Source organism: Pygocentrus nattereri, chromosome 18, assembly GCF_015220715.1.
Source record: "Pygocentrus nattereri isolate fPygNat1 chromosome 18, fPygNat1.pri, whole genome shotgun sequence".
NCBI lineage: Eukaryota > Metazoa > Chordata > Actinopteri > Characiformes > Serrasalmidae > Pygocentrus > Pygocentrus nattereri.
Genome location: NC_051228.1, coordinates 12,365,460 through 12,436,804, shown reverse-complemented (window position 1 = coordinate 12,436,804; position 71,345 = coordinate 12,365,460). Strand labels below are relative to the sequence as shown.

Here is a 71,345-nt window from a genome sequence, read left to right as displayed (position 1 = left end):
GCAGGGCAGCAGGAGTTGACTCTAGCTCCCTAGAGTCAAGAACCCTTATAAATGTTACAATTACATCCACCTCAGGCACTGTACCTGAAGGCCTGGCCTTTGCTAGGGTTGTCAGGATACCAGTGACCTCTGAACTTCTCCTGAAGAGCCACAGTCAGCCTCTCCACAAACAGATCCACTTTCTCTGCATCCAACTTCTCAGCCTTCTTGATCAACCGCTTTAAGAAAAACACCACAGCTGCAATTTCTTTCTTCATTGTTAGCTGTTGAGCTGAAAATCAGGTCTGAACTCTACAAAAGGCATAATGAGAACAGATAAGCAATGAGATCATGGCAGCATAATAACGCTAACTATATTCCCTATGAATTTTAAACAATACGTCTACATACTAAAAAAACATGGAATATAGCTTTTAACGAATATAAGATTAATAGCGATAAGAAAAACGAGCATACTTTTGATTTCCCTCATAAAATACAAGCAAACCAATTACTTACACAGCGTGTTACCGTAAGGTTGAAGTGCTTATTCTCTCAAACCACAGCCCTCCTCAGACAAAGCCTACAGCCAAGCTGTTTACATCAGGTTCAGCGCGACGTATGACATTTCCAATAGCCTTCCACTGAAATATAGCGCTACCGTTACATGAATGACTCACTCTGGTTCAACTTACATACTGTAATACGCGACGGTAACTCAGGGGCACCTAGTTAGCTACTTAGCAACTTGTGGCAAACCCCACAAAGCCCCAGCGTTCGCTCAGCTATTAAATTCAACCGACGAGTCAATCGGCGGGAGCGTTCAGATAATGGCGCGCTTGACATCATCAGCGCTGTACAAAATTCAAGAGAGAAGCCAACGGTGTCCACAACAAAAAAAAATAAAAAGGGGGTTCTGCCCCAAGCTACATCGACAATAACGTCTTAAAACACAGAAAGTAACGTGGTATATATTGAAGTTACGTGACTGGAGAAACATATTTATGATTAGGCAGTTAAGCTTTAATCTAACAGTGGACCTCGACCTGTATGCTACTTTTGACTGTTGCTAATAAATAGTTAGTCAACAACAAGCAGATAATTTCTGAACTATTACAACTGAAATAATTAACGATGCTTATCTTTTTAACCTAAGCACACAACCAGCTGTTTAGAATTTCAAAGACAAACGGCGTAGCAAGCTACACCATGAAGCGAAGCTAACTACTGACCTAGCTATCTAGCTAACGTTTCGCGCTCAGCCAACAATGTCGCTACCGACGTGGCCTGCCGCATTGTTGTTGCAGTTTGTTGACCAACGTTTCAACACTTACTATGTTTTATGTGCAAGGCACTCAACACAATCCAAAAACCTTTCCCTTTCGAAATATCCAAAAATATATATACTCACCGTCTTTTCCGTTCATCAACATGTGGGTTAACTCCTGCCTTACCAAGACAGTTCTAAAGCCTGCTATGGGCAATTCCTGAATTACGTCACTTTCCTTCTACAAGCAACGTTAACTTAGGGGAGGTGGAGGAGGTGGGACAACGATGCTCGATTCAACAACACAGAGCTTATAAGAGTTTGATGATGCCATAAGGCTTAAACACCTGCTGGGAAAATTCCATTCGTACCAAGCCAGAATGGTCTCCCTCAAACCTAACTTTAGACTGTTCATCATAGATTTAAAATTGTTATGTGACATTTCTTGTTAAAAAAAACTTGTGCGTGCTGTTATTTGACACATTTCTTCCTTTTTCCTTCTCTTTCTGGTGTCCCCAAGTGTTTTGAAATTCTGTAATTTATCACTGAAATTTGGCATTCTGTAATTTATCACTGAAAATTTTGAAAACAAAATTTCAAAAAAGGAAGAAAATAGCTTGTAAGAGTTTTCTGTTGGCCCAGGATGTCTTTTAACTTGCGTGACACTGGAAGTACATGACCACATGTTTTTTGTTGGAAGAGTCAAGCTTGTAAGCCTAACCCACTGGTCCTCAGTACATCTAGTTTTAACATGTAACTTCACAGATTGCATTTTAACGACAAACACAAATCAGACAACACGTATGAGTGAACAAGCATCAGTGAATCTGCATCATTTTCGCCTTGTTTCTCCCCTTGTGCATCACCTGATGCTCCTAGTCAGGTGGTGACTCACTGTCAGGGAAGGGTGAATCCCAAGTCTTTTCAAATGGTCAGATATGGTGCAACCTGAGTGCCAGCCAGGGGCACAGAAAGGGGTGCAGTGGGTTTGGAGGGAGATTAGGACAGGTCCAAGGGCCCTAAAGACACAGGGGCCCACAAAGATTTATTTTGGTCACACACACACACACACACACACACACACACACACACACAGATTTTCGAAGCCGCTTCTCCCTCAGGGTCGCGGGGGCGTGCTGGACCATGGACTCAGATTTGGAGGTGCTGATCCGCATACCAACCGCTTCACACTCAGCTGCAAACCGCTCCAGTGAGCGCTGGAGGCAACCATGTGATTCAGCCAAAAGAACAACATCGTCTGCAAACAGCAGAGACACCACCCTCCGGCCTCCACACATCTCTTGACCTTCGCTATGCCTTGACACCCTGTCCATGAATATCACGAACAGGAGTAGAGACAGGGCACAACACTGGAGCCCAACGCTAATACTGAAAGGGTCCGACTTAATGCTGAGTATACGAACACAGCTCTCACTCTGGGAGTACAGAGATTGAATGGCCCGGAGTAGTAGCCCCGGTACCCCATACTCCCGGAAGACCTCCCACAAGATATCTCGGGGAAGCTGGTCGTAAGCCTTCTCCAAATCCACAAAACACATGTAGACTTGGTTGGCAAACTTCTGTGCCCCCTCAACAATCCGCGAGAGGGTGAAAAGCTGGTCCATTGTTCCACAGCCGGGTCAGAATCCACATTGTTTCTCTTCAATCTGAGGTTCAAATATCGGTTGGAGTCTCCTTTCCAGCACATTGGCATAGACTTTCCCAGGGAGGCTGAGCAGTGTGATACCCTGATAGTTGGCACACAACCTCCAGTCCCCTTTTTTAAAAATGGGGACCACCACCCCGGTCTGCCAGTCCAAGGTTACTGTTCCTGAGGTCCATGCAATATAGCAGAGGTGCGTCAGCCATGACAGCCCCACAATATCCAGAGCCTTAAGCATCTCCAGATGAATCTCATCCACCCCCGGTGCCTTGCCACTGAGGAACTCATCAACTACCTCAGTGACCTCCACCAGGGAAATGGAGCTTGACACACCAGAGGCCTCCGGCCCCAATCCCGGGCAGGGTACACGTTGTTCTGTGATCGTTTTTCATGGTGGGTTTTTTGGATCGTGTTAGTCTGGGTCTTCACTCCAGACCTGCTCATCCTGGAAGACCCTACCAGGAGCATATTGCTCCCGACGACTTAGTTCTGAAGATCCCTAGACCACACAAGCCCTTCCACCACGACAAGGCCCTGATCCAGTAAAGGAGGCATGGAGTTAGGAAGGTTTTAATAAAATAAAAATAGGATTATGATCATTTTGGCATGTTCCAATGTTGTGACAGATTCCCATTCTGGAAGGACATCCTGTGCTACCTGTTGCCTGATCCATTCTAGGATTTGTTTTGCGGTTACTCATTTTGCGTTTTTGACCCAAACAGAACTCATGTGCAATTCACTGTTTTTACGTTTTTTTTACTGGCAGCTACATCACCTAATGTGTGGGTGAACCGCACAGATCATCTGGATGGCCGCTGTGCTTTCTGAATAATTTCAGCATCGTGGTCCATCTCAGCATTTCTTGCTTTATTTTCTTAAATGAGAATTCTATTGATTTTTTTGAAGATTTCTGCACAATTACATCATTAGTGTCTAGACATTCAGTCATTCAGGGTGCTTTGATGCTCCATTCTAAAGAAACTTACTGAGTCCGAATTCTTTACACAGCAGTAGTGAAAGGAACCTGATGACGTGTTTAATGCCTCAAAAAAGACATCACAAGTGATTATGTGAAATGTTTACAAATACGCCCCGGTGACCCAGAAGGAGAAGCGGCTTGGAAGACATATGTGGGTTACAAATACGCTGCCTGATGCATGATACAGTGTTTTCCTCTGGTTTTATGAACAGACATGAAATATATTCTTAAAAATTCATTCATGTTGGAATAGGTACATGCAGGGCAAAATAGAATTATACTGAAATTTGGAAAAAAAAAGAGTAATTCTTGTGTAATTGTTACTAGTTGTTGTGACTAGTATTGTGCCTAGTTGTGCCTAGGTCTTGAGCCATTATATTTACTAATTGTATTTATTAAACATAATGAATGTTTGTCTGCTTTCAGTCTCGAAAACAGCAGCTTACATACATACAGATATTCTACATACAGATATTCTATGCAGACTACTAGTCTATTCAGCCAGTAGGCATCAGCGTCTTTCCTCTTTGTCTTTAGCATATCTGCATTCTGAGGAGTACTGAGAGGAATTTTGCTAGTGGTTAGCCTGCCAGTGACAGCTTGGTCCCTCTATTATACATGGTTCTACAGTATCAACAATAGTGTGGCCTCCCCTCATTGAGTGAGCTCAGCAGAGCTATCTGTTACCACCTCAACTTTATTCACATTACTGCAAGGTAAGTCCCTTAGGGAGGCCATAGTTCTGCAGCGAGAAGTAATCTTTTATCATACGCCAGCTGAAAAGCCTATAATATACCATCAAACTCAGTGGGAGGTCACCAACAGGGCTTCCACTTCACATGGACCCCCATCACACCCACAAATTCAAAATCCAGACACAAAATAACACAAACACATCTTGAACCAAAAAACAATGATAATAACACTTAAAAATATAATAAGTGCCTTTTTGAAGAGGGTGCATGCCTTCCACAAGCCTCCTCGCATGGCCCTTTGCCTGGCTCCCGAGCTTCTCACAGCCACACATGGCCAGTAGCAGGATGCTACAAAGCCTCCTCTTTGAAGGTCGGTAATCCCAATGACTAAAGCTTAAGCCAAGTCCCTGGGCGCATACAGTCTCAGCCAACACAAGTGCTGTGCAACTAGGGGCAACTGCAGCAACAATAGCACTTCACTCAACCATCCCCTTTCTCTGCTGCCCACCACACCATCGACACTGCTGTGAATAGCACCCATGCACACTGGGGCCTCATGTACACTGGGGCCTTTGCCACTGGTGAATGACCTGAGTTGGGCGATGGTCACCTTTCAGCAGTTTGATGTGCCCGTCTCGGTGTGTGTGAGCACATCTGGTTGCACTAGGGAAATCAATGAGTCTGTGACAGTGAACGGGATGAGCCATCTGTTGTCCATGTTGCATTCAATCCAAAGCCTGTGTCCGCTGAAACTCCAGGGCTGCATCTGTCTACCCCCCCAGTCCAGGCTGTGCCACACAGCCCAGTGTTCTCTCTCTCTGCAACAGCGACTCGCCAACCACTCTTTGCTCAATGAGATGCTGAAGCCATCGTTGGTTTTGTTTTCACTTTTGCCCGCCTTGTTCTTGCCTGTGCCACCATTGTGCCTCGTCATGCATCCTCCAGCACTGAGTCTTCTCACGCTGACCTCATCATCGAGCCTTCATGCGCCAGTCCCATCATACTGTGTTGTTTTCTCAGTGGAGCCTTGCAGCACTGTCACTTCAATTGGGGCCTTTCGCAAAGGCTCTGCCTCTCCCACCTTTCGCCTTGAAGTTCTTTGTAGCGCAGTTACACTCTAGATCACTAGTGGGTGCTATCTCACTTTTTAACAATTTTAAACAACAAAATATGTCTCTTTTTCAGAGGGTGCACATCTCCCATAAGTCACCACACATGGCCCTTCGTGTAGCCACACCTCAGAGTTTCTCACTGCAAGAAGAACAAGAATTTTATTCATTTAAATGAACAGAAATGAGTGAGACAATATAGCGTTAGGGTCATGCACTGTGCTTAACACTGGCATTAATGATTATGTAAAAGGATGAAAGATAAATATAAATAGTCACTGAGAATGAGCTGATATAAACTCTTGACCTGTCCTAAATTCACAGTTATGTTTATAATTAGCATTTTACTTTTTTACTTTTACAACACTTTATAGTTTGTAAAATGTTGCATAAGAAAGGATCAGTTACAGTAAACAAGCAGTTCACAGCACAACTGCAAACCAAATGAGCCATGACTGGAATTTTATGAATTTTGGTTTGAAGACATCCACGATGCTGTAGCTATTACCTTTTACTGTTTGTGCTCAAGAACATGAAATGTATCTACTATGACTAGAACAGCCCAAAACATGTAAAATATCTACCCAATAGATGTGTGCTTGGATTTAATTATTTGATATACTGTAATATTAAATGTGCATATTAACTTTTTGTGGACACTTGGAAATGCTGTTCCTGCAATTTAGTTAAACAAGTTGCAGTTTCACCAAAGTTAGACAGGGGTTAAAGTAGTTGAGGCTCTGGTCTCCCAATGTAACCATCTACCCTGCACAATATATAATCTTTTTGTGAGCCCTCTCCATGGATCACCACCTTATTGTAGTGGAGGGGTTTGTGTGCTTGAATGATCCTAGGAACTATGTTGTCTGGAGCAAAAGCTCCTGGTAGGGTCTCCCATGGCAAACTGGTCCTAGGTGACAGGCCAGACAAAGTGTGATCCATAATCACCCCTATGAAAACAAGAAAGCAGGACTTGTGTACCCTGCCCGGATCAGGGTTACCGGGGCCCCACCCTGGAGCCAGGCTTGGGGGAGGGGCTCGCCAGCGAGCATCTGGTGGCCAGGCATTCACTCATGGTGCCCAGCTAGGCCCAGCCCGAAGGAGCTACATGAGTCCCCCCTCCCATCGACCCACCACCGATGGGAGGGGCAGTAGTAGGGGTTCAGTGCATTGTGGATTGGGCAGTGTCTGAAGGTGTGGGCCTTGGCGTTCTGATCCTCGGTTGCTGAAACTGGCTTTTGGAACTTGGAACTTTACCTCACTGGCGGGGAAGGAGCCTGAGTTGGTGCGCGAGGTTGAGGGATACTGGCTAGATATAGTCAGGCTCACCTGAACACACAGCTTGGGCTCTGGGTCCAATCTCCTTGAGTTGCCCATGGTGAGAGGCGGCAAGCAGGTGTGGGCTTTCTCATAGCCCCTCGACTCGGCGCCTGTATGTTGGGGTTTTTCCCCGGTGGACGAGAGGGTAGCTTCGGGTTGGGGAATGGGTCCTGACTGTTGTCTGTGCTTATGCACCGAACAGCAGTTCAGAGTACCCAGCCTTCCTAGAGTCCTTGGGAGGGGTGCTTGAAAGTGCTCCTCCTGGAGACATGATTGTCCTACTTCAACGCTCAAGTGGGCAACGACACTGAGGCCTGGAGGGGTGTGATTGGGAGGAATGGCCTCTCTGATCTGAACCCAAGTAGTGTTCAGTTTTTGGACTTCTGTGCAAACCACAGTTTGTCCATAACGAACACCATGTTTGAACACAAGGATGTCCATAAGTGCACATGGCACCAGGACACCCTAGGCCGCAGTTCAATGATTGACTTTGTAGTCGTGTCATCAGACTTGCGGCCATGTGTTTTGGGCACTCGGGTAAAGAGAGGAGCTGAGCTGTCAACTGATCACCACCTGGTGGTGAGTTGGATCAGGTGGTGGGGGAAGATGCCAGTCAGACCAGGCAAACCCAAACATATAGTGAGGGTTTGCTGGGAACGTCTGCCAGAAGAACCTATCAGATTGATCTTCAACTCACACCTCTGTCAGAACTTTGACCAGATATTGGGGGAGGTGAGGGACATTGACTCAGAATGGGCCATGTTCCGCTCCTCCATTGTTGAAGTGGCTGACTGTAGCTGTGGTCGCAAGGTCGTTGGTGCCTGTCGGGGCGGTAATCCTCGAACCCGGTGGTGGACACCCCCGGTGAGAGATGCCGACAAGCTGAAGAAGGAGTCCTACCGGGCATGGTTGGCCTGTGGGACACCAGAGGCAGCTGGCAGGTATCGACAGGCCAAGCAATCTGCAGCTTCAGTCGTTGCCAAGGCAAAAACCTGGGTGTGGGAAGAGTTCGGTGAGGCCTTGGAAACTGACTTCAAGTCAGCTCCGAAAAGATTCTGGCAAACCGCCAGGCTACTCAGAAGGGGAAAGCAGTGTGCCACTAGCACTGTATATAGTGGAGATGCTGTGCTGCTGACTTCGACTGAAGACATCATTGGGCGGTGGAACCAACACGTTCTCCAGTGAGGAGGCAGAGTCTGGGGACACGGGAATAGGCTTGTCCATTACTGAGGCCGAAGTCGCTAAGGTAGTTAAGAAGCTCCTTGGTGGCAAGGCTCCAGGGGTGGATGAGATCCGCCCTGAGTTCCTCAAGGCTGACACGCCTTTTCAACATTGCGTGGACAACGGAGGTGGTGCCACTGGATTGGCAGACTCGGGTGGTGGTGCCTCTTTTTAAAAAGGGGGACCGGAGGGTGTGTTCCAATTACAGGGGAATCACACTCCTCAGCCCCCCTGGTAAAGTCTATGCAGGGGTACTGGAGAAGAGAGTTCGGCTTATAGTCGAACATCGGATTCAGGAGGAGCAGTGCGGGTCCAGTGGAACACTGGACCAACTCTTCACCCTCTCCAGGATTCTGGAGGGTTCATGGGAGTTTGCCCAACCAGTCCACATGTGCTTTGTGGATTTGGAGAAGGCATTCGACTGTGTTCCCCAGGGTATTCTGTGGGAGGTGCTTTGGGAGTACGGGGTACATGGCTCTTTGCTACGAGCCATTCAGGCCCTGTACAAACAAAGCAGGAGTTTGGTTCGCAGGCCGGCAGTAAGCCAGACTTGTTCCCAGTGAGAGTTGGACTCCGTTAGGGCTGGCCTTTGTCACCGATTCTATTAATAATTTTTATGGATAGAATTTCTAGGCGCAGTCAGGGGATGGAGGGTGTCCAGTTTGGTGACCTCAGGGTCACATCGCTGTGGTTTGCAGATGATGTGGTCCTATTGGTGACATCAGGCCATGAACTTCAGCTTTCGCTGGATCAGTTTGCAGCCGAGTGTGAAGCGGCCAGGATGAGGATCAGTACCTCCAAATCCGAGGCCATGGTTCTCAGGCAGAAAAGGGTGGAGAGCCCTCTCTGGGTTGGGAATGAGCTCTTGCCTCAAGAGTAGGAGTTCAAGTATCTCGGGGTCTTGTTCACAAGTGATGGTACAAGGGAGCGGGAGATTGACAGGCGGATTGGTGCTGGGTCAGCAGTGATGCAGGCTCTTTACCGTCCTGTTGTGGTAAAGAAAGAGCTGAGCCATAAGGCAAGGCTCTCGATTTACTGGTCGATCTATGTTCCCACCCTCACCTATGGTCATGAGCTTTGAGAAGAACGAGATTGCGAATACAAGCGGCCGAAATGAGTTTCCTCCGCAAGGTGTCTGGACTCTCCCTTAGAGATAGGGTGAGAAGTTCGGTCATCCGGGAGGGACTCGGAGTAGAGCCGCTGCTTCTCCACGTCGAGAGGAGCCAGTTGAGGTGATTCGGGCATCTTGTTAGGATGCCTCCTGGACACCTCCCTTGGGAGGTGTCACAGGCAAGTCCACCCGGGAGGAGACCCCGGGGAAGACCCAGGACACGCTGGCATGACTATATCGCCCAGCTGGCCTGGGAGCGCCTCGGAATCCCCCCAGGGACCTAGTGGAAGTGGCTGGGGAAAGGGAGGTCTGGGCCTCATTGCTTAGGATGCTGCCCCCGCGACCCGAACCCCGGAGAAGCGGAAGATGATGGATGGATGGATGGATGGATGGATGGATGGATGGATGGATGGATGGATGTTTAGCAAGCAGCTGTTCAAGGTATAATGCAAGCAAGCAAGCAAAGTTTATTTATATAGCTCTTTTTACAATAGGTGTTGTGTAACAACAAAATGTTTACAGAGGAATCAGTATTACAAAAAAAAAAAGAAAAGAGAAAATCCGGGAGCAAGTCAGTGGCAACAGTGGCAAGGAAAAGAACAAGAGAAGGAAACCTTGAGAGGAACCAAGTCTCAGAAGGGGAACCCATCCTCCTCTGGTTGACACGAGATAGCATACATTGTTAGTATATAGTACTATAGTACAAAGCAGGAAAAACAGGTGGGGCAGTGGTTAATTAGACTGGTGTATGATTATGCAGTGGCAGCAGCAGCATCTGAGGTGAAGACTGCTTAGCGTTGTACAGTCAGAATTCAATTCAAGTTTATTTGCATAGCACTTTTTTACAATGGTGTTGTCACAAAGCAGCTAAACAGAAATTTGAAAACATACAGTTACAACATATATCCTCCAGTGAGCAAGGCAGAGGCAACAGTGGCAAGGAAAAACTCCCTCAGACTGGAGGAAGAAACCTTGGGGAGAACCAAGACTCACAAGGGGAGACCCATCCTCCTCTGGTCACACAGTATTTACAATTTAATAAGCTAAGTATCAAATAAAAGCTAAGAGGATCTCTGTTTGAAGTCTAGATGGCACTGGTAGAGGCAGTCTCTGACTGAGGCAGTCTCTGACTGTGTCTTTATGAAAAGTGGGAGTGACCTGAAACAGTCTCATCCTATCTCAATGCTGGTACATCTGGATGGCACAGTGATGTAATTGAAGGTGTTGTAGTTGGCACAATTGAACAGGAGAGTGGGTTGGTGATGGCGAGGAGGAGACCCTGATGGTCAGTCTTCCAACAGCAGGATGGGAGCATAGTCATTATCTTAGGAAGAGTAAAGAGCTCAGAAATATGACTGTAGGAAAGATTTAATTAAAAATTCATTTTTTTTCTTCAGAGTGTGGCTGGTGACTCCGGCAGATCTAACTATAACAGCATAAACTAAAAGGAGAGAACCAGAAGGTACCATAGATATGAGAGAACCCTGAGTTTACCCTGAAGTTTATTTAGGTTCCTGCTAGAGCATCCTGACAACAATGGATCACAGTAGTCTAGCGTTGAAGTTATAAAGGCATGTATCAATTTTTCAGCGCCATGTAGAGATAACGCATTTCTTAACTCAAAGAAGCTCAATGGTGGTCAAGCCGATCCAGAAGGCTGGCAAGTAGTGGCACCTGATCAACGCAGAGGAGGCAACAGCATCAGAAGCACAGGATGGGCAGCTAATGCTAATGCTTTTATCATACAGTCTTTGATCATGATTTCAGCTTATCCTCATCATAATTAATATTGTATGCACTCACACTGATACACATCCTATCATGATCTTTCATGTATTATTCACTGTCAGAAACCAAGATGCAATAAAGCTCCATTTTGTGATGCTTCTGCCTGAAGATTTAGTTATTCGGGTTTAAACAGAAGAGTTAACACTTTGGCGCAAAAGTTACAAATAATTGATTATTAAGTACATTGACTGTATTATTCTCTGTAACATTACTACCATCTATCAAATGGGTTCAACTCAACACTGGAAATACAGAGACTGATGTCTGTTTCATACATAAATATGCATACAAATGGATGACACATTAAAGTAAAAATGTGAATGAATGAATGAAGACATACAGTATGATGAATACATATATTTCTAGACAGCTATTGCATAATACAACTAGAAATGTGCCAGGATAGTTGCACAGCAGATACAATGGAAGTCGATACAAGGAACGAGATGATAAAACTACATATGGACGAGTGTGGATAGCTGTTGGGTAAAGAAGTAATAGAGTTTGAGTGGTGGCGAAAATGAGTGGGACTCAATAGGAGGAGCAAGGGATGGAAAAACGACAAATAGAAGAGTGCGGGTCAGTATGGTCGTGGCTTAGAGCTTGGGGCCTACCCTGAATGAGTACATGAATTTTGGTGACTGTCGTGCAACGAAGTGATGTATTTTGTGGGTTGGCAAAAATGAATTGGAGTCTATGGGAGAAACAATGGATGGAATAAAACAACAGATGTGTGCGGGTCAGTATGGTTGTGGCTTAGAGCTTGGGGACCTGCCCTGACTGAGTACATGCATTTTAGTGGCTGTCGGGCAAAAAAGTAATAGAGTTTGCGTGGTGGCGAAAATGAATTGGAGTCTATGGGAGAAACGAGGGGTGGAATAAAACGACAAACGGATGAGTGCGGGTCAGAACAACAGTGAAGAACAGGTCTGCCCTGAAGTACTGTATGCGAAATGGTGTCGTTCGGGCAAGCAGAAGTACTGTAGATTATCATGCAATTTTTCACCCAATTCATTGTCAATGTAAACTCAGTGCTACGTTAAAAGAAGTTCCACCTTAAAATTCAATGCTACCTAAGTGCAGTTCCACCTTAAAAACGGTTCCACCTTAAAAAAATACATTATGTGTGGTGGTAATGCAGAGAGATAGGCTGGGGGCCGGGCGTGAGTTTGTATGTGTTGTGTGAGAGAGGGGGCCATTGTGACATCATGTCTGGCAAGCTGCCAACAGCCTCCCCATTCATTTTCAATGGGACTAAAATTCCCACATTTTTGGCTGCTGTTCAGAATCTGTGCATCCGATCAAAAAGCTCTATACAAGCACGCATCGCACAATCGAGCCGGACAATCTGGAGTTGGAACGGTGTCAGTATCTCGAAAACTGTGGGACTAGTTACGGGACAAAAATCTGGCAGAAAAATAAACAAAAGAAGAAGAAGAAGAATATAAATCGGATAACATGATAGCATATACATATGCTTTGCAATGCGCAACTATAATAAAGCGTGTCAAGAAGAAAGAAGTCACTTTGAAATGGTTTATTATTGCATCATAGACAGCAGGAGCTTTGGTCTATGCGATATGTAATGAAAACCAGTGATGGGAATTTCGGCTCTTTCAGCTCCCAAGTGGCTCTTGGGAATTTTAACTTTGCACAGTCTACACTCTGCCTTTGAAGTGTCTATCACATTAAAATGTGTCCAAACTTAACTTGTCACTCATTTTCTTCTCATTTTGTCACTCTTACTTGTCACTCATTTTCCTCACCTGTCCAGCGTGTAGTCTGTCTGACTGCTTACTCGCCTCCCAAGAGAACTTCATGGGTGACTCTCCCTCCTGTCCCTATGTTATAGTGGTGTTGTAGTGCATAAGCCCCATCAGTGCAAACATGAATGCTCATGCAAAAAACATCAGCCTTGGTATACAGGGATGTGAAATGGTCAGATGAATCATCCTTCACCATTTTCTCCACAAGTGGGCAAGTGAATGTGGGCACTCATCAAGAAGCCTGAATGTTTGGCCCCTACAGTTAGGGATCCCCTTGTCCCCTAAAAGGAAATGTCATGTCAGTTCTTCTTTTAGGTCATACAATAGATAAAGATAACCCAATAAAACAAACAAGCAAGTAAATAGTTTTATATTCAGTTTTTGAACAAAATGACCTAACATTTCATATTTTGACTGGCAAAATATTGTGAACATCTAGAACTATCATTTTGGTATAGGGAATAATTAGGGTCAGGAGCTTCTGGCAATTGGATAATGATCAGACTGACCCTACTCTATGTTCAAAAAAAGTCTTCATCATCAAAGTCATGCCACGTCTCAAAAAAAAGACTCCTGGGGACCTCAGAGAACTCAGAGAGATATTCAGAGAGCTCACAAAAAACAGTTAAGGATCTGCAGGCCTCTTACATTGACTCATATGTCCAAGAATGTTATGTATGGAATGATAGCATTGAGAATGCCTCTTCTGTCCAGTAAGAATTCTGCTGCCTGCTTAAAGTTTCATAACAACCACCTGTATGAGCCCGAAGACTTCTGAAATAATGTAATGAGGATGGATAAGGCAAAAACAGATCTTTATGGCTTAAATGATAACTGTTTTGTTGCCAAAAACAAACATTCCAGCATAAGAACAATATCCCAACAGTGAAACACAGTGGTGGCAGTATCATGGTTTAGAGCTGTTTTGCTGCAAATGGACCAGGACAGCTTGCCATCACTGGACAGGGCTATAAATTCTGGATTGTATCACAAAGTTCTACAGGACAGTGTTAATTTTTCCATCCATGAACTGAACCTCAACAGAAGGTGCGTCCTGCAGAAAGACAGTGACCCTAAAAACCAGTTAGTCCACAAAGAATGGCTGAAGCAGAATAATTTTTGCATTTTGGAATGGCTGGGTTGAAGAAATGTTGTGGCAGGACCTTAGATGTGGCAGGATCCACAGTGTTTCATTTTACCATTTTACTTTCTACATATTTAGCTAGGATGATTTTGTTTTCCTTCTTGGGCAACTCCTCTTCATGTTTCATGCAAATGGCTGTTCATCATAAATGTCAAACTTTCATGATCATGTGCATAGAATTAATCACAGCCTGAGTATCTAATCCTGGATTGACAGTAAAGGCTTGGTGGCCATAGAGAGAAGAGTTACTGCAAATCAGTATTATATAGTTATTGTATGTAATGAGTTGCAGTTTGAATTACTGATAACTTTATGCCACTACACATTCTCAATCCAGGGGTCTGTCTCACAGTGATCCTGCCTTCCGCCTGACTGCTGGGACAGGCTCCAGCACCCCCCCGTGACCCTGAGGGAGAAGTGGCTTAGAAAATGTTTGTGTGTGTGTGTGTGTGTGTGTGTGTGTGTGTGTGTGTGTGTGTGTGTGTGTGTGTGTCTCACAGCGCAGTATTTCATGCTTACCTAGTTCATTTTAAGCTTAGATATGACGCTTATACTGAATCATCACTTAAAGAAGGACACTTATTGGATAAATGTAAATCATCCTGTTTTATTGACAAAGCAATCAAAATGGCCCCTAATCATAACGGATACAATATACAATAAAGTATTGTAACAGTGTAGACCAAAACACTCAGATGTAAGGAGTATAGAAGGAAAGATTGAAAGATAAGTTTGAATGTAAATTAGTTGTTCAAAACCGTTCTCACAGAAGATTAACAACTCCCAACAACAGATTGATAATGCTTGTGGGTAGCACTGACCAAAGAGGCACTCATTATTTTGAGGTTTTAAACAAATAACAGCGCAGGCCAAATATTGGAACCATAGAATAATGTGCTCCGTGACATGTATGTGTAATAGTGCTGCATGTGAATAACAATTTTGAAATGTAAAAGATTGTAAAACTTGCTCTGAGAGGCAAATCTTTGGATGCTGACTAAGGTATGAGGAGGAGAGCGGAGGCAGCCTTGGTGATGGTCTGGATGTACTCTTTATAGTCACTGCCCCCATAGGTCAACAGCAGGTAGTTCACCACACCCACAACACACATGAGGAATAGGAAGGACAGTATGCGCTTTCCGAACAGGAAGCCGGGAGTGCTGTAGCAACACCAAAATAAATAAAGGAACAGCAGTAGAGGTTTTGACATCACTGAGCAACAACAACTCTGATATTAAGACGTTACTGACAGCAATCTTACAAGGTTTGCCAAAAAGTCAATGACACAACATTGTTGATATATGAAGAATGAGAGGAGTATACTCAGAGCTAAATATTACTGTAGTATATTTATATATTATTATGATTATCACCTCTGGCATGTCTGTCCCATGTATCCAACAAAGTATTTCTGTCTGGCCACAAGGTACATAGTACCAGCAAATGCTGCTGGTGCTAAAAAGGAATATATTACAATTTGTTAAAGTATTAGAAATATTGTAAAGCATTGTCTTAAAGATTTTTAAACTGTTATGCATTTCTTTCTTTTTTTTTTCCAAAAAGTCATTTCAGCATCTGCAAAAGTGTTATAGGCCACATAAAGGCAGTTATGTGAAACATCAGAATTTGGTAAACAGTACATTTTTAGAAATTAGTGACTGATATGTCAATGTCTTTACCTTGACTGAGACAGATCCCAGCACACCACATGACTGCCAGGAATGTTGGGTAGACATCCATACAGTTTCGACTAGAAGGGAAAGGAAGCATATTCGATATGATGAATATGGCCATATGCAGAAGTTTGGGTGCCCCTAGTCCAATGGCATTTTTTGTGATCTTGTAAGTGACAGGGACACATACTCTATACAGAGAACACACTTATGCACAAAGTAATGCTTTTAAATTACTGTTACTGCAATTACTGTTCATATGCTAAATTGAACACATTTCTGAAAACATTAAACAGGCCACATATACAGCAACAAATCCACAGGTTCTGGCACATTTTACTTTATATGCTCTCAATGTGTTAAACTTGTTAAAAAATAGAAATTGGTGGAAGGCAACACTCTTGTCTTATTCCCCTCTGAATGGGAAAGTACTTGGATTGTATTTCACAATCAACAAAACATAATTTGACTGGGAGTATTAAACATATGCATGTGAATGTATTCAGCATATTGCCTAAAGGAAGTAAACAACAGCTTGATTTGACCCCTATTTCTGCCACATTCATACATGCAGATTAGAGCAAGAGTGCTGACCTATGATCAGATTCCCTGGCTTTTAATCTTGGTCATACTGAGCTGAAAATCAACCACAGAACACTTATAATTACAAGCTTTCAGTGCATATTACTATTATTATTATTATTATTATTATTATTATATTTATTATTTTATATATTTAGCATTTTGGATTTTTCCAGTGTTCTCCCCGTGTCTGCGTGGGTTTCCTCCGGGTTCTCCGGTTTCCTCCCACAGTCCAAAGACATGCAGTCAGGCCAATTGGACATGCTAAATTGCCCCTGGGTGTGAGTGTGTGAGTGACTGTCTGTGTCTGTCTGTCTGCCCTGCGATGGACTGGCGACCTGTCCAGGGTGTATCCTGCCTTCCGCCCGAAGACTGCTGGGATAGGCTCCAGCACCCCCCCCGCGACCCTGACGGGGAAGCGGCTTAGAGAATGGATGGATGGATGGATGGATTTTTCCAGTTAGCTGAGATGAACTGATGAGCTAGCAAGCAAGAAAATGCCATGACTTTATAAGAATTTGAAGGTTGCTTGGCATCCTCTGGCCTCAACTAAAAATAGCAATAAAGGGGATGGTACAGTTACAGAGTATTATAAGCCTCTCTGATGCCCAGAAGCCAATCAAACTTGGACGTGAACAAAACATGTTAAGTTGTGGGTGTTGGGTGCATCGTGTCCTGCATTGGCAAGATTCAAATTTGGGTGAATCTTGGCTAGTTTAGACATATAGACACGATCTTAAACTATTTTAAACCACGTCTATTACATGGAGATGAGACATGCACACAAGAATTGTATTCCATACTTGAGCTCAAGTCTTGCATCCAGTGTGCTTTAATTATATCTGTGGGCTGAGGATTTACCTCGTCAATGGCAAGAGATTACAGCCTTAGAATTTATGCTAAATGATAACAAAACATCAACCAGTGAAATTAGAGATTCAAGTGGAAAATTGTTAAGGAATTATTTCTTAACAAAACTCCTCAGTTGTCAATGTCTAAAAAGTGGTCCTTGGATAGACTGTATTTTTTGCTGTTCAAATAATGTTCTATCTTTAAACAGATCTTATATGAACTGCATTTTATTTTCATGGCAGGCTGAAGGCTAAATCTATCACTGATGGAGTGAAAAGGTGGTTAAACATTACGGGTGCCATAAGTGAGGGGTTTCACAAGCCAAAATATTTCCTGAATGACCAGATTTTGAGCGTGGATCATACAGAGACTTATAAGGAGGAGGGTATTAGCGAATGAACAAGGAAATCATGGGACTCCACAACCCATTCTGGTCAAGCTTCTAAAGTATCTAAAGTATCTGTAAAATGTTGAAATGGACTGACTTCACAACTCAGGATTTGTTAAGACTACAGAGACATTCTAGCCAGTACACCTGCAAAACAGTGCAGGATGTGGAGAAAGCACTCTCGTTTGCTGACAATACTGAATTTCCTCTTTGGGTTAGTACACTGTTTCTGATTCATCATTGCTGATGATGCATGCTGGTAAATGATTGAAGGCTTACAAACTTACTTTTTTAAATGTGTATTTTAAGAGTCTACTTAAGTACTTTGATCAGATGTCCTGTATTTCATCTTCGATATAAATGCCCTGAGTTTTTTCTCTGTATTTCTTTATCTCTCTCACATTTTAGATCACTCTTCTCAATGCTTCGTGCACATTCATACTGATAGTATGCCGTGCACACGTGCAGAGCACATATAATCACTAGTCCAATCAACTCTCTGTAAGAGTCTAGATGAAATCTAGCCTGTCTTTTGCCCTGTATGTACAGTCATAAGTAAACGTTTTAACCCCTGCAGTCAGGTCACGTCACATTTTCTAAGGGAAAATTTACACCCACACACACACACACACACACACACACACACACACACACACACACACACACACACACAAATTCAGCAAATGAACAATTAAAAATTAAAAAAATTTTTTTTTAAAAATTAAAAAAAATAACAAAACATAATTTGACCAGGGCCACACTTCAGCTTGCTAGTATAGTATAAGTGTTCAGTGTATGGTACAATATTTCAGAACATATCTTGTTATAATCCTGGCAAATTGAAGTTCACATCTGGTCTGTCCATATCATGGAAAAACATGGAATTTTCCTCATTGTTTTGAAAAATGTATAAGGCAGTGCATAATTATTTCTGAACTACTCACTCCCCACTCCCTACAGTCCCCATACAGTCCCTATAAGGGAATTTATTGTTTTTATGACTATTTATAACTCAGAATTTATTTATACAAACAACCTCTCTTTATTCTTTAGAACTGTACAGGCTTTTTACTGTTAAACCTGGAAACTTTAGTAGTATTTACATATTACCTCAAACTTAGTTTTCAATAATACGAGCTTATTCAATTCCATGGATTTCCACATAATTCAGTTGTTGAGATGCAAACAAAGTCATTTATAGTGATTAGAAACATTTGCAATGCAACTGTAGACATTTCATTTACTACTGCTTTGTCCTTCATGTACCTCTCCACCATGAATGTGTTTTTGGGACCAAAAGTCCCACTGAATGATAGAAATAGTGCAGAATTTCAAATATTTGTTTGTTCTTTTTGTTATAACTTTTCTTAATTTAAAATTTTTCTTTTTATTTTCAGGTTTGAGTGAAAATAATACCAGATGTGTTCTCAGACTTGTGGACTTTTAGAGCTTTTAGAGGTTTTACAGGCATTAAACTCCTTTCTATGTCGCGTTCCTATCACCACCATTCTGACTTAGTAAGGTACTCTAGAATTTAACATATGGCATCAAACCACTCTTAATGACTTTAATTAATTAAGTTAATTAGTTAATGTGTTAATGATTACATTATTATTTTTCACTTTAAAAACCATTAATATTTCTCTCTTTAAGGACCGTTTTGTACCTTTGAAGGTAAATTTATATTGTTTATACCTGTACAGTGCTCTCTTTTTTGGCTTTGCATATGTAAAAAACAGTGTCTGATGAAAATTACATAGTTATATGTGTTTGACCCTTTCAGCCCCATATTGACCAAAGGGACATCTGCTTGTTGTGTTAAGTTCAGGTTTAATTGGCTGGAGAGGGAGCGAGAAAAGGAATAGCTAAGCTATTGTTAGGAATCAGACAGACTGTTAGTCATATAGGGGAAGTGCATGCTGTCTATTCTCACTAAACATACTTAGGCAAATGGCATGGAAAGTTCACGCTGATACAGAAAAGTGCACTACATTATGCAAAAGTGCTGTTAGACAAATACAAACCATTCCCTACATTACAATTCTATTTCTAAAAAAACACAGTTGATACTTTCTATCACAATTCGAGTCAAACATGCAAAACAAACTAATTCTGCTTTTCTGTTATATGACGTTTGGTGAGATTATTACAACCAGACTCACTTGGCACAGGATAGTCGTTCAAACGCAGGTGTTTTGCCATTATGAGCCTTACACTCCTTTTCAACTTTATGAGCGAAGAATGCTTCAAGAGATAAAATCACATAGAGAAGGGTGTTGAGAGCTTCAAATCTTTGAAACATTTGTTTCAGACACTTCTAAGTATAATAAGAAATTAAAGAACATTTCTAAAGACACTCCTACCATTTTGTAGAACACTCAGCAGCGTGACCAGCACCAATAAGAATATATTCTCCATCACCACCTCATCCATCTTTTCTCAGTGCAAGTGCAGAAGGCTGTCTGTCAGAGCTGATCTGATGTTGGACTGATGATAGTCAACTAGTGGGTGAGATAGGATATCTCTTATCAAATTCTCTCATGCATTTCCTGTTGTGATGAGACAGCCTCTTTCCTCTTTTACTCATTTGTATACCTTCCACTACAACCCCCACCCTTTTTTCAGTAATAAAGAGTGATGGTGACTGTTTAAATTTGTCAGAGTCATTCTGAGATGCACTGGTTGTGGTGTGAAAAGCTGTTATATTTCTTCCCATGTTCCAGTGAAGGGTAATTTAAAAGTTGTTGGGGTTGCAGTGATGATTGAATGGAACATCTTCCTACACTGAATACATTTTACTGAGAAGATTTTATGAAAAACCGTCAAAAAAGTTGTGAAACAGATTTCTCACATATATCTCACAGTGTCTGGTTTGAGAATAATTTCCCTGAAGCAAATAAAAAAATCCATCTATTTTTGAGCAATCATGTTTTAGACTTCTTTAAAGGTGGGCTTTAGAACCAACACATTTAGCTAAATCCCTATTTTAAACATAGGCCCATCTTACACTAGATGATGTGTATGCCATTTGCCCTTAGGCTTGAGTCCAGGGTGATCTACCACCCTGTAGAATGTAGAACCAACCTTCATCTAACACAACTGATCCAGACTATTGAAGACCTTCAGTATCTGAATATTACAACCAGGTGTTGGTTCTCTGCAGTATGGAAGATCAGCAGGAGCTGGGCACCTCTAATGTAGGGAATACAATCTTTAATACTGTGGTTCTCAAACTGTAAACCATGGTGAGAACCTCGAGGACCAGTTTGAGAACCACTGCTGAAAAGAGATGTTACAAAAGTCTGGAGTTGTTTCTTCATGTGACGTTGTACCCTGAGCCACTGTTGTTGTCTCTGAAAACTTGGGTCCAAGAAGTGTCAGTGCCAGTAAAGCAGGCCATCATGAGAGTGAAAAATGAGAAGAAATCAGACAGGTAAACATTAGATGTGTCAAAAATCAACTAGTATATTGGAATAAAAGAAGAATACATTGGTAATTCAACTTACAAGAAATAATTTATGAGACCATGGAAGACCACAGTAATGAACAACAGTAGAATACTTTCAGTCATGAGGAGAAATTGTTGAACAGATTGAGAGCACACCTTCCAGCTTGAAAGCACTGATGTGTCAAAGACTAACATAATTAGAGGAAAACATTATTAAGATGTGGTTTAGCACAAGATGTGAACCACTGTTAAGCCAGCAAGCACAGGAAATGCAGGTTAAAATAAACAAGTCTGCAGAGTTCTGGTACAGATGAGATGAAGCTAAACCTTCATCATAATGATATAAAGAGGGTAAGCATGTACAGCTCATCTGTTTTCACTGATGCAGAAGGATAAATTCTTAGGTGTACAGAAGCATTCGATTTGATCAGGAGTCATCAGTTGATGATTCTTTAACAGGGCAAGATAGCACCCTCTGTGTTATCTTAACCGATAGGGAGGGTGTTTCACTTTCTTGCCCTGTAAAACTCTTGCTGAGAAGTTACTTCAATAGTGAAAAAGAGAAATGCCTTCTTTATCCGTTAAGATACTACAATGCTTTTGGGAAACTGGCCCCTGATGCAACCAAACTAACTGGACAGTGTGTCACTTTTTCACCACTTTAGCAACCCTTAAGCAAGAGTTTTACAGGGCAAAAAAGTGAAATGATCTTGACTGACCAAATCACTTGAGCTATATCACAATGAGCATTCATTTGAACTTACTGAGGACACAACTGAAGGCAAAAAGCTGTTGCAAATGATCTCTGGTTAAATGTATGGTTTACAGACTTAATTTTGGTCCCCTAAAACAGGCCCTTGTATAAAGATATAAAGCTCCAGATTATAAACAGGCCCTTGTATAAAGATATAAAGCTCCAGATTAAAGCTGTCATTTTGAAAAAACATCAAAAAATCAAGGTTTTGTTCAGATAATGAGACAGACATTTCCAGGTACCACCCTGAGCGTTCTGCACAACAGGCAACTACCTAATTTCGGATAACTGTATTTGCATGTGCGGAAAACACCAGCAACATTACCTGCTTTGCGCATTGTGTGTTTCCTGGTTGTTACATGGATTTTCCCTGCTTTATTAAGGTAATCCCCTATGTTTTCCAAATAGGTTTTTAAATGTGACATTTCAGCAAGCCCAAAAATAACAGTGGTGTGGAAAGATGTGAGATACACTTCAGAGTTCCTCAGTGTTCCTCAGTTCTTTTGCTGATGTAAACAATGCTGTAAAAAGTGAAACAGAGTAGAAGTTGATTTGAAGTGTTGCATTGTTTCATTGAAAGTATTCATTTGAGCTGAAAAAAAAAATAGTTAAATTGCTTGTTACCACATGAATTTATTATTTTTTAAAAACTCAAAAATACAATGGTATATCTGTATTGTATGGAAACAAATGAAACACCTAATGTCCTCTCTTGCTAACCCAAAAAAGTACTTTCTTGTTATGTGCTGGGTCCACAGTGGAGAGTCCATTGACAAAAAAAATCTGGATAAGTGACCCCTTTTTTCTAGATGCTCAGAACATGTGCTAGGCAGCTCAAATGGGAATCAATTATGGTCAGTCCATACTTTCAAATGGGAGTCTGATTTTTAAAACTCTGGGCTCTGATTTTTGTCTGAAACAGTATTGAGCAAACCCATATGCAGCATATTTTCATGTTTGGTTCTGGCGTTCAGTGTGACAGCTTTGTAACAGTGTATGCAAGCATTTTGCTACTTTTGGAACAAAACCTTGCATTTCCATTTTGTCATTTTCAGTTTTTGGCATCATTTTTAAATGCCTGTTGCCCTTTACATTATCTTCAAATTACATAAGGAATGGACCAAAAGAAACTGCCTGAAACATCTTGGAGAAAAGAAAATGTTTTCTTCCAACAATGGTGATTTGAAATTGCATTACAGAAATCTACAGTTTAGCAAAAGATTGAGAATGAGTAAGAAGTGAATTAAAGCATTAAAGAATTTTAGACATTTTGGTCACTAAATATATTTTGTATTCAAATAGGGAAACACAGAGTGCAGTTGCACTGAAATGAAGTTCTCAGTAATGAAAATGTGTGTTAGTAATGGTAAAAACTGAATTAGAGTACAACATTGTAGCACTGAAAGAGAGCAAATGATTCAACTGTACAAGGGTCATCTAATACCTGTGAGCAATCTTATATCATCAATATCAATATCATATCCTATTTGTAATGCCATAATAAAGCTGGACATAATGGGCAGAACCTTACAGACTGGACAAATAAAATGGCACAATAAACACATCACATTTAGATATAGCAGACACTATCTTGCAAACATATAGCAAAGACTCCTGTCCAGCCTTGAGTATGAGATCACTGCTTAAGTCTGGACTGGACTGGAATTTGATCAAATTAAATGAAGTGCTTCTAGATTTTTACATTTATCCCCCATAACTTCATTATTACAAACAGGATAAATTGACAATGCCTTTAACCCATTACCAATAGCTTAGGTAGGGCTACCCACCTCTCTCCTTTTGTCTTCGTCATAGAACCTGTTAGAAGGAGCAGCAGCAAACAATTCACGTGTGCACAGAATACACTTGCAAGACTTGGGTGTATGCAAGAGTCTATACTGATGATATCTTCACAAACCCTTCTTCTGGCTCTTAATACCGTCTGAGATGTTTTAGAATACTAGCAGAAACAACTAACAGCAATTAAAAAAGTACTGCTAACCAGGGGCGTAGCCAAGTGGTGGCAGGGAGTTTTCCAAAGTGAGACAGTCAGACATCATCAATAAAGCGGTCACTAGAGAAAAGTTGTCCTCCCATCAGGGCAGTTACTGATCAGCAGTCTGATCACTCTGGACACTAACCAGTACAGCTCGCTGTGATGAAATACTCTTCTGAGCAAACCAGTGAGAAGGATCTGTCATATGAGAAGATACTTCTTACAGTCGCCCAGAGAGTCAAAACACAAAAGACAGGAACATACTAAACATTAAAGCTCTGGTAGGTAACCCATATACAATAACAACAACAAAAATGGCATATTTGTCAAACTGTCACTATGTCTGTCACTACACGAGACAGACAATCTATGAAAAGCAGGCTCTTCTTGCTCCGCCTAGTGCTCCTTATGACATCTGCAAGGATCCACTGCAACCAAATCATTAACAATCTGAGCAAGGAGGAGTGTCTGACGAAGTGTCACTCACTGCGTGTGCACACGCAGTGGGCAGCACCATCTCTGCCCACACATGCTCTCACTCGGTCAAGCTCAATAAACAACCACCAGCAAGTAAAAAACTGACTCTTTTGCCAATAACAGTGCACACACCCATGACAAGCAAACAGAGGAAGACAAATGAAGAAAAGCAAGCCAGTCCATGTTCTTGTGCTTGACAGCCTCTCCTGGGTGGGGCTTTGGAGTCCACTCTCATGTCAATCCTGCTCAGTCCTAGCGGGACTCCAAGACACAGCACAAAAATATTAAAAGGAAAACGTCAACATGAAGGGTCTGTTTGCACCTTGCAGTGACATCTGTTTTGTGTCTGGATTCCATTTCCATTTTTTACTAAAATTGGTTCCCTCTGTTATACGAGTGGATAAGCTTGGCTTAGTCCAGAGTCTAAGAGGCATCTTGGTTTGGGGGGAAATTAAAAACTAGTTAGACGTGGTATGCAGACCAATGTTCTGGGTGACGTACAGTCAGCGAAGTGCCAACCTCATTGAGCCAGTGGTCTGATATATAGTTGCTATCTGGAATGTTGTTCTAATCCTTTGTTTGCTTCCTAAACGCTGTAGTGGTTTGACTCTTTGGGCCACTGTAATTTTCTTCCCATCTTTGTCTTCATTCAGCCTCTAAAGTAGACAGTAATTCATTCAGAATAGTGTAGTGAAACAGCTGTTATTTGCTGCTTGTCAGATGTATGCAAACTCTGCAATAAAAACAGCACATCAGCATGTACAGTATTACTTCTCACTGGTCTACGCTGGTCTATGCTTGTTTATGCTTGCTTATGCTGGCCTGATGCTGGTTTAGCTGGTCATCCAGCATTGTGATGCTAGTTGTCCTGCATACCAGCATCCAAAACAAAATGCATAGTAGTTTCTCTAGCAGGGAACATTCCCATTAAACCTCAAATTAAAGCTAAACACTCATAGTAGTTGTTTTGCTACATTACAGGCAGCAATGTCATGATATTCTGTCTTTCAAAGCCATCAGCTATGATACTTTTTCCCCAAAGGACTCCAACAGTTTTGGAGGGGTTGTGGCTTACAGTTATGAAGCTCAAAACAAATACACTTATTTACCATACTATAATCACTGCCTGATGCATGTCATTACATTATATATTCTCGTCAATTTTATCCTTTATAAAGTTTGTTTTCTTAGAATTTTTATCACAACATGCAGATCAGATTGTATTTCCATGACAAATAATAGAACAAAACTTTCTTTAAACAATGCAGTTAAATAACATGGTTTATTAACGTATAATTTACAGAAAACACACAAATGCTTTGGGAATTTAAAATGGGCCATAACTTTTGCACAGGCCATATTTGTGTTTGCTTTTTCCCTAATATGTTTAATTATTTTAATATGTTTAATTATTAATCAGCAAATAAGCAGAATAGCAGCTGTGCATTAACAGTGCTAATAATAACAATAATAATAATATCAATGATAATACACACCAACCAGCCACTTCAGGAAGTGTGTATCTGCAGCCCTTGTACTTTTATAAAAAGTACAAGTTATAAAAAGTTTTTATAACTAGTAATGCCCACTTCATTAGTTACCTTATTTCTTAATGGTCAGGACCCCCACAGCAAAGGTACTATCAAGGTCCATACTATTAGACACTTCTGCCTTGTTGGTCCACTGTTGCTGCAGCTGTTGCATTTGTCACCCTTGAGTTCTTCATCAGTGGTCACAGGACGCTATTGGCTGGTAGACTAATCTCAGTCCAGCGCTGAGTTATTTAAAAACTGCAGAAGTACTGCTGTTTCTGACCCACCTTTATCAGTGCAACACATACCAACACAACACCAAGAACAGGATGAAATGGTGCCAATAATGTATGCAGAGAAACAGATGGACTACTCTGCAAAAGTAGCATTACAAAGTGCACGTATATGTAAATGGAGCTGATAAAGATGGACAAATAACGTAGAAACAAGTAGGTATACCTAATGAAGTGGCTACACAACTAAGATTTTCACTCCTTCGCACCGGTGATGTGACAATCAACGTGATATGTACTATGTTTATCCCACATGTGCTTTTTGCTTTTGCATTGAGCCAGATCTTTATCAGTGCTTAGATTGGGCTGCTTTATTGCTTTGCAGCCTTCTGCATGTCATTTGTTCCATGGTGCAATGATTAACAGCCTCCCATAAAATGTGAGTTACACACCTTGCGATCTTCTTTCTTGTATCTCAAACACTCTGAACATTCCTAAACAATTTGCTTTGTCCTAGACTTCTTAAGGCATTAACTTTTGTCTTGTATATTTAATGTCTGAAACAACCATACTGAGGTTTACAGTACATACAGAACCTTACAGTACATAATTTGTAACTGGGTTGGCCAGAGGAAGATGAATTACATTTTAAGCCGTGCTCACTTCCTAGGCCTCTTCCTGATGCTGACTCAGGGACTCGCTCGTTTGGCCTGTGAAAGTGTAGTGTGACGACGCCTATTGTAAATTGTGCATGGCTAGAGAGCACACTCTAGAGGCCAGAATAACAGGAGCATTTGAGAATTTTTAGGGAAATTCACCCTTAAAAATATTACGGCTCTTCAAGGTTTTCTTTAGCAAAGGCAATGGTTCTAAATAGAACCATGAACCACTTGCATGCTCAATTGGTCCTCTGCATCATGAAATGGTTCTTCAGATTGATGGAGAACGTGTTGTATACGATCCTTTTTATTCTGTATTGCACTAAAACGGGGCCTTTTATTGTTACAAACTAGCAGAACACTTCAAACTCCACACCTCAATGAAAAGGGCATGATTCACTTCACAATCAATAAATAAATAAATAAACAAACAAACACACCCAAAAAAGTGAAGATAACTTGTATTTCATATTCAGACAATATGACACAAATCTAAAGAAATCCCCTAATTTATTGTTTTACAAAATTGTACAAATCTATACAAATTTTACATGTACTTCATGCATGCATTGGACAGCAAATTAGAATTTTCTACATCAACTCAAATCAATCCAAACCACTAAAGTACTCTTCAAGTATGAAATATAAATGCTCTGAGAACATGGAGCCATGATTGAGGATAGTCTTCCTTTACAAATCCAACTACTTAACGAATGCAAACTCGCCTCAGTTGAATGGCTATACAGCAATGTGTACAAGGCCCTGATGTCAATTACAGAATATCGAAAAAAGACCACTCTCTGCTTTCATATATCTAATAAACAATCTAGTTAAGGGGTATCCGATCCTAGACTGGCACTTTGAAACACAGATTTACAGCCTGTTACTCACTGGGCCAGAACATGAAACCTGAGGACAAATCAGCGATCAAAAGAACATGTCCAGTGCATTAAAATCAGCATTCTCAATCACATTTTGTTGCCCCCCTGATCCTGTGATGAGTTCATCAAGAAAGTCATCACTGGTGGAGGAAGGGTCATTCACAGGAGGCTCTGGAAGCACGAATGCTGAAAAGTCTTCCTTGGCTTGTGCTAGGCTACCCTGAGGCCTGCTGTCTGATGTTTCACCACCCTGACTGTTGGTTAGCATCTCCAGAAGGCCTGTGCTATCAGGTGATAGGTTGCTGCTGGTTGTAGCAGGAGACAGAAGCTCAGCAATGAAATTGTCATACCCTGGGCTGTTGTGGACCGTTGTGCTGGAGGTGACCGAGTATGGAGAGTTGAGATCAGTGCTGTCTGGTCTGGGAGCAACCTCTCCTTCAGATTTTGCCAGCAGCCGATTTAGCTTTGCCAGTTTCTTCTTCTTCGCTTTGAGCTTCTTCATCAGCTTCAGTCTCAGGATGTCAGTGGTTGACAGAGAAGGCCTGGCTGCTGACAGATCCATGGTTTTTTTACCAACTGGCTTCAGGATTTCACATGCCTCAACAGGAGCAGCTGTGCCAACTGAATGACTGAAAGGCTTTTGTGGAAGTAGAACGGTGGGTTGACCACCAGATAGCTTTACCAGTGGCTGCCTCAAAACTCCTGAAACAACAGGGCTTGGAGATGTTTTGGCTCTGAAACCACCAAAAAGGTCAGCAGGCTTAGCTGGAAGGGCCTCATTACCCTCACATCTTAAGTCAGGCTTTGGTTGTGGGGCAGTAATGGGTACTCTTGAAGGGGTGGACTGGAGCGAAGAATGCCTGTGCAATAAGAATGACAGGTTGGAGACACTAGGTTTGGAAGGGAGAGGGGTAGGTAGACGATTGCTCAATTGAAGACGTTCTTCTGGCGCTGGAGCTGAAGTCTTCACTACAGAGGGCAGAATGATCTCTGGCGCTACAGGTTTAGAGGAAGCACACTCAACATCACTTGTGTGTTTCGGAAGGGATGGAGATTGACAAAGAGAGGTGTTCACTTGTAGTGCAGAAGATTCCGTGACACTAGGCTCAACAGGCTGTGTAACTGTTTCCTGGGGCTTTGGAAGAGGCTTTCCCTCAACATCTACTTTCACCTCAACCAAAGTGAGGGTGACTATATCACTATGAGAAAGTCCTTCAAATGTATCAAGCAGTGTCGTACTGCCTATGGAGGAATCCAAGATACTGACAGTCTCATGCTTGTCTTCATTTACAGTCAAGGCCTCTATGATACAGGTGTCATTGGTTACAGAATTGGTCACCTCTTGTAAGCAGACACTCTCGTTGCTGTTCTCCACAATAGGGGTGTGCTTTTCAGGGACCGACTCAGGAAGTTGGCAATCTTTTCTGGACTCTGCCTCCCAGAAGACAAGGTGCAACTGACTGGCTGGGAGTTTAAACCGCTTGTGGGTTATACAGTTGGGGTACTTCAAATCATCAAATTCTAGCCATGATCCTGAAGAAGTGATGGAACATTGAAACAACATAAGTTATCTAAGCTTCAGTATTAAACAAAAGGAGAAAGAAACTTATGTGCCATTAAAAGGTGTCTGGATTATTATTTTAGTGCCATTATATAATAAGATAAAGTGGCGTTCTTCAAAATGCATCATTCATCAAATCAGCTTCATTAGATAAAAAGGGTCATTAACTGAAATGCAAGGTTAACACTCACCATCAGGTTGTTGAATCCATGTGACAAAGTGCTCCAGTTGCTCATTGTACTGTATAATAGTCTTGATGGCATAGTGTGTGCCTTGGAAATCAAATGAGTATCGAGAGATATCTCTCCTTGGCAGACCCTCCACAAAGTGTAGAGCAAGCACTGGAGATATCCTAGGAAGGGAAGGGAAAAAACAAAAAAGAGATTAAAAAAAATAAATAAATAAATACCAACATGTCTGACCACTTAAATACAGAAAGCTCATTACATACAACCAACCAATGAATAAGTAAATAAATAAACAAAAATGTTAATATTTAGCATTAGTGTTGGTTACTTTTTTTGGGGGCTTACACTCTTACCTCTGGAAAAACAATTTCCTCTTCTGATTCTTATGATGGCAGTTACTACACTGTGTTCTGTGGACTGCTCTGAGGGGGTGCCAATCAGCTGTAAGCTGTGTAAACGTTGTTAAAGTCTTCTCCACGCTGTAAAAGAAAACATGCATGTGTAAACATTATTATTCAAGCGACTTTCAGTTGAATTTTGGAAAGTTTATGAAAGTTTAAAATCTTTGCCACAAAACATTTCTTCATGATGGAAGTACATGTATGCTATTTTGCATTAGTATGCATGGACCGCAATCTATCGGAGCTCATTTCTAGCTAATAAGATGTTGTTGTTTTTTTAAATAGCATGTCAAAGTGTCAACAATTATTAATTAATGTCTTGTATTGAAGCCTTAATCTGAGAAGTATGCATAACTGGTGATCACTGGCTAAAGTGCCATGTTGCTGCAAACAAGCACACGAAGTAAATGACAAAGCAGACAAAAAAAATTCCTATACACAGCAATAATAGTCAATGACCTACCTGGTATTGAGAGTATAGTGACAGGAAGTACACTTAAATTCCCATTGACCCGTATGATGAAAGAGACTATGAGCCCACTCATCTGTATTGAGGAGAAGGGGGAGGGCAAAGACAGGTGTCTCCTTCTGACCTGTACAACAGAATAACAGACAAACACTAAAAACACGACCAGCAACATCTCAATTCAAATCAAGCAAAAAGGGCCCAGACAAATTAGGCCTAGTCCTGGGCCAAATAATGTCAATTACTAGTTATCAATCACTGTCTGATATCCAAATAGCACTGTAGTTCAATAGCAAACACAATCAAAATCATACAGCATAGACAGATGCTGATTCTGAAGATTTACTTGTATTTGTAGTGGTACTGTAGTAACATTCTCTATGATAAAAATTATGTGGAAAACAGAGCATCATGTGAGCTTGTTTAACATCTCATAAAAACCATATCCATTAATATGGAGATAATAACCCCTTCATCTTCCACTAGATTTTAGGACACGGATTGTTTCCTTTTCAGGCAAAAAGGCCTGGATATCAGTACCAGGTTGGATCTGAACTCTTGAAGAGCAAGATAGAGCATCCATGCTCTGGACAAGAAGTGTCCAATCCTATCCGCAAAAGGCCATTGCGGCTTGCAGTGGCAGGTTTTCATTGCAACAAAGCAGAGTACAGAGTCAGTTGTTTAAAGGCTGAGACTGACTGATTAAACAAGTGGAATAAGGTGTGCTCTTCTTGTTTGGAATGAAAACCCACACCAGCCTTTTGTGGATAAGATTGTACATCCCTGCTCTAGACTAAAGGTGTCCAATTTTGTTCACAATGGTCCAGTGTGTTTGCAGCTGTTCAATCCAACCAGGCACTACCACACACGCTCAGCTGTTTGAACACCAAGATGAACTGATTACACAAGTGGAGTGAGGTATACTTCTTGTTTGGAATGAAATCTGCGGAGGGCTGGCGTGGCTGCAGGTTAAGATTGGGCACTTTTGGTCTAGGTCAGTGTATGCTGTAAAATTAAGATTTCCCTTCACTTTCAATTTAAGACAGAAGATAAAATACAAAAAAAAAAAAAAAAAAAAAACAAAGTGATTTTTCTAATCTACTTTGACTTCTATATGAACAAAAAGTGCAAAGATGATACATTAAATGTAATACCTTATCAACTTTGGGTTTTTTTGCAAATGTATATTCATTGTGACATGCTTCAACAGGTTCCAAAAACTTTCACCTAAGACCTGGAACACTGCTATATACACACAGTGATGCAATCATCAGTACGTATGGGCTTGGAGCTTCAGACTGTGCTCTGCACAGTAGAATTCATGTCGGCAGTGTCTCTAGACAAACTCAGCTCAAATGGACTGTTCGCCAGCCTTTTTGACCACCACTGAGAGCTTCATGCTGTCCACACTGTGCAAACCTCACCCTCATGAACTTGACCCTCAAGTCAAGCTGCTGCTGCATAAACTGAAACTAATCTAATTAACCACTGATCCATTGCTCCACCTGTTTTCCCCCGTTTTGTATTCTAATATTTTATACTAATGCTGTTTGCTATCCGGTATCGACCAGCGGAGGACTGGTTTCCCCTTTTGAGTCTTAGTTCCTCTCAAGGTTTCTTCCTCTTGCTCTTAGGGAGTTTTTCCTTGTTACCACTGGCTTGCTCATGGGGGCTTATATATGGATTTTTCAGTAAAGCTGCTTTGTGACAACACCTGTTGTAAAAAGTACTACATAAATAAATTTTGACTTCTGACATATCTTCATTTTTGTTGTTGTTTTTTCAGTTTTTGAAATAATTTGAAACTGTTATCCTTTATATATGAATGGACTAAAAGAAATGACCCAAAAATGATGGGGGTGGTTGGGGTAGTCTGGTTCTATTGACTTACATTAAAAGTATTTTTTTTCCTTCTCCTGTAAAGTTCTCATTATGCAGATATAAGGATTTTTTTCCAACCGCAGCAATATATTTACAAAAACAATAAAGATCATAAGATAAGTGTTTTAATGCAGGCCAAATAAAACTTAAATCACTGCTTTCTGTTTTTACTTTTATTTCACATATCCCAGCTTCTTAGAATTGTATTTTATTGCTTGTTAAAAGAGTATAACATCTAGGGGTAAACAAAGGCTAATTTAGGTTAAATGGCAATAATTTTTTATACTACCACAAAAAAACATCAATTTTTTTTGTAAGACACGCTAACTAGCATGAAGTGTCTTACTCCTTTTTGTTGACTTTGAGCACACTTGATCTTTACCAACAAACTTGTGTGTGCTTGCCAAGCATTTCTGGGTTGCCACTTGCTTAAACTGGGATGCAATTGTCTTCCCCAACCACAATCTGCTCCAGCTACTTTACCTCATGAAAAATTCTTTATTTGTTGGATCAGATGCATTAGTTTTGGGAAAGGAGAAAACATGTTAGATTCAGGCTGGAACTAAACTGTAGGAAAACAGATCTCCAGGAAGAGGGTTGCTGACTACTGGCATAGATGGATCTCTAATTCAAATATGAGAATTCCAACAGCTATCCACTTCCTGATCAATGCATCAAATCATCTTTACATGCCATTGTGTCCCATGAGTGGAATTCAGGATATGCAGACCAAAGACAGTATATAACTAAGAGGTTAACCACATGAAATCTCTTACCCAGTTCACACTGCAACTTTGGCTGAAGGAGCTGAAAAACAGACAGCTGGAGGGCTTCCAGCTCCTGCTCTGCTTTCCTCAGGACATCTAATGGGACACGCACAACATTTCCTACTGGGATAAGAATAAATCAAATGAACATGTCCACTATGCAATATAATGCAGCACAAGAAAAACAAATTTGAATACATGCCCGCTTACCTTGGTACTTTTGCTCCTTGGATTTAAGATATGCACAGGTCTTCCTGTACTTTGTGCACAGATTCCCCACAGTACAATTTTTGCTGCACACGTGGTCTTTCAGACCAACATTCTCACAAGGAGCTCTGCTGAATGCGCTTAAGTGTACAAGCGCTACCAGTAATGAATCTAACCAACATAGATTGTCCTTATTTCGCCAGAATAAGTGTAACTGGGAAGGTACCATTTCTTTTAAATCCTGTGTAGTTACGTCCGTCAGCGGCACCTCCCCAGCCTCATCCTGAGTGCTGGATACATAATCCTCAGTTTGCACTGAATCAGACAATTCTGACTCCTCACTGCTGGGAGCTGGGACCTCAGTGCATGTCTTCTTGACATCACTCCCAACCTCTGCCTTCTCCTCATGACCATTAGCAAACAGCTCCTCTTCAAATAACTCTGTGGACACCCTGCAATCACCGGGCTCAGACACATCACATTCTTCTTTTTTCTGACGTTTCAGGGATGAATTAGGATCTTCAGAATCAGACAAGTGAGATTTCCTCTTAGAGGTCTTTATATCTTCTGCTGAGAAAAGGTGGGCACGAATATCCTCCAGTGGTCTGCTGACCAGAGGGAAAAGGCACTGCACAGACAGATGGAAAAATACAGTACAGAATGTACAGAATGTTAGTCTCAGATGAATGACACAGAATCCTGCACAAAGAACAACAAATCGGCTTTTTGCTGTTAGCGAGGAGCATACAGTATCAACAGTAACACACACACACACACACACATATATATGTATATATATATATATACACACACACACACACACACACACAAATGAGCTAACTAAAAGGAAAGGAGGCCAGCGCTAACATTTGCTGTGACATACCAGAGGACTGCTACAGAGCGTAATGGATTCTTTGAAGTTGATCGCGTATGAGCGAAGAGCAACGGTCTGTCCTTTCGCAGAACACCAAGGGCAGTTTCCACTGACCTCTCGTCTGTTTTCATTCTTTGGGGAAAATAAAAAGGCAAACAGGACAGGATTAAAACTCAAACAGCAGCTAAAACACTTTGATGGACAATGACAGTAAAACAATCATCGCCACACATGGCGATTGAACGAGTATCAATATGGATCAGACCGTCAGCACCACCACACCTCTCTGTTGAACAGTGCTGTACAATATCCATCTATAACACTTTCGCCTTTTACTAGTATCTCTGTGTTGCTGCTACTGTTTGAGGACAATTTATCCCCAAGAAACCCTACTGGAGGGTTTCCCCCCCAAAAAAAGACCCATTGCGAATAGGTTTTGGAATGAATTTTCAGCTTTGCACATGTGACAGACAGGGAGAACCGAGTAACAACTGACTTTTCCCAAACACCCCGCCAGCGCCAGCGGGCCTGTACCGCTGCTTTCACCGTTCATGGACGCCGTGTCACCGTATGATCCAACGTGAGGGGATGCAGTCTTCCATGTACTCCGCATGTGCATGAGCCTGGCCGGTAAGCTCACAGCCGCAGGCGCTGCAACGAGGCTGAGAGAGCAGTTAAAGTCGGGGGAGAGCAGGAGCTCGTTTTCTAGTCTTTCAGAAACGAAGACTTATCTGCAAAGACATAATAACGATAGCCATGAAACGACAGCCAAAGCAGTCCTAAAGGCTAACACTTCTAAAGGTTGGGGAGCCCAGTACTACACCATATGTTCATTTAAACTTCAAGGGACCTAACCTATGTACATGGCAAAATACATTGCTGAAACATTTAACTTATTACCGAAGACGACCTTTCTTCGAAAGTAACTAAATGCTACATTAGCTAACTAGCTGGCTGGCTAACTGGCTACCAGACTCAGCCTGCGCCTTTAAATGGACTAGCTAGATGGCTTCTATTTGGTGCGGGTTAACTATGCTTACAAGCGCGAAACGATACCTCCGTACCTGGAAACCGATCGAGCCAGAAATAATGTTTAAATTTGTCTTCATTGATCCTCCGGATAGTTACAGCACGCCGGCAGGACAATCCTCCATGTGTACCCTCGCCAACGTAAGATCAACGTTCGACATCCGGTTTTGCAACGCGACAGCACGAAAGGAGGATTCAAGCACCACCATGTGGATTTTATGTGTATTGCAGGCACCCAAAACAATAAGGGAGGATCTTCTTCTTCTTCTTTACTCAAACAAAATAAGTAAAAGAAATGTAAAAAAAAAAAAAAAGATTAGATGTGGTACCATTTCAATATTCAATAAAAGTTTTTTACAGGTTTAATTTTCGTTTCTTTTATCAGATCGCCAGGCCTCTTTTGATGAATTAAGCAATTCACTTACATCAAAAAATGAATGAAAACTATCAAAACAGGAAATGAGCCTCAACTTGAGCAATTAAAGTAATTTAATTAATTGTTTTATAATGCTTGGGTTTGAAGAGACAGCCTATAACTGTCTGGTCCAGATGCCCCCCCCCCCCCCCCCCCCCAAAAAAAAACAAAAAATGTATGCAACATATAAGACACCATACGCTTCTGTAAACCATGTTAGCGTGTGCCTGTATTGAGGGCTTGCAGACTGCTGCAGCTGCTCATCCAATGAAACAATGGGATAGGGGGGCTACTACTCCCCTTCAGGCTCCCCCTGCTGCTTATCTACTGCTGTCACTGTTGTCCCTAACAATATTCATTTGCATAATTTTCCCAAGAAATTCTCATTAACATGCAGAGGCCTCTCTTTTCTTCCATATATTTACTTATTTATTTGTTTAGCTGTGGTATGGAATTAATGTGATCAGTTACCCAGACTGCTTTTTTTTACTGATTATTGCTGCACATATAAACAACAAAGCTTGAACAATCAAATTGTTATCAAATTATTTACAACAGTTGGTAGATTTCATCTGTATAATAAAAATCAATGATGACACACAAAAAAAACAATAAGAACAATGTTTAAATGTGATTATCATTTTAAATATCCTAATCTGTCTTCTATATTCACAGACTGATGGCAGACAATGAAATATGCAGACACACATACAGATATAGACAACCAGTCTGTCAGATAGTCAGCCAGATGCTGTATACATACAAATTCACAGATTTATTGACATTCAATCACATGTTATACTGTATAGCTATCTTTGCAATTCATTCATTATTACTGACATTCAATCACATATACTGTAGTATTGTCATTCCCCATACAGGTACATGCAATTATCTTCAGTGCACATGCTAAATGATAACACAGTTTAACAGAATGGCCCATAGTTCATTTATTCCCTCAGTCAAAAAAGGTAGATCTCCTCTACACCTTCTACTGAATCTAAATACACCAGCCAGCAGAGACTAAAGGAAATGTAAGCATATTGAAATGGTTGAAATAAGTTTAACACATAAAGTGAACAAGCACTGGTTCTAACCAACTAATATCTTTCTCAAAAAAGAAAGTCTAATTTCATGGAACATCATTTATATTTTGTGCCTCTGTCCAGTTAACTGCTCGAGGGGCCTGAAACACTGTCCCAAAATGTATTGTCACCTTGTGTTGTGCATATTTGAGATTCCCTCATTTGAAAACGCCTTTGGTGCCTTTATGTTGAGCATCTGAAATATGTGGTATAAGATCATTTGAACTATGATTGCATACAATGTTAAAATTGACTTAAGGATGTACAGAGGATGAGTTAAGAGGGGTATCAGCTTAGATAAGATCGGATTCATTCAGTATTTTGGATCACACTACAGCGCTCTCTACCATGCTCCACACAGACCCGTTGTTCAGTGCTCCGTGTGGCACTCATGGAAGTCAGTAATACTATAGCTTACACAGTGCACACTATCTACCAACAGACTGCTTCAAGTTCAGCAGAGAAACACGGCGCAGTTTGTATTAACCCGCCATTTAAAACACTCGTGACGTTTCACAAAAGATGGCCAATCAGAGGGAGCCTGTTATTAGGACAATGGAAAGTTTTTGACCAATCAGCGGAACGTTCGGCTTGGCGGTAGCCAATAGACTGCGAGCCCTACTGAGAGTAATGTTACAGAGCCGAGAGCAGAGTGAGAAGACTGCGTATCGCTATTACCTCCACACAGCCATTGCAGTGCATTGAGAATCAGCGCCAGCCTTTGGTAAGTGTCAGCTGTAGAAATTTTGAAGTGTAGGTAAGTACAAAATCGCTAGGATAACACAAGAAATCCTATTTACATTAAAAAAAAACCCTCTAATGTCGACATTTTACGTATTTCAAATTTTATGAAACATTATAAACGTAGAAATTAGCCAGGGCATTATCCTCTCATTGAAATGAGTATATCTTTAGCTGGCTTTAAATTTCCCTGTGATAAAAATAAATAACAATTTTGGTCATTCTGATTAAATTAAGTTCTTAATGGGCATTTTTTCCCCATTTGCTAAGAGTATCCGTTAAACACAAGGTTCGGCGCAAAACTGGGTGACTGAATTGCGTACAAACAAGGTCTATGGACGGTATTACTGGTAGCTAGCTCGCTAGCAAGTCAACGTTAGCTGGCTAGCTAGCCATTGCAGTGCATAGCGAGGGATGTCTGATGTGAAGACACTGGGTTGTGAGAAATAAATAGCAAGAAAAAATGGGCTGAGGGAAAAAACGAGGTGATTTGTAAATTGGATGTGTATTTCTTTCTGTAGTCGGTTTGTCTGTAATGACGATGAAATTGATGAAAAAAATTACCTCAGGATCTGCGCTTTACTGTAATGGCTGACTGTACTCGCATAGGAAACAAGGCGAAGCCACAGAGCCTGTGACAAGCGCAGTTCACTTCAACTTTTTCAAACCGTGTTTTCTATTCTTGTTGACCCTGAACCGGGATATATTTCGCCAGAAAATCAAAATTCCATCTTTCGTCGTTGCAACGAATGCGTTTTTTTATTTTTCCGTGCTTCAGAATGTTGTTAAATTCTTAGTTAAAGTGAGGTGGGTACCGCGGTCGCTCTGCCCCCTATTGCATGCAGTGTAATGGCTGAGCATTGACACAAAGAGAAGGAGCCATATTCTCAGTGTTAGTGGATGAAGACAAGCGGCCATTCCGAGCCCACAGCAAACTCTACACAGCCCGTACATAGACTTAGTACAGACCTAGTGTATTACTATACACCGGGGCGAGTGCATAGGGTTTTCCGTAGGAGAAAATTGCCAAGAACACGGACTTTCGCAATTTATTTGTCGAGTTAAAAAGCGAACAGGAAGGCGGGTGGAGACATTTTAGGAGGACTTTCTTTCATGAAGAAGGCTTTCTCACAAAATGGAAGGAGAAATATTGCTGTCGTTGTTGACCCCCTTTCCCTCAACAAGACAGCTTGTGCGCCATTGCTATGTATGAGTACATAGAAGAAATCGCTCTTTTCAACGGACAGTATATCCGATTTTTTTTGCATTTTAACCGTTTTTCACCACTTGTACAATGTTAAGCGTAGATTTTCACGATAAGTAATTTTGATCAATTCGGTTGTTTTCACTCTTATTACATATTTCCAACTTCTGTTCCGACTTTTATACGGTTTTATATTTATTTAAAGTTTATCTTTTTATTGCAACTTTTAACGTTTTAGCAGCATTAATATTTAACTTTAAGCTAAATCGTGATGGTAAACAACTGATCTGTTTCCATCAAATTGTGTATTTTACTGGAAGAAAAATGCCTGAAATGCTGCGATCACCTCAGGCATCTGATGTGCTCAAATGTGAAGCATTCAGTGTACGAAGAACTAAATGGAGAGCGTCAGTGCCTTGGGTCGTGTACGGGTGAGTTATAAGCGGCGATTTTTAATACTCTGTTTTGCTCCGTTGTAGGGACATCTTCAAGATGGGGAAGGACCCAGCAAAACCAAGAGGAAAAATGTCCTCTTATGCCTATTTTGTCCAGACCTGCAGAGAGGAACACAAGAAGAAACACCCTGACACGTCGGTTAATTTCTCAGAGTTCTCTAAAAAGTGCTCTGAGCGATGGAAGGTAGATAAGTGCTAGTCTATAAATATACTTTTTCTTTTCTTTCATTGTTTTGTTGCAAAAAAAATTTTCCTGTTCTGTGTAGACCATGTCAGCCAAGGAAAAGGGCAAGTTTGAGGAGATGGCCAGACTTGACAAGGCACGTTATGAGAGGGAGATGAAGAACTATGTTCCTCCCAAAGGCGAGAAGAAGAAGAGGTTTAAGGACCCCAATGCCCCAAAGAGACCCCCGTAAGAATTTTGATTATTTTCAGTTTAGCCTAGATAGACCACATACGTGATTGCATTAGTACATTTGATTAATGATGTAAAGTATTTGAAGAATGCCAAAACAACAAAATGTTCCCCGTTTTTCTATTAGGTCGGCCTTTTTCATTTTTTGTTCGGAATATCGGCCCAAGGTGAAGGAGGAGACCCCGGGTCTGTCTATTGGAGATGTGGCCAAGAAGCTTGGAGAGATGTGGAATAAGACCTCTGCTGAAGAGAAGCAGCCTTATGAGAAGAAAGCAGCCAAGCTGAAGGAGAAATATGAGAAGGTATGGGAGGACATCACTTACAGGCGTATTGCAACAGATTAATTTATTGCTTTTTCTGGCGATTGCTATATGTTCAGGAGATCCTGCACTTTTTGAGATTAACCCAGTTTCGTCTCTGCTTTAAGGATATTGCAGCATACCGAAAGGGAAAAGTTGTGGGGGGTGCTGCAAAAGCCCCAACCAAGCCAGACAAAGCCGATGATGATGACGATGACGATGATGACGAGGAAGATGATGATGATGATGATGAAGATGAGGAGGATGATGAGTAAAAATTGGTTACAAAGTAGAGCTTAGCTTCTTGTTTATAAAGCATTTAACCCCCCTGTACACACTTATCTGAGGCCATAAAATGGGTAAATAAGGAAAACTAAAGGAAAAAAAATTAAGGCAGTGTATATCATATGGTTTTTAAGCTGTACAGTTTTTGTTTCCCCTTTTTGTATAGTAACACTACAAAAGTGTCATCTGTGTTTGTTTGTATTCCCCCAACTCTGATTTAATTCCTCTTTTTTTCTTTCTTCCCTTCTCTTTTCTTCTTATTCTTCTTCTTCTTCTTCTTCTTATTATTATTATTATTATTATTATTATTATAATTTTTTTTTTTTTTTTTTAACTCCTCTTTTGTAATGGTAGTTCCTAAGCCACTGTCCTTGTCCAGTACAGTTTAAGGGGGTTGAAAAAAAAAATTGGCTTGGCGTTGATGGAGTTTTAGAGGTGTGCAGCACACAACCTAGTTTAATGTGAGGTTGTAGTTCATATCTTAATGTATTTCTTTTGTTTATTTTTTCACATCACTATCATTAGTAAATTGCCGTATCATACAGTTATTTTACTGTACTTTGAATACCACTGTAATTGCCACAATGATTAAAAAAAGAAAAAAAATGCATTTGTTTCATTGACATTCTGGTATGCTTCTGACATCAATAAACTTTTTTTAATAAAATATTTCTTTCTTGTAAATCAAATTGAAATGGGTGTGGGAAGTTTAAAAGACATGCCATAACAAGGATAATTTAAGTTCAGTTTTGTTTTTGTGGACATATTGTCATGTTGAAGTCAATGGTATTGGGACATTATGGATAGTGGAGATCTGTGTGGTTAAATGCATCTGAACTGCAACCCACACAGGTATGTATTTTGAACATGTTTGTATTTCTTTGTTGTTGCTTCTTTCTGTATGGAAAAAAATATCTTACCAGGTACCACAGTGAGTGAGGATGGTTATGGTTACTGATATTGTATATGTTGTTTTGGTTAAATCCAGATTTGTTTCATAAAGCTGAAAAAAAACAAGACCTAAATCTGTATTAATCCGAAAAACCCAGCCCACCTGCTGTTCATGTCTTCAAACTGTAGGCATTAAAAGCATGTATTGCCATCTAGTGGTATTTCATGGTCAAATCAAAAAAATGTAACACCAGGTTGTTAAGCTTGGTGTTATTTCCTCAAATGAAAGTTCATGGTTCGTCCATGCACTTTATGTAGTGTAAACGGACAAATGTTCTGTGATGACTAGTAAACTGAAAAAGGGTGCTTTTCACATACCTTAAGTAGAGCAAACGCCCTTTCAGCAGTGGAACATTATATGTACATGAAGTGGTTGAGGAGTTGGCTTACAGGACTTATTCCATTCATAATCATATGGTGTGTCTGCCTAAATTGGCACACGTGGCTGAAACTAAAGAAAAATAGACATAGTTAAAACAGATCCATAACTTCATTCTATATTTATCACCAACGTGCATCAGTGAAAATTACCGTTTATACTGTAAAATAATTTATAAAATTATAAAAAAAATGTCCGGGTGTTCGAGGGGGTAAATTTAGGTGGGAGATGTACACACTGCAACAAGAGAAGCTAAACACTCTTACATGCAAATATATTTTTCATGTTCAACAAGAAACCTGAATTACACAATTTTTATAATTAGATATTTAAAATATACAAAATAGGCTTAGAAAGCAACTGAGTGACATGATCATATAACGTTGCCCCGGTTTCTCTGAAGCCCCGCCTCTTTCTTATGCCTTTCGTCATTCAGCGTCTCTTCGCCGCCATGGTAACATCAGAGCGCGAAGATCTGTGGCTAAGACGGTCAAAAAGAATAGCTGCAAGGTAAAACCTCTAAAATGTTAACGTTATGCGAGTGTATACTTGCATGCAATATTAGACTTGAATTCTCTATGTCTTTTTAATAATCGTAAAGCAAATTTTAGTCTATTTTCTTGTTACCACGCGAATCTCTACTGCCTTCGGTGGCCTACGTCTGGGGCGTATTTCACAAGTGCCTTATGGGAGTTGTCGTCCATTTAACCGAAGTAACACTAAATTGTCTAGCAGATCTGGGTGGATTAAACTACAAATCCCTAGTCAGTCATAGTAACGGCAAGAAAGCAAGCGCTTAAAAATGTCTTGTAAGCATTGTCTGATATTTGGTTTGATTCGAATCTTGGTTTTCAGCTGTACTTTATATATCGTTTTGTCTGTTTAGTGGTTGTAAATGCTCGTTTTAAATAAATCCAGGTTAATATCATATAGCATAGTTCCTTTAGTGTCACTTGATGTCTTTGATATCTTTTGAGGTTCTGATTAACTACTGATTAACTATTGAGTAGTCCAACTGGGGTCAGTCTGTGCTGAAGTTATGTTCGAATATTTAACCTCTATAGCCTAATTAATGTCTGTTATTTTAACTTGCCAGGACTTTTTGACTTCCATGGCCTATCTTCAGTGAGCAACATCAGCAGAAGCACCTTCAATCCAGCAACTGTAATGTAACTCTGAGCTCTCAGATTGGACCCCCTCCCCCCGCAGTGCATCGCCTTAAAGAATTTTGCATGATGAATTTGGCGGAGATTTGTGACAATGCTAAGAAGGGAAGAGAATATGCATTGCTTGGGAACTATGACTCTTCCATGGTATACTACCAGGGAGTTATACAGCAGATCCACAAACATTGTCAGTCTCTAAGAGATCCTGCACTGAAGGTTAAGTGGCAGCAGGTGAGCCTCAAAAAGTAGAATGTTGAATCCTTAGTTTATATACTTTGTATAGACATGTGTATGAAGGAAGTTATTAATGCATTTCTAAAGACAATTCCAGTGATTTCTGGTATTCTTGTGACTTGAGAAACAATGGGACAATGAGCATAAAGTTATCTGCTGAATGCAGGTAAGGCAGGAGCTAGTGGAGGAGTATGAGCAAGTCAGAAGCATCGTAAGCGCTCTGGAGAGCTTTAAGGTGGATAAGCCAGTTGAGCTTCCCAATCCTCAACCAGAAGAATGTCCAAGGGACCCTGCTGTCTGGCCACCCCCTATCCCAGCCGAACACAGGTGTGTTGGTCCCTGCCATAATTAGTTCTTTTGTTGTGTCGGTCAATGAAATCAACAAAAGGATGTTGAGGATTGTTCATGAGGATTTTCATTTCATGAAGAATTCTTGGCATTCTTCTGTTTTTTTCAGTTACTGAAAATAGTGGTTTGGCTGGCAGATACTATGTGCAAGGATCTACATGGAAGTGTAGGTTGAAACATTGGTGGCATGGTGCTAGTTGTGACATGTTAAAAATATATCACAAAAAATACTGTTAATATATACACTAAGAAGTGAAAATTAGAACAGGACACAAATCGATTTAAAAAGATTGTAAGAATTGAATTAATGAAAAATATTGCTTTACATTTTCTGAAGTATAATTTTTATAATATAATTTTTCTTTGCATTGTTTCAAAGTATTTATTGGACTTGGTTAAAGTAGTCAAACTGCGTCTTACCACATTAAGTAAATGTTTTAGGTTCTGACTTTTACAGTGTAGGATTCAATATGTAGAACTGATATGTGTGTGTGTTCACTGACCACTTAATACATTCATGTATAATGAACAGTGCTTTGGTTAAAATAACACTTAGTATAGTTACACCAGTTAACTACATTGAATTGAACTGAATTGGTTTGAATTCGGCGGCACGGTGGCGTGGTGGGTAGCGCTGTCGCCTCACAGCGAAGAGGGCCTGGGTTCGATTCCCCGACCGGGTGACCGGGGTCCTCTCTGTGTGGAGTTTGCATGTTCTCCCCGTGTCTGCGTGGGTTTCCTCCGGGTTCTCCGGTTTCCTCCCACTGTCCAAAGACATGCGGTCAGGTTGATTGGACGTGCTAAATTTCCCCTAGGTGTGAGTGACTGTCTGTCTGCCCTGCGATGGACTGGCGACCTGTCCAGGGTGTATCCTGCCTTCCGCCCGAAGACTGCTGGGATAGGCTCCAGCACCCCCCCGCAATCCTGACGGAGAAGCGGATTAGTAAATGGATGGATGGATGGATGGTTTGAATTCAATTGAAATAAAAATATCCCCATTTCCCTCTTTGGACTCCTAGAGTGGCTGCCCAGGTGAAGAGGCCAAACACTGGTGTGAAACCCCAACGCAAGGACTCACCTGGGATGCAGCACCGTGGGCCGGCAGGGAAAGGCCAGCCTAATGTCAAATCAGACAAACCCGGCACCCGCGATGCCCGTGTAGCCAAAGCTAAAGATGACAAAGTGAGTAACCCTAAACAGTGTAAATCTTGTTTAGGGAAGTATGCCTTAGATCAGTGTTGTCATCACAGCCATTTCAAGTGAAAATGGAAAAAAAAAAATTCCATAGGAAACAAATTTAATTTCTAAGTGGAAATCCACAGAATTCCTCACCAGGAACGTCTAGGGATTGTCAAGGTTCAGATTCAGTTTCATTGCATTTTCTGACTTGGTTAAATTAAAACAGAACAGACTCCAACCTTGCTTAAATGCAAGAAAACAAGTTATAAATGTTTATCATAGCCTTTACCCTAGTATCAAAAGGAAAAATACACACACGTGTAGTAGACCTTGAAATATTACATGGACACTTGAAACATTAAAAATTTAAATGTACCCAGTTCCTCAGCCTTTTAAACCTACCTACTGCAGCTGAAATTTATTTTGATGATATGACTGGTGTGGAATTGCGTAGACTTGTGTGGAATTGGAACAGCAGTCCCATAGAATGTTGTAGAGGTAGGACAATCGGTGTGCAGAGTATGTTGCAGTGCAGGGCCAAACTTCTGAATGTATCTCCCAGGCCAACATCCCCTATTACTGCCACCTAATTCCACCTTACATTGTCTTTTACTTTCTTGGGGAAAATGTACAGCCTCAAAAGTCATTTTCTGCCATCATTTGTTTTTTATATTTTAATTTGTTAATGTATTGTGGAAATTCTGATTTACCATATTCAAAAGTGCATAATTTCAGCTATATCTTGACCTATCTAAACAATATTTAGATAGTCCAATAATAGTCCAACTGCACAATAGCAAGCTAGAAAACACCTAACACCCAATTTTACTTCAAAACTTGTATCATTTTTGAGTTAGACTTAATAAATGTGATTATTATTACTTGTCGTTAAAATGTTTATGATGGATATTAATAAGTACATGATACATATATGAATAAAGTAGTAAACAAGCAAGATATAAATAAGCATTTGTGTGTCTCCTTAGGGCAAGAAGGGGATCCAAGAGGGGGCAGGGGACGGAGAGCTGAAGAAATTTGACGGTACAGGTTACGACAGTGACTTGGTTGAAGCCCTGGAGAGAGACATTGTGTCAAGAAATCCCAACATCCACTGGTAAATACTGAAGTTTGTATCCTCTTATATTAGTGCCTCCCAGATGTTAACATTTTTGGCTTATATTTACACTGATTTCAATGAACTAAGAATTCTGAGAATGGATAAGATCGGCTGACATAATTTATGTTTATATTCTAGGCTTTAATTTTATACTTAAATAGAGTATGTGTTTTTACATACAGATATGGTTGTCAGTTCTCATTTGGCACACTTCTTAGATTACGTTTATTTCACATACCTTATTACTCAGTTGTGATTTTTTGTTTTTTGCTCATATGTGATCTTTCTGCCTTGGTAGTTTGCGGTTGTGCGTGAGTGGCTCATATCTGTCTTTAGTGTGAATGTACCTGTGTTCAGAAACAAACATGCATGCTCATCTTACTCAATTCATCCAAATGATGTATGTCATGAACAACAACAACAATGAATAACCAAACTAACAGCACAAGGCTTCATCACAAAAAGAATTAGCTCTGATCAGCTCTCAGTTCTTCATGATTAGCAAAGAATGTGAAAGGCTGATACTTTAATGCTTCTTCATTTTTTTCAAATTAGCTGCTGTTGCCACACTAAAAAACACTGGATGGTGATGGTAATATGTACACGTGGAGTGCAAAAAACCCTAAATGAATTCTAATCTGACTGTTGTCATTAAGGCTGCATGGCCATGTCATGAAAAACCATATAAAAACATGCATCTCCAAAATAGTAATTTTACAGCATAAGGTATTCTTAACCTTTCATTTAAGTAAATGTAAAGAGGTTTTATTCCATGTTATTTTGGAGCATTTTTTGTTTATTTATCTATACTTTTACACAAAAGGATATGCTGTCACGTTCAAATGATGTAGAAACTGGATGCTGTGCAAAATGAAAATAAAAACTTAATGATGTGCAAATCATTAAAACCCTATATTTGCTAGGGGCAACAGAAGACTTTAATGCTTAAAAAAGCACCTGGTTGAACATCTAACAACTAATTAGGTTTATTGGCAATTGGTTAGTAATGTGATTGGGTATAAAAGAGCATCCTGGAGAGGCTGAGTTTTCAGAAGTAAAGATGTGGAGGGGTTCACCACTCTGAGAAAGACTGCCTGAGCAAATAGTGCCACAATTCAAGAATAACAAATTATAATACAGGGCTGTTCAGTTTCATTCACAGAGGGCTGGTGTGGCTGCAGGTATTCACTCAAATAAAGCAAGAGGTCACCTGATGAAATGTCTGAAGACTAAGACCAACTGATTAAACTAGTAGATTAAGATGTGCTGCAGCTTGTTTGGAGTGAAAACCTGCAGCCACAGTGGCCCTTTGCAGAGAAGATAGAACCCCCTGGAGTAATAGCAATGAACTGAGAATTGATCATCTTTGGCACATAATATCATTAAGATTTCAAGACTCCGGAGCAATTTCTGTATGCAAAGGACAAAACCAATATTGGATGGCTGTTATCATTGGGCTCCAGATGGCACTGCACTGAAAACAGACACGATTCTGTAGTTGAAATTACTGCAGGGAATCAAGAAGACTGCAGTTTATTGCTGCATCCACAAATGCAAGTTGAAACTCTACCATAGCAAAGTAGAAGCCCTGTGTAAGCAGGATTCAGCTAAACTGGCCTGACTGTGATCTATACCTGTCACATTTGGGTTATTATGAAGTGAAAAATATGACAAAGGAGACTCTGAACTGTTGAGCAGCTGAAATGCTACATCCAACAGAAATAGGAAAACTTTTCACGGTCAAAACTACAGGAATTGGTCTCCTTATTCCTTACAGCGGTAAACATGTGGTAAATGTGCCCGAACTTTTTTGAAACGTGTTGCCGGCGTCAAATAGAAAATTGGGCATATATTTAAAAAAAAAAAACAGTATAATTTCTCTGTTTCAACATTTGGTGTCTTTGTATTAATTTCAATGAAATATAAGGTTTAAATGATTTGCCCATCATTGCCTTCTGTATTTATTTACATTTTGCATCCTGACATTTTTGGAAATGGGGTTGTAATAAAATAAATAAATAAATAAAATAATAAAACTGACCTATATGAGGCAAAAGGAACCCGAAGGTTAATAGACTCTAACGTCATATTGAACTTTTAATATCTGCGAACTGCTACCCTAAACTCAGAAGACAAATAACAGACTCCAAAATGACCATGCTGAACAAGGACAGCAGTAAAAACTGTGAATTTCTCTGCTTATTTGTTTGTGGAAGCCGACCAAACAGAAAGGAACCACATTTTGTTTTGTTTACCTGACGTAAGGAACAATGCTAGCAAAGGGGCCCAAACACAGTGCCGAAACGGGAATAAAGAGACTAGATATAAGCAAGAAGATGCCAATTGCAAATATAGTAGCAGGCATTTTGATGACGTTATCATAAAGGGTCTGTTCCATGGAGCAAAGTTGTGATGAAAGTTCAGTTGGATTTGTAATGGCTTTTTAGACTGAGGTCACAATGCTGCATATCAGATATGTATCAGATTTCAGTATGTTTGTTTCAGTACTGTTATTCATTAAAGAGCCTACATTTGACCACCTTTAGGGTATGAACTACCTTGTGCCTGACTCATGAAAACTTTGTTACAACGAGCAAACGAGCAGAGATTTGTGCAAATGATGAATCAGCTTCAGAGTGTGAAATTAAGCCCCAGCCTAGCCAGTTTATACCACTGTGCATGTAAAATAAGTACATCCACTTTTATACTAGATTGCCATGCACACAAATCACCACTGTTATTTTCTATTTGTATTCTCATTATTGATACTATAGGTCGTATTGATAATATTTGGTTAAGCAGTCGCAAATCAGCCATTTTTTGCGTTCAAATATGATTGTGGGTTCATTTTGATGTGGGTTCATTCTTTTATATTTTTTTGTTCAGAATGATCGGTTCTCATTAGTACTGGTGTCTCATTTACATATTACTTATGACTCAGGCCCTAATTCTTTCAGATGTTTCATAGAGACTGATAAAACAACATTCAGCAACAACATTCTTGATAGCCATTAGCTGTGCTTGTAGGTGGAGTTAAGAGGTAAAGTAGTGAGTGCACTGCTCCGCCTACTGACCAAACATTAAAGAACAAAATGTGAAATAAAAAATGTCTTGACTTTTTTTCCAGATGTCAGGGTGATGAGAATTTTCTAATATAACACATTTAAATGCAATGTTAACACTAACTGTGTTTAGTATTTTAAATGTTTTGTGTGGTGTTACTCACATAAAACAAAAGCACAGTGTAATGTATACAATTTTCAAATGGGGCATTGAATAGTTCCAGCACTTTATACCACTGTACATGTACAATAAGTACACCCACATTTGTATGGGATTGTCATGTGCACACATTTTTGGTATTATTGTTCCTTTATATTGATGTTCTCCTTATTGGTATTTCAGACAATATTGGTTTGGTTTGTTAACCACAAATCAAGCGTTTTTCATATTGATAAATTATTGTACTCAAATGTACACACACTTCTACCAGATGTGGTGGGGTTAATTTTGACATTGTTTCTGTTCAAAATGACCAGTTCACCATATCGCTGCTATCAGAAGAAAACCTCATATCTCCAATTGTGAAGTTTTTCAGGTTTTGACATCCATCCATCCATCCATTTTCTAAGCCGCTTCTCCGTCAGGGTCGCGGGGGGTGCTGGAGCCTATCCCAGCAGTCTTCGGGCGGAAGGCAGGATACACCCTGGATGGGTAGGTTTTGACATAATTTGAGAAAAAAAAAAGTTAACCATTACATTGTACATTTCATGATGAATGGACCAAAAGAAATAACCTAAAATGAAAAAAATGTCTGGTCCCACTGACTTGCATTAAAAGCAGGTTTTTTCCTTCTCCTGTAAAGTTATTGTTTTGGAGATACAAGGATTTCTTCCGACAACAGCGATATGTTGCTGTGAGCTAGCGGCACCCGTAATCTAAGTCACCTGATGCAGGTGATGAAGGCCCTTGGGGGCAGCTGAATGTTAGTGCCAGCTTGGTTTGGGCTGAACTCTCCAAGGTGGTAGATCTTCAGGACTGGGATTGGGCATTCATGTTCTAAGGCAAGGAGGTGCTTGTTAAATAGTTTCTGAGTTAAATCAGGTGTGGTAGAAGAGACAAAGCAAAAAATGTACATAGAACATGTCTCAAAGTGAAGACTGCAGTCAACCTTCCTAGCACTGGTATGAAGGTTCCTCTTCAGTGCTCACTTTCTAACCATTGAGACGGTCTGTCACAGCCTGTACTGACATGTCACAGCTAAAAAAAAGAAGCTGTGAGTGAGTGAGCAGCGTTACACATTTAAAAATGTTAAATTAGAATTCACACTTCATTATATTTCTTTACAGGCTCTGGTGCTGCAGCATCTTGCCACTCATGAGTGTTTCCATCGTTTGTCAAAGCTATATGTAAAGAATTGTGGTCAACCGTAGGTCTCGAAGGACACCCCGGTTGAGTCCTGTGATTTTTCACAAAGGTTTCTTAGCCACATTCGAAGAATCCTACAAAAGACAACCTTCAGTGATGTAACTAGTGACATAACCTTCCTCAGCTGCATCCTTAGCTTTGAGACTCAGCCATAGTGCGGGGCCAGGACTGAGCCTGGAAACCCTTGCCCCAAGTTTTTGACCTATTGTGGACAAATTGTAAGTTTCAGTCCTGGTGATGACATGAAAAAAAAACAAAGTTCCTTATTATCAGCGCATTACCAGCTATATCTGTGGCAATACTGATAAAACTCTGGGTAGGGCTGTCATGATTATGGATTATGAACCTATGATTGTCATTTAAATAAGTCTGAAGAACAATTTAATTATCTTTTCTTGTTTGTTGTTTCCAACTATGAGCCTACAGTGGTCAAGTTGGCTCAGTACACACTTGCCAGATATATTTACTTAGTAGCCAACACTGGTCACTAACTTGTCAGATGTGTTTGCTTAGTGGCTTACACTGGTCACTAACTTGTCAGATGTGTTTACTTGTGATCTAACACTGGTGGCCAACTTGTCAGATGTGTTTACGGATGATCTAACACTGCTCGCTAACTTGTCAGATGTATTTGCTTAGTAGCCAACACTGGTCGCTAACTTGTTAGATGTGTTTACTTAGTAGCCAGCACTGGTCACTAACTTGTTAGATGTATTTGCTTAGTAGCCAACACTGGTCGCTAACTTGTCTGATGTATTTGCTTAGTAGCCAACACTGGTCGCTAACTTGTTAGATGTGTTTACTTAGTAGCCAGCACTGGTCACTAACTTGTTAGATGTATTTGCTTAGTAGCCAACACTGGTCGCTAACTTGTCTGATGTGTTTACTTAGCAGCCAACACTGGCCGCTAACTTGTCAGATGTGTTTACTTAGTAGCCAACACTGGCCGCTAACTTGTCAGATGTGTTTACTTGTGATCTAACACTGGCCGCTAACTTGTCAGATGTGTTTACTTGTGATCTAACACTGGCCGCTAACTTGTCAGATGTGTTTACTTGTGATCTAACACTGGTCGCTAACTTGTCAGATGTGTTTACTTGTGATCTAACACTGATCGCTAACTTGTCAGATGTGTTTACTTAGTAGCCAATACTGGTCACTAACTTGTCATATGTATTTGCTTAGTAGCTAACACTGGTTGCTAACTTGTCAGATGTGTTGACTTGTGATCTAACACTGGTCACTAACTTGTCAGATGTGTTTACTTGTGATCTAACACTGGTCACTAACTTGTCAGATGTGTTTACTTGTGATCTAACACTGGTCACTAATTTGTCAGATGTGTTTACGTATGATCTAACACTGGTCGCTAACTTGTCTGATGTATTTGCTTAGTAGCCAACACTGGTCGCTAACTTGTTAGATGTGTTTACTTAGTAGCCAGCACTGGTCACTAACTTGTTAGATGTATTTGCTTAGTAGCCAACACTGGTCGCTAACTTGTCTGATGTGTTTACTTAGTAGCCAACTCTGGCCGCTAACTTGTCAGGTGTGTTTACTTAGTAGCCAACACTGGCCGCTAACTTGTCAGATGTGTTTACTTGTGATCTAACACTGGCCGCTAACTTGTCAGATGTGTTTACTTGTGATCTAACACTGGTCGCTAACTTGTCAGATGTATTTGCTTAGTAGCCAACACTGGTCGCTAACTTGTCAGATGTGTTTACTTGTGATCTAACACTGGCCGCTAACTTGTCAGATGTGTTTACTTGTGATCTAACACTGGCCGCTAACTTGTCAGATGTGTTTACTTGTGATCTAACACTGGCCGCTAACTTGTCAGATGTGTTTACTTAGTAGCCAATACTGGTCACTAACTTGTCATATGTATTTGCTTAGTAGCTAACACTGGTTGCTAACTTGTCAGATGTGTTGACTTGTGATCTAACACTGGTCACTAACTTGTCAGATGTGTTTACTTGTGATCTAACACTGGTCACTAATTTGTCAGATGTGTTTACGTATGATCTAACACTGCTTGCTAACTTGTCAGATGTATTTGCTTAGTAGCCAACACTGGTCACTAATTTGTCAGATGTGTTTGCTTATGATCTGACACTGGTCACTAACTTCTCAGATGTCTTTGCTTAGTAGCTAACACTGGTTGCTAACTTGTCAGATGTGTTTACTTATGATCTAACACTGGTTGCTAACTTCTCAGATGTATTTGCTTAGTAGCCAACACTGGTCACTAACTTGTCAGATGTGTTTGCTTAGTAGCCAACACTTGTCACTAACTTGTCAGATGTGTTTGCTTATTATCTGACACTGGTCACTAACTTGTCATATGTATTTGCTTAGTAGCTAACACTGGTTGCTAACTTGTCAGATGTGTTTACTTGTGATCAAACCAGTGGTGGACAAGTACACAAATCATGTACTTGAGTTAAAGTAGAGATACCCAAGGTAAAATATTACTCCAGTGAAAGTAGAAGTCCTTACTCTAGACCTCAAAAAGTAAGATATTTAACTTTGAACTTTGTAGTGAAGTGAAAGTAAAAAGTCACCCAAAATAGAAATACTTAAGTAAAGTACAGATACATGAAAAAACTTTTTTTTTTTACATTTTACTTTACATTACATTTACTTAGTTACTGTCCACCACTGGATCGAACACTGGTCACTAACTTGTCAGATGTGTTTACTTGTGATCTAACACTGGTCACTAACTTGTCAGATGTATTTGCTTATTAGCCAACGCTGGTCGCTGACTTGTTAGATGTGTTTACTTATTAGCGCCCGGTACCAGTAAATCAGTACTGCATGCAGCAAATTATTAGAGTTAAGCAATGTTTCATTTTTTCACAAGAGTGAAAATATAAGCAAAAGGCGCTCATTCTGCTAGCATTCATGCAAAATTGGTAGGATTAGCTACATAGCTAGCTAATAATAATAATGGAAAAAACAAAAACAAAACATTGCTCAACACTGCCTTCTAAACCGGTTTGAGCACAAAGTTAGAACTTTTTGATTTTATACGCCTCCTGATGTCTCAGTGTAAGCATGTACTGCTTTCTTTTATTTACATTTATTCACCTCAAACCAACACACCCAGTCCATTTTTTGTGTTGCCGCACAATATCACTGTGAAATTTAAGAATGGTAGACAAAGATTAGTCAGTTGTAGTATTTGCAATCATCTTAAATTATACCGATCAGGTGATTATGTAATATTTGGATCATGCCTGACAGTGGATTGTCAATATTGCCAGATATTATCAGCCAGCTGATTATACTGACCTGACTCTACTTTATATTATTTCTAAAATGAAAGTGTTTTTACTGACTTTTTAACTTGAGGAGTGTGTTTTTTCAATAGTAAGAAATGTGTCTGTATTTTTCTAGTGTAATACGTCCTGGAGTTAAATATGTTTATCACTAAAACAACTGACTGCCTTGTCGCTTTGTGGGATTCGACTCCTGCAATGTGAGTGACAGCTGTCAGTCAGTGTGGTGGTGAATTGCTCATTGCTTGACTGTGACTCACACAAGCTGTTGTATGTTATGATTCATGTAGGGATGATATAGCAGATCTGGAGGATGCCAAGAAGCTGCTGCGAGAGGCTGTGGTCTTGCCAATGTGGATGCCAGATTTCTTCAAGGGCATCCGGCGCCCATGGAAGGTTAATATGTTGGACCTTGCCAACCAGACTCAGACACCCATATGTGACACATTTCAGTGTTCACAAAAACAAACACATTTTGCACGTCTGCTTTTGAAATTTTTTTAAATTAATGAAAGCTCAGAAAACACATGTATGCCCTCTTTTGACATTTATGCCTTACAGCTCCCTCAAGTTTTACGTTTCAAGTTTTATAACCCTGGAAGCTGAAAAAAACACTGAAAGATATCAGAACAGAATGAAATTTGAATATTTTCACAGCCTTTAAATATTATCTCCTGGAGCAAGATATTCTTGTGATAATGACAGTATAGAAAATAAACCAGATAAAACTAAAACTTGAGTTATGCATATACTGAAAATGCTACATATATTTTAGTCCACTTGATGGTGCCGTTTTGTAAAATTTAGCCTTGGTGAGCTTTGTGATTATTTCAATCAGATAGGTTTATGTTGTCACTCTCAGAACAAAATCTATTTATTTATTTATTTATTTTTACATAATTATTTTTACATTGACAAAAACACCAGCTTCGCTTGGTGTGTATACATGATTCTGTATGTGCACTCTTAAGAAGAATGTTGCCACAAAGTGTTCTTCAACCATTCAAACCATTCAAAACACCACTTCTGGTTTCTTAAAGATCCATGTTTGAGATTTGATTGTGAGGAACTTTTACGCTGTGTGTAGGTTCTTTAAACTTTAACTTAAAAAAACACTTACACATCTCATTTACAAAAACATGGTTCCGCAATGAACCATGCATTGTTTTTAGGGAACTGAAAGTGGCTCTACTATGGCATCATGCCAACAGGCCTGTCAGACATGAAATTGCAGAAGACTGTAAATTGCCATATAAATAATTCCTAATAACAATATAAATGTCTTTTTTTCACTGTATGCAACAATTACAATACAGGTCTAAAATGGCATAGATTGATCTTCCCTATACTGTCAATACTGAGTAACTTCCAAAGGATGTCAGAAACAGATTTCTGCAGCTAACATCACCAAGTAACCTCAGTAGCCTAAAAATACATTACATCCTTCCATAATGTAAAACTAATCCCTCCCAAACTGAACTTAACTTAGATAACTTGGGCTTTAAAACTGTGAAACATTAATGTATTGAGCAGAATGACAGATCCTTTCTCTGAGGTCAGTGTTAAACTTTGGTGCAGATATTTGTACATGAGTCAGATCAGATTTCAGTTTCACTTGTCATTTCATTTCAACTTGCATTTTGACTTAGTAGCTTATATTTAAATATTAAATTAATATTCTTTTGTCCTCTTTGAAGAGCTGTCTATGTTAAAATAGTAATGGGTATTTACTAATAAAATGCAATATTTAATAATAAACTTTATATATATATATATATATATATATATATATATATATATATATATATATATATATATATCGCTAGAAATATCAGTAAAACAGGAAATTGGTGTCTCAGTATCACAGAATACCGGAAGAGATGATACATCGCCCAGCACTATGGTCATGGATCAAAGTGGGCCCTTAGTCAAAGGGCCCATGACACGTCTCGAAAACGTGTTTTCTGTGTTGTTTTTTTGTGTGTATTTACATACATTTGCAAATGCGATCAGGTTATTTTGTAATTGACACCTTTATTTAGAGTGTGTGTCTGTACATGATTTTATTGTTTGGAAAGGTTTCTCTTTAAACTTACACGCTGATCCATTGGTTCACAGTATGCCTTTCTACTGTCTCTTAGGGTGTGTTGATGGTGGGACCCCCAGGTACAGGCAAGACCATGCTGGCTAAAGCTGTAGCTACTGAGTGTGGCACCACCTTTTTCAATGTATCATCCTCCACGCTCACCTCAAAGTACCGTGGAGAGTCTGAGAAGCTTGTGCGGCTGCTCTTTGAAATGGTAACTCCTAAAACTTTAAGGATCAATCTGTTGCCTTCCTCTCTCATTGATTACTCTATAATTCATAGTAGTTACTTCTCTGGAAAGGCATATTAAGTATTAGAGTGTTTGTGTTGGTGTTGTATTGTTGGATAAGAAGGCTCTTAATCGCCATTCCAGTTCACTCCAATGGTGTTTAGTTGGGATGAGGTCAGTGCTCTGTGCAGGCCACTGGAGTTCGTCCACACCAGTCTCATCTTAATGGACCTTGCTTTGTGTACAGGGGCACAGTCTTGCTGGATCAGGAATGGGCTTCCCAAAACTAGCCACACAGTTGGAAGCATATAATTGTTTAAAACATCTTTGTATGCTGTAGCCTTAACATTACACTTAACTGGAACTAAGGAGCCAAGGCCAAACCATGAAAAACAGCCCTAGACAATTATCCCTCCTTGACCAAACTTTACTTTTGGCACATTCAGAGAGATAGTGTCCTTCTGACATCTGCTAAACCCAGATTCATCCATCAGACTGCCGGATAGTGAAGTGTGATTCATCATTTCAAAGAACACATTTCCGCTGCATCCAGAGTCCAGTTGCAGCATGCATTTACATCACTCCAGCAGACTCTTGGCATTACACATGATAATTTTAGGCTGGTGTGCAGCTGCTCATGGGTCATGAAAACCCCTTTTTTAAAGCATTTAATGCCCAGTTATTGTGCTAATATTGGTTCCAGAGGCAGTCTGGTACTCTACAGACTGATAAAACTGAAGGTGTTTTTTTTTTTCTTTTCTTTTCACACTACACGCTTCAACACTTGACTGTCCTGCTATGTGAGTTTGTGTGGTCTGCTATTTGTAGCTGAGCTGTTGTTGCCCCTAGGCACTTCCATTTTACAATAATAGCACTTCCAATTGGACGACAGATCTAGCAGGACACAAATTTGGCAAACTTATATGTGGCAAAGGTGGAATCTTATGACAGTATCACACTTAAAGTCACTGAGCTCTTCAGCTTTCAGATCTTCACAGTTCTTCTTTGCTTTAGTAAAAATGACATATCGCACTGCAATTTCATATCACAAATCTTCAAAATATATAATAGAATTGTACAGTGGCTCAAGGTTTTCCATTCCTATTAATGGTCATAAGTTAACACGTCAGAAAATGTTAAATATGGGGCAAATGATGCACTTGTTGAAATGTAACCTTGTTTTTCAGGTGACTGACATGGGGATGATAAAATTATAATTTTTTTCCTGTTCAGCCCTTCTGAATAATATTCATTAGTTTTTATAAAAAAGTCTTCTGTATTCAACAGGCTCGATTTTATGCCCCTACTACTATCTTCATCGATGAGATTGACTCTATATGTGGGAGACGTGGCACATCAGACGAACACGAAGCAAGTCGTCGAGTGAAGTCTGAGCTGCTGGTGCAGATGGATGGTAAGCAGGAGACTGGCTTCTTAAAAGATTCTTATTTCATTTGAATTTTAGTCATATTGTGAATTACCTAATCCTGGCAACTCATATGCAGGTGTTGGGGGTGCATTAGAAAATGATGACCCTTCTAAAATGGTGATGGTCCTGGCTGCAACCAACTTCCCATGGGATATTGATGAAGCACTGAGGAGAAGACTGGAAAAGAGGATTTATATTCCTCTGCCCACTGGTATGACCAAGTAGTTGTTCTCTCTCTTTCACAGTCTCTTTCCCACACACCCTCATTCACAGTCACACGGGGGCACACACACATATACATAGGCTTCATATAAGCACCCTGAAGAAGCTTGAAGGCCAGAGCATCCTTGCGAAATTAAATTCTCGAGGGTTGTGTGAAGGTGAAAGCACCTTCATGAGGTTACAAGCTCACATGCTTTCTACAGTTTTGTGTTGCCTATTGCAGATGCTTCACGTGATGCTATTACATTTTATGATAGGTTTCATGACTACTGGAAAATGATTGTTATTGGAAAATGATTGATTCAAATGTCACTATAATGATTGATAGTGCCATTTGAATTCAGAATACTGTCACCATTTAAGATGGAATGAGAAGATTCAAACAGGAAGATGGTAAATGGAAAGCCAACTTCAGCCTCGTCCTCCTGTGAACCTAAATACAACGTATATGTTTTAGTACTTAGTACTAGTTAGTACTACTGAATAACAGACTAGGAGATATTCATTGTTTATTTAACAAATGTGCGTTTAACAGTGAAATATTAGTGTGTCCACCAAAGCTGAAGTTGTCCATCTTTGTTTATTGGCAGGCATCTTTTTTACTGAAGCTTTGTTGTGTAGGGTCTTGGTCTGTGGAATTAGCCCAGCTGCCATTTGTGCGACATGGTGACTGAGGCCTCCATGCAATGTCTGCAGGGTTGTTCGTTTTCTCTGCAATTACGTCATACTGTTCGCTGAAGCCAAGCGAACATCGTCTCTGCAAGAAGTATGCTGAGGCCCTTAGAGATTTTGTTTCTGGAGAGATTTTGTTTTGGTAGAATGTTCTCCGATCAGCAGGTCATTTTATATGCTCTTCCACCTCATTCTGCATAATAAATGATAAGAAAACTCAGTGCTGTTGTGCTGCCAGAGTAAAGGTACACAAAACAGTAAGGGTGCATCTATAATTGTAAATGGGTATTTTTAAAAAATAAATTTAAGGTTATCGCTCTAACTCAAGGTTTCAGTATCAGTATGTAAATATGGTGTCATCTCTACTTTTTTGATTTTTAAATTCTTTCACCTCACTAAAAGGTTGAAATTTTCTAATTTCTGTGTAAGAACAAGAGACAATTTTATATAGCTTTTTGCTTATTTCCCAATAATTGTGGAGGACAATTCACTGCACATGAGCAAATACAGCTCCTCCAGTTCACCCACACAGACATCCCACTTACGCAAAGCAAATGTTTTACTGATCATACATAACAAGCCCCATTCACAAAGTATTGAGTCACTGGCCTTGTGTTCTTGTGAATGAATCACTTTCTCACTCAGGTGCTTCACTCATGCCTTGGATGACAAATGGAAAGTGTTTGCCACCTTCCATGATTTTCTCTATTACTACATATTTGTCCCAGTGAGTGCTTCTTTTGACAATGCAAGAGATCATTAAACAAAATAAAGAGGACTTTATCTGATGTGGAAAAAAAGATGTTATTTATTTAGAAAGCAAAAATGTCAAAGATATGAATCATCCCTGTGGAAAAATAGAAATTCCCTCCTTTATAATTAACAACTTTCGTGGTCTTCAGTAGCAACAGCTGTAGCTAACATATGTGTGTCTTAGAAACATACAAATGGTTTTGTATTATTTTCCATTATAAAAACTTTGAGGAGATTAATCACTCTGATGGCAAATTTCAATATGAGTGAAAATTTGTGAGATTATAATCAACAGGACTGCTGGCTACATTCAAGCCTTTCTGTGTTAAACCAGCTTAATCTTACAAAACAATGACATTTATTGTCAGATTTCTCAGATATTTGTCTTGCATCGCAGTGGCTACTTTACACTACACTCACAGCTTCCAGAAAAAAAAATGTCACAGTAAGACAATCATTTAATACACTTTACATCAGTACACTTCATAACCTTCTCTGAATTCCACAGTGCTTCCCACTACTCCTAATTTTGCACAGGAAGTGTATTTGTATCTAAACTGAGCGATAGGTTCCTAAACCTATTAAGTCCTGAACTTATAGTGCATGTCTTGGATCAGACAAAATACTACATACTAATCTTTCCATAATTTTTCTATAGGCTGTTGTAAAACCATCCTCCAAAGATTGACCTACAATCTTGAAATGAATTTGTCTAAGCAATCTAGTCCAAAATATACCATATAATATGCTGTCATACAGTATTGCATGACACTCTGGATTACAGTAGTATAAAAGAAAGATAAAATCTTATTATTGGCTCCAATGACTGGACTAAACTGCTGTATTTTACTGAAGATATAATAACAATAATATCACTATCATGGAATACGACCAATCCTTGAATTTGTTGCATCTACATGTACCCCAAGGTATTCGTAGGACTTAACCTGCTTCATTTCTTAATTCTGAATTCTTATGAATCGTATAAATTCAATTTGGTGGATTTGTTGCTTGACTTACTGAGGTGGTAATTACTTTTTTCCACATTCCTTAAATAAATTCAATAATAAAATTTTTTTTAAATGTGTTTTATGATTGGTATGGATCTCTTTGTCATATAATGCATTTTATGTTAATTATGTAAATGTGACAAATATACAATAATAGAAAAGAAGGGCAGGGGAAAGTCTCATTTCATTCTGTCTACGACTGCATGCACTGAGCCTTAACGTCCATACTGTGACGGTTTAGGATGAATACACTTACTGCTACACCCCTACACTGTACATACATGCAGGCAGATTAATTCATTATAATTGTGGTACTTTTGTTCACAGTACTACGGACAGTCCCCTGAACAGTTTGTCCTGCTTTAGCTCACTGGATTCAGCTCATCAACTATTTATCAAACCCTTTATGAACTGAATCAGGTGTCCTGGAACACGAAAATAAAAACATGAAACTGTGCAGTGCAATGGAAAACCCCTGTAGTAACTGAAACTGCACTCTTTAGCAATAGGGCGAGCAGAGCTGCTGAAGATTAGCCTGAGGGAGGTGGAAGTGGCACCTGATGTTGACCTGGCTGTCATCGCTGAGAAGATTGAGGGGTACTCTGGCGCCGATATCACCAATGTCTGCAGGTATGTCAGGAAACAACTAAAATGTGTGCACACACATTGTGTCCAAAAATTTGACAAGTATTTATCTTCTGAAATCAGAGGTATTAATACAGAGTGTAGGAATGTTCTTTATTCTTGCACCACTCCAGACAACGGAACTCCACTGCTCCCCTGCCTAGTGCCACAGTGCTGTATTCCCCTATATCATGGTACATGGTGACCATAGGCTCATGTGTGGCCGCTCCAGAGCATCTCATTTTATTGACAATGCTTTTGTGTACTAATTATATAAGCTGTATGCGTGCAATTGCCTGACTGCAAAGTTCTGAGAAAGTCTTGCCTCCCTTAGTTATCGTTGCTACCTCTGTCAACTTTCATTATAAAATGGATCATTCAGACCGTTGTAAAATCCACGATGTACGCTGACCTATGACCGCGCTACAAGAAATGAATTGTGTATTACTATGCCATAGTATGAAAAAAATCCTTGTGCTGTTAATGGAACAATCTTTGACTGTGATGCTGGACCACCAAGTATATTGAGGAAGAACCTGTTTTTTGTTTAAATTGAGGGGCTGGCAGCTTATGATGTTAACCAGAACATCTGGTCAGCTAGGTAACAGGCTAAAAGATAGCCAACAGCCAAAATGTCATTAATATCATAGGCTGGAATTAAAGTGCTTACGGTATGATTAACTGTAAAACAGCAATATGAATGTCTAAAAAATACCACTTGAATGGCTTACATGCTTCAAATGTTTCAGTCAGAAGTAGTGTCAACCCCAGACTGAATCCCAAACGGCTCCATACTCCCTAAATAGTGTGGTAGCTATGAGTTTAGAAGTTCGAGCTTCTACAGCCAAATAATGCATCATTTATTGAGTATTTATTGAGTACAGATGTGTCTGAGTCCCAAATGACTATTTCTTAGCTGGACCCAGTATTTAAATTCGTTTGTAGTGCATTATGTAGGGAGCAGGGAGCCATTTGAGATTAAGCCCTGATAAAATCGCAGTAACACACAGCATCTCATGGCTTATTTTTACTTTTTTTTACAGGCTACCTAGTAGCACCTGTAACACTTGTAATTAGAGCTGTTTGATAATTAAGCTCTTCAAAGGGGAATTGAGAAGCTCACATCTGAAACTTTTTATATTACGGAAAAAAACTGGCTTTACAAGATGGTCGGTGCAGGCATGTTTGAGAGCTGACAAAATTAGAATATAAATAAATCTAAAACAAACAGTTAGTGGATTATGGAGACCATGTTTACGGTAATTAAACCAGGGAAATCATTTAATCACTCCACCTTAAAGAGGTAGGTTTTCATGGCTAATATAGAGGAAGTTTCTGTAACAGCATTGCTCCTTCAGATGATCTAATGCTGGTGCTAGTCATCTAGTTAGGGCGTTTTCACACCTGAAAGTCAGGATCATAGTCCAAACCAAGGTTCATGTTTTTGTTACATTGTATACATTTGATCTAGTTAGTTTTGGTTTCGCATTGCAAATTAGCAAGAGCACCAAAGAACATTGCATAACATACCAACGTCCTGTTGTCATCACCTACATTGGCTGCGTCTCCCTATACTTGACATTGGTTTGTAGGGGAGGATGCGCCTCAAGTCGCCTTTTCCGTTTGAAAGGAGCAAAATATTCACGTTTGAATCTTCAACTTCTTCTTCTAATTGTTCTGAAAGTCCAAACTGTCCAAGAAAGTGTTTTCACACTGCAAACGAACCAAACCATGGTTTGGCTTGATTGGATTGAGACCATCTCTTTTGGGTGGACCAAGTTTTGGTCCTTTGGTCCAGACTGTGGTTTAAGATGCCTTTTACCCCGACTATTTTGGTTTGGACCAAACTGAAAAGTCTGAAGATCCAGACCAAACAAGGTAGATGTGAAAGCACCCTTAGATGCTGAGGAGGACTTGTCTTTTACACAAGGTCTTGTGGCAACTTTAATGAAACAATACAGAGAATGGCATGTGTATGAGAGCTTTAATATTTATCCTTACACTCAATGTAACTAGACTAGATAGCAAATTAATCTTAATATTTTTCTGTTACCTCTTTTTTACTTATTCATCATATGAGAAATTGAAAATGTTTGTAGCAAATACAGTCTTTGTGTGTGTGTGCGTGCGTGCGTGCGTGAGTGTATATATATTGATCACCTCATTGACTTTCTCTGCCATTACACACTTTAACTGCTGCTGCACTCCGCACTTTAACTTTAGACTCATACTTTGCACATTGTAAGGTTTACAGGTATGACTGTGTGTGTGTGTGTGTGTCTGTGTCTGAGTGAGTGATGGTAGGAATGCATGTTTTATTTCCATCCATCCATCCATCCATTATCTTCCGCTTGTCCGGGGTTCGGGTCGCGGGGGCAGCATCCTAAGCAATGAAGCCCAGACCTCCCTTTCCCCAGCCACTTCCACCAGCTCTCCAAGGGGGATTCCGAGGCGCTCCCAGGCCAGCTGGGCGATATAGTCGCGCCAGCGTGTCCTGGGTCTTCCCCGGGGTCTCCTCCCAGGTGGACTCGCCTGTGACACCTCCCGAGGGAGGCGTCCAGGAGGCATCCTAACCAGATGCTTGAACCACCTCAGCTGGCTCCTCTCGACGTGAAGAAGCAGCGGCTCTACTCGGAGTCCCTCCCGGATGACTGAACTTCTCACCCTATCTCTAAGGGAGAGTCCAGACACCCTGCGGAGGAAACTCATTTCGGCCGCTTGTATTCGCAATCTTATTCTTTCGGTCATTACCCAAAGCTCATGACCATAGGTGAGGGTGGGAACGTAGATCGACCGGTAAATCGAGAGCCTTGCCTTATGGCTCAGCTCTTTCTTTACCACAACAGACCGGTAAAGAGCCCGCATCACTGCTGACCCAGCACCAATCCACCTGTCAATCTCCCGCTCCCTTGTACCATCACTCGTGAACAAGACCCCGAGATACTTGAACTCCTCCACTTGAGGCAAGAGCCTATCCCCGACCCAGAGAGGGCTCTCCACCCTTTTCCGCCTGAGAACCATGGTCTCGGATTTAGAGGTACTGATTCTCATCCCAGCCGCTTCACACTCGGCTGCAAACCGATCCAGCGAAAGCTGAAGTTCGCGGCCTGATGTCCCCAATAGGACCACATCATCTGCAAACAGCAGTGATGTGACCCTGAGGTCACCAAACCGGACACCCTCCATCCCTTGACTGCGCCTAGAAATTCTATCCATAAAAATTATGAATAGAATCGGTGACAAAGGGCAGCCCTGACGGAGTCCAACTCTCACTGGGAACGAGTCTGACTTACTGCCGGCTATGCGAACCAAACTCCAGCTTTGTTTGTACAGGGCCTGAATGGCTCGTAGCAAAGAGCCATGTACCCCGTACTCCCGAAGCACCTCCCACAGAATACCCCGGGGAACACAGTTGAATGCCTACTCCAGATCCACAAAGCACATGTGGACTGGTTGGGCAAACTCCCATGAACCCTCCAGAATCCTGGAGAGGGTGAAGAGTTGGTCCAGTGTTCCACGACCAGGGCGGAACCCGCACTGTTCCTCCTGGATCCGAGGTTCGACTATAAGCCGGACTCTCTTCTCCAGTACCCCTGCATAGACCTTGCCAGGGAGGCTGAGGAGTGTGATTCCCCTGTAGTTGGAACACACCCTCCGGTCCCCTTTTTTAAAAAGAGGGACCACCACCCCAGTCTGCCAATCCAGTGGCACCGCCCCCGATGTCCACGCAATGTTGAAAAGGCGTGTCAGCCAAGACAGCCCCACAACATCCAGAGCCTCAGGGCGGATCTCATCCACCCCTGGAGCCTTGCCACCAAGGAGCTTCTTAACTACCTTAGCGACTTCGGCCTCAGTAATGGACAAGCCTATTCCCATGTCCCCAGACTCAGCCTCCTCACTGGAGAACGTGGCGGTGGGATTGAGAAGGTCCTCAAAGTGTTCCTTCCACCGCCCAATGACGTCTTCAGTCGAAGTCAGCAGCACACCATCTCCACTATATACAGTGCTAGTGGCACACTGCTTTCCCCTTCTGAGTCGCCTGACGGTTTGCCAGAATCTTTTCGGAGCCGACTTAAAGTCAGTTTCCAAGGCCTCACCAAACTCCTCCCATACACGGGTTTTTGCCTTGGCAACAACTGAAGCCGCAGATCGCTTGGCCTGTCGATACCTGCCAGCTGCCTCTGGTGTCCCACAGGCCAACCATGCCCGGTAGGACTCCTTCTTCAGCTTGACGGCATCTCTCACCTGGGGTGTCCACCACCGGGTTCGAGGATTACCGCCCCGACAGGCACCAACTACCTTACGGGCACAGCTACAGTCAGCCGCTTCAGCAATGGAGGAACGGAACATGGCCCATTCTGAGTCAATGTCCCCCACCTCCCCCGATATCTGGTCAAAGTTCTGACGGAGGTGTGAGTTGAAGATCAATCTGACAGGTTCTTCTGCTAGACGTTCCCAGCAAACCCTAACTATGCGTTTGGGCTTGCCTGGTCTGACCGGCATCTTCCCCCACCACCTGATCCAACTCACCACCAGGTGGTGATCAGTTGACAGCTCAGCTCCTCTCTTTACCCGAGTGTCCAAAACACATGGCCGCAAGTCCGATGACACGACTACAAAGTCAATCATTGAACTGCGGCCTAGGGTGTCCTGGTGCCATGTGCACTTATGGACATCCTTGTGTTCAAACATGGTGTTCGTGATGGACAAACTGTGGTTTGCGCAGAAGTCCAAAAACTGAACACCACTCGGGTTCAGATCAGAGAGGCCATTCCTCCCAATCACACCCCTCCAGGTCTCACTGTCATTGCCCACGTGAGCGTTGAAGTCCCCCAGTAGGACAATAGAGTCTCCAGGAGGAGAACTTTCAAGCACCCTTCCCAAGGACTCTAAGAAGGCTGGGTACTCTGAACTGCTGTTCGGTGCATAAGCACAGACAACAGTCAGGACCCGTTCCCCAACCCGAAGGCGTAGGGAAGCTACCCTCTCGTCCACCGGAGAAAACCCCAACATACAGGCACCGAGTCGAGGGGCTATGAGAAAGCCCACACCTGCCCGCCGCCTCTCACCATGGGCAACTCCAGAAAAGAATAAAGTCCAGCCCCTCTCAAGGAGATTGGACCCAGAGCCCAAGCTGTGTGTTGAGGTGAGCCCGACTATATCTAGCCGGTATCTCTCAACCTCACGCACCAACTCAGGCTCCTTCCCCGCCAGTGAGGTAACGTTCCAAGTTCCAAAAGCCAGTTTCAGCAACCGAGGATCAGAACGCCAAGGCCCACGCCTTCGGACACTGCCCAATCCACAACACACCGAACCCCTACTACTGCCCCTCCCATTGGTGGTGGGTCGATGGGAGGGGGGACTCCTGTAACTCCTTCGGGCTGGGCCCGGCCGGGCACCATGAGTAAATGCCCGGCCACCAGACGCTCGCTGGCGAGCCCCTCCCCCAGGCCTGGCTCCAGGGTGGGGCCCCGGTAACCCTGTTCCGGGCAGGGTACACAAGTCCTGTTTTTGTGTCTTCATAGGGGTTATTATTATGGATCACACTTTGTCTGACCTGTCACCTAGGACCAGTTTGCCATGGGAGACCCTACCAGGAGCTTTTGCTCCAGACAACATAGCTCCTAAGATCATTCAAGCACGCAAACCCCTCCACCACGATAAGGTGGTGATCCAAGGAGAGGATGTTTTATTTCATTTTGTTAAATTTTATATTTATTTTATTCTCTACATGTGAATGTCTGATACTGTGAGCTCCTGTAACCACAACCAAATTCCTTGTATGCATAGCATACCTGGCCAATAAAGCTTGATTCTGATATATGTGTATATGTATACACACATGCTGTTTGGTTTCTCTAACTGCTATGATGTTCAATCTTATCCACAAAGTGAGAGTGTGGCTGCAGGTTTTCATTCCAAACAAACTGTAGCACTCCTAATTCTCCTCGTAAAATCAGTTGGTCTCAGTCATGCTGCTGTGTTTGAATGACAATCTATAGCCACTCTGGCACTGTGCAGATAAGATCCTGCCAAAAACTGTTAGCACAGTAAACCACTCAATATACTTTTATTACCTGATATCTTCATGCAGTGTACCAAATATATTTGCAGTTTTGAAACGTACTTCACAGGATTCAGGAACATGCTTTATTGAAATTATATTGCGTTAATACATCATCAAATCCTGTATGCTCCCTTAATGCTGTGCTGGAAGTCTTTACTGAAAGCCTGTATATGCCTATGCAGGTGAATCTGCAATCCTGCTGCCAGTGTGTCACTTGTATATGTTGGGGTCCACACAGATTGGCTGACATTTCCCTGCAATGCACAAAACAGTAACTGGAAGAAACAAAGAAAACATTTAAGTGTTTACATTTACACATGGTCACATCAGTATTTCAGTACCAAAAGATACTTTCCAACTAGATACATATTTGTTTACACACTAATCTAATTTATTTTCAACACAAATATTGGTCCCAAACTTTACCTACAAAACACATTTATGAATAAAACACTAAAAGGTCACAGCAGGTTAAGTAAAACTGAATGATGCCTAATGTTAATTTAGCATGTTACATGTTACAGTATGAATCAGTCTACATGGGTAAAACACAAAGGACTGAGGCATGAAATGTGCTTTGTAAATAAAATAATTATAAATGTTAAGCACACAGTTATCTTAACAACTAGCCCTAAACTTGCTTCAATATGCTACATCATTGTGAAAAAGCAGGCAAATAAACCGAATGGGCATGCCCTGTAGTCTTGCAGGATTTGAACATTTGATGAGGTAGGCTCAATGTAGACATAGGTAAGTGCTCGGCTCACTATATTATGAATATTTCAAAAGAAACAAAGAGCTGCATTCACATAGGCTTTAAGTTTCAGTGTGAGTTGTGATGTTTGTAGTAATACCTATGATGAATATGCATGTATGTCCAGTTTAATGTGCAAAATTTTAATGTCTTAATGTGCATATTTAACCCCTCAGAACACCAGACTTATTGCTGAGGCTTATTATTCAGTAGCGACTTCAGTGCAAGCTGGCTGAACTATTCTTAGGTTATAGAAGTGTCATAAAACTTGGCCAGTTAAGGGGTTAACCATGTTTTGATTCAAATTACCTTAAGTAAAACTGAAATTTAATTGAAATCTTACAAGATCATTAAAAACTTCATTGATCTACATATTTTTCCTAGTATATAGCAATATTTTTTTATGATATCGCACTTTTCTTTCTACAGAGATGCATCCATGATGGCGATGCGACGGCGGATCCAAGGCCTGAGCCCAGAGGAAATCCGAGCACTCTCTAAAGACGAGCTGCAAATGCCTGTCACTATGGAGGACTTTGAACTCGCTCTCAAAAAGATCTCCAAGTCAGTCTCTGCTGCTGATCTGGAGAAATATGAGGCCTGGATGAATGAGTTTGGCTCTGTTTAATTTCAAGAGCTAGATTAGGCTGACATGAAGGGAGAGTGGATCGATACTTGAAGCCTTTTTTTCTTTCTTTTTTTTTTTTTAACTCTTAGTGTCAGATATGAAAGACTGTAGTCTGTTTCCAGCTAAATTTTAAATACTGGACCAAGGAGAGCAGCTCCTGTATTTGCACCTTTATCCCTTAAAAATGCACTACTGCTGTAACACACTGGTTGAAGTGTGGTGTGAAATTGAGCCAATTTGATCATTTAAATTTGAATGTTGTTTCTCTTGAGTCCTTCATTTCCTGGTGGTTTTCTAAGTAGTACTGTTAGTCTTAAAGTCTCTCGAATTTGGATAAGCTAAACAAGCAGGTACATTGTGATGTTGGTACTGTATTTGATTTGCTATAATGTTAGAACATTATGTTTTCTGTGTTTTATTTGTTTTATGTGATTTTAATGGCTGTAATAGTCATAATAAATTGTTTACTTCAATTTTCACATTTTCATTGTGTATTTTAGAAAAACTATTCTATTTTCAACAGAAACCACAGAAAGTAAATGTGATTATTCTCCCTTAATGCGAGTACTTTCAAGATGTTACACAAAACAGGTCTCATTACAGTGATTATATAACTTTCAGCATGACTAAAGATACAACCCCAGAAAATAAGGGCAGTGCTAATTTCAGGGGCATGGGCAGTGCAGCTTACACCACTATGTTGGCTTCCTTTTCTTGCTTTCTCACACCAGTGCTGTTCTGTTGTTTGCAATCAGTGAGCTTAACCTATGTTATATTAATTTGAAATTATATTGGCAAACACTATTGTTTAAATGAAAGTTAGCTGTTGGGCTATTATCTACTGTATACCCTATATAGGGGTCATTGCATAGCTTACAGTATATGTCCAAATGTTTGTAGACACCTGCTCATCCATTTCTTTTGAAAACAAGGGCATACTCGAAGGCTTTGCATTAGATGTTGAAACATTGTTGTGAGGAATTGATTGGATTCAGCCACATGAGCATTAGTGAGGCTAGGTTCTGATCACAAATATTACTCCAACTTAAAAAATTGGATGGTGCTCCATACAACATAGTTTCACAGCTCCACAGCGCAATTTTGGGGACTTTATACCTTGCTAGTGGCTAGAGCAATGGTTCCCAACAACAAGCCCTTCATGACTTGAAGTGGGTGTGTGGGGAGAAGAGAAAACCCTAAAATGTGCAGGGGGTACTCCAGGTCCATAGCTGGAAACCTATGGGCTAGTGATATAAAGCTCCCTAACATTAAACTGTGTAGCTGTGGACACTTGGCATTGGGCATGGTTAGCTTAGGCTCATGTACGGCTGCTCCAGAGTGTCCCATTGTCAATGCTTTGCTATGGAGATTGTACAAGCTATGTGTATCGAACTAAATACCGGTGTCAGCAGTGGGTGCACCTTAACAGTAGTAATTAGACCTTTGGAAATTACCAAATGCCTAATTTTTTTTTGATATCTGCTGAAAGTTCTATGGATAACGGCTTTTATGGTTAATGTTATCAATGTATCAGACAGATCAGAGTTCTGAGTGTTGTCGTAAACTTGCTTGTTCCCATGAGCACAGAGTAGAGAAGTTCCCTGCTATTTGGCTGTTGCACGGCAGCTGGCTGCTTCTTCGGCAGCAGTGACTCAGCCTGCAGAGAGAGCAGGCAGCAGGAAGACGGGGGAGCGGATGACTACGTTCGTGGGCTGTGTGTGAGTGAGTGAGTGAGTGTGTGTGTGGTTGGGGGGCGGGGAGGATAGTGGGTTGCACAGTAGTCATGCTTGCCTTTGCTGATTTATATCGTGCGTGTTAGTCTGGGTCCACACGCACAACGTGTACCTGTTTCTGTGTGAAGTTATGGAGATGCTTGAGAAACTTGCTATTAAATGTAGTCCTCAAAGAGCTACTGTGGTGGCACGCTGATCTTTGAGAGGAAACAGATTGACATAACAAGTGAAGTAATCCATACAACTAACACATAACTGTTGCCCTGTGAGGTAATGGGCAGCTCAGTAATGTCAGCTGTGATCCTCTGAAATTAATGTGCTGTATAAGAGCAGGTGGGGAGAGGCACCACCTGAAATGTGGAATCCTATCTAGCCACCTTCCTGCAGAGGATTCCATTAACTGATGTTAAGCAAGGAAATTTATTGAGTTTTCTCAAATTAGCAGATACATTTTACAGTTGTCTCTGTGCTGGCCATTTCTTATTCTCAATCCATAACATGACAGTTGTAACGTCGGAATCCGTCCTTTGTTTCAAATCATCCAGATCAGTTGCAAATGTTTGACAGGTGTCTTGAAGGGCAGCTGGGACTGTAGCAATTTGACAGATTCAACTGGTGAAATGACAGGAACTGTCACAATAGCTTGTTTTGTGCTAGTAACTGACCGCTGAATGCCTTTGATGTGCACAGCCACTTCAGGTCTCCTTGACACGCCATCAGCATTAGCGTGCTGATTTTGTGGATGTTCTGGTAGTCATACACGTCCAATTCCAGCACCTATCTAGTGCCTGTGGGATCCACATTCATGGAGCTCTTCTTGAGGCTGAACAGAGGTTTGTGATCAGTGATAATAGTAAAAAAAAAAGCAGAAATTGCCAGACAAGAAATATTTGGAGTTCATCATAGCCCACACAGTGCAGTTAAACACTGGTTAATTTTATCAATGTATCAGAGTTCTGAGTGTTGCCATAACCTTACTTGTTCCCCTGAGCACAGAGCAGAGAAGGACATCATCCAAGCAAATAAGACATACTTTCCAGCGAAGGCCCCTCATCAGAGGCTCCATGAGCCTCTGAAAGGTTGAGGGAGCACTGATTAAACCCATTGACATTTCTTTAAAATGGTACAATGTGTTGCCTTTACTAAAAGCTGTTTTCTCTTTGTCATTCTCAGCTAACTCAACCTGCCAGTAGCCAAGCCCCAAACAAGCTGTCCCAGGGTTCGGCAGTCCAAGGAAGTGGGTACGCATCTCTCCCTGCCACTAGATTCAGTTTCCTGAAGTCAATTCAGAACCTGTAGCTCCCGTCTTTCTTTTTAACTAATACCAAAGGTGAAGCCCATGCACTGCAGCTTTCCTTGATAACGCCTTGAGCCAGAAGTTGTTGGACTTTTCCATATCTATCCTCATCTGTGGGGATGTCCTATAGGCCCTCTGATAGGTGAGGCATCTTCTGTCCATAGTCGAGATCATGAGCACTGAATACATCAGCATATGTAGCCAGGAGATTCTCTAGTTTGTGCTGTTCTCCATCTAGTGCTGAATACCTGAGGCTTTGACAATGAATGTACTCTAGTCACTGTTGGATCAATCATGCTAAACTGCTCACCTCCTTGATTCACTAAAGATTGAAAATCCCCTAACACTGCGTCACCTGGAACAGTCCAAATGTGTTTACCTGCGTTGTGATTTTCATGTTCAGTTCATATGAACCCTACATTTACTTCAAAATGTTGAAAAGTAATTGCATATAATTATTTAATTGTTTGACAATTCATATTATAATTTTTTTTATTATCAGTGGTAATAATAGTAGCTGCAGCAGCAGCTTTATTTTTATTTCACATAGTACTCTGAGGTGCTTGGCATTGCTTTCTCTTTACAGCACAGCTAAACTTAAAAAAGCTCCCAGAAAATCTGTACAGACACAGATGGACTCAGTACTGTGACAAATCCTTGTGTGAATGAATCAGAGATTTACGGAACAGCCAGAGAGAAAATCCTGCATAAAATTCTGTAGCAACTGTCTAGTCATAGATTGCTGTTACTTTAAGACTTGTCTTACTGCCTTACACTGCCCACTCTTTGTCATAGAAATTTACCCACATTCGTTTTCGGTCTCTAAGCCAAAACTCAGACATTTGTTGGAGTATGTGTGGTCGCTTTACTGACACACTGAAACATAACACACATTTTGTGTAGAGTAGGCTGCCTGTCATGTAAACAGATGAAGTGACTTTATGAAGGGAATTATTATTGTT

General features: G+C 40.8%; 5 protein-coding genes across 7 annotated transcripts in view; 2 read left to right on the top strand and 3 right to left on the bottom strand.

Annotated features, from left to right (window-relative positions):
• Nucleotides 1-1,514, bottom strand: part of btg3 (B-cell translocation gene 3) — a 3,443-nt gene extending 1,929 nt beyond the window's left edge. Inside the window, exons 1-2 of one of the 2 annotated variants that reach the window (XM_017717508.2) lie at nt 1,391-1,514; nt 85-291 (exon numbers count right to left, since the gene is read on the bottom strand). In XM_017717508.2, coding sequence (XP_017572997.1) covers nt 85-257 — 173 coding nt within the window. In that variant the 5' untranslated portion in view covers nt 258-291; nt 1,391-1,514. Of the gene's footprint in view, nt 1-84; nt 292-498; nt 1,144-1,390 lie in introns of those variants that run through there. The other variant, XM_037547034.1, reaches the window with a different exon arrangement.
• Nucleotides 1,515-14,629: 13,115 nt separating this feature from the next.
• Nucleotides 14,630-20,053, bottom strand: LOC108439206 (arachidonate 5-lipoxygenase-activating protein). The gene is made up of 5 exons (XM_017717474.2): nt 19,901-20,053; nt 19,700-19,781; nt 15,722-15,792; nt 15,416-15,497; nt 14,630-15,202 (listed from the first exon to the last, which is right to left on the bottom strand). The coding sequence occupies exons 1-5, from the start codon at nt 19,968-19,970 to the stop codon at nt 15,040-15,042; spliced, it is 468 nt and encodes a 155-aa protein (XP_017572963.1). The 5' UTR covers nt 19,971-20,053; the 3' UTR covers nt 14,630-15,039.
• Nucleotides 20,054-27,129: 7,076 nt separating this feature from the next.
• On the bottom strand, nt 27,130-35,047 carry uspl1 (ubiquitin specific peptidase like 1). 2 transcript variants are annotated; one of them, XM_017717475.2, is made up of 9 exons: nt 34,927-35,047; nt 34,359-34,593; nt 33,872-33,994; nt 32,992-33,616; nt 32,791-32,904; nt 30,131-30,260; nt 29,620-29,745; nt 29,270-29,430; nt 27,130-29,050 (listed from the first exon to the last, which is right to left on the bottom strand). In XM_017717475.2, exons 2-9 carry the CDS (start codon nt 34,479-34,481, stop codon nt 27,564-27,566), a joined length of 2,889 nt encoding a protein of 962 aa, XP_017572964.1. In that variant the 5' UTR covers nt 34,482-34,593; nt 34,927-35,047; the 3' UTR covers nt 27,130-27,563. The 2 variants fall into 2 exon arrangements, with proteins under 2 accessions (XP_017572964.1, XP_017572965.1); XM_017717476.2 differs by having other exon boundaries at nt 32,791-32,901.
• A 1,965-nt stretch (nt 35,048-37,012) lies between these two features.
• Nucleotides 37,013-39,883, top strand: hmgb1a (high mobility group box 1a). The gene is made up of 5 exons (XM_017717477.2): nt 37,013-37,115; nt 38,816-38,975; nt 39,058-39,203; nt 39,334-39,508; nt 39,634-39,883. The coding sequence occupies exons 2-5, from the start codon at nt 38,829-38,831 to the stop codon at nt 39,778-39,780; spliced, it is 615 nt and encodes a 204-aa protein (XP_017572966.1). The 5' UTR covers nt 37,013-37,115; nt 38,816-38,828; the 3' UTR covers nt 39,781-39,883.
• A 1,660-nt stretch (nt 39,884-41,543) lies between these two features.
• Nucleotides 41,544-67,826, top strand: katnal1 (katanin p60 subunit A-like 1). Its single transcript, XM_017717478.1, has 11 exons — nt 41,544-41,630; nt 42,217-42,517; nt 42,687-42,847; nt 43,888-44,050; nt 45,034-45,161; nt 53,170-53,275; nt 55,021-55,179; nt 56,482-56,608; nt 56,700-56,834; nt 59,784-59,910; nt 67,155-67,826. The coding sequence occupies exons 2-11, from the start codon at nt 42,353-42,355 to the stop codon at nt 67,351-67,353; spliced, it is 1,470 nt and encodes a 489-aa protein (XP_017572967.1). The 5' UTR covers nt 41,544-41,630; nt 42,217-42,352; the 3' UTR covers nt 67,354-67,826.
• Nucleotides 67,827-71,345: the final 3,519 nt, after the last annotated feature.

Bases quoted from the DNA above. Each gene is read 5' to 3' on its own strand.
- uspl1 (XM_017717475.2), bottom strand. From the start codon at position 34,481: ATGCACATGCGGAGTACATGGAAGACTGCATCCCCTCACGTTGGATCA. The intron at 33,995-34,358 runs GTCAGTTGTTAC...TTTTCCCCAAAG, and splicing joins TGGCGGGGTGTTTGGGAAAA to AATGAAAACAGACGAGAGGT. The intron at 30,261-32,790 runs GTAAGAGATTTC...TCTGTTGTACAG, and splicing joins AAAGTTGCAGTGTGAACTGG to GTCAGAAGGAGACACCTGTC.
- LOC108439206 (XM_017717474.2), bottom strand. From the start codon at position 19,970: ATGGATGAGGTGGTGATGGAGAATATATTCTTATTGGTGCTGGTCACG. The intron at 19,782-19,900 runs GTAGGAGTGTCT...TATCTCTTGAAG, and splicing joins GCTGAGTGTTCTACAAAATG to CATTCTTCGCTCATAAAGTT. The intron at 15,203-15,415 runs GTGATAATCATA...GTGTTGCTACAG, and splicing joins ATGGGACAGACATGCCAGAG to CACTCCCGGCTTCCTGTTCG.
- katnal1 (XM_017717478.1), top strand. From the start codon at position 42,353: ATGATGAATTTGGCGGAGATTTGTGACAATGCTAAGAAGGGAAGAGAA. The intron at 44,051-45,033 runs GTGAGTAACCCT...GTGTCTCCTTAG, and splicing joins CCAAAGCTAAAGATGACAAA to GGCAAGAAGGGGATCCAAGA. The intron at 56,609-56,699 runs GTAAGCAGGAGA...ACTCATATGCAG, and splicing joins GCTGCTGGTGCAGATGGATG to GTGTTGGGGGTGCATTAGAA.
- hmgb1a (XM_017717477.2), top strand. From the start codon at position 38,829: ATGGGGAAGGACCCAGCAAAACCAAGAGGAAAAATGTCCTCTTATGCC. The intron at 38,976-39,057 runs GTAGATAAGTGC...TGTTCTGTGTAG, and splicing joins AGTGCTCTGAGCGATGGAAG to ACCATGTCAGCCAAGGAAAA. The intron at 39,509-39,633 runs GTATGGGAGGAC...CTCTGCTTTAAG, and splicing joins TGAAGGAGAAATATGAGAAG to GATATTGCAGCATACCGAAA.